At 33.9% G+C, this 72,089-nt stretch overlaps 5 protein-coding genes across 8 annotated transcripts; all 5 read left to right on the forward strand.

The window, feature by feature from the left end:
- The first annotated feature begins 16,154 nt into the window (after nt 1-16,154).
- Nucleotides 16,155-18,442, forward strand: LOC116340677 (sensory neuron membrane protein 1-like). Its single transcript, XM_031767285.1, has 9 exons — nt 16,155-16,169; nt 16,343-16,500; nt 16,566-16,705; nt 16,789-16,923; nt 17,025-17,158; nt 17,215-17,384; nt 17,612-17,933; nt 17,997-18,175; nt 18,238-18,442. The coding sequence occupies exons 1-9, from the start codon at nt 16,155-16,157 to the stop codon at nt 18,440-18,442; spliced, it is 1,458 nt and encodes a 485-aa protein (XP_031623145.1).
- Nucleotides 18,443-31,472: 13,030 nt separating this feature from the next.
- Nucleotides 31,473-32,551, forward strand: LOC116341378. The gene is made up of 3 exons (XM_031768400.1): nt 31,473-31,766; nt 31,848-32,365; nt 32,440-32,551. Exons 1-2 carry the CDS (start codon nt 31,607-31,609, stop codon nt 32,330-32,332), a joined length of 645 nt encoding a protein of 214 aa, XP_031624260.1. The 5' UTR covers nt 31,473-31,606; the 3' UTR covers nt 32,333-32,365; nt 32,440-32,551.
- Nucleotides 32,552-51,174: 18,623 nt separating this feature from the next.
- On the forward strand, nt 51,175-51,846 carry LOC116340679 (calpain-A-like). Its single transcript, XM_031767289.1, has 3 exons — nt 51,175-51,226; nt 51,435-51,657; nt 51,723-51,846. The coding sequence occupies exons 1-3, from the start codon at nt 51,175-51,177 to the stop codon at nt 51,844-51,846; spliced, it is 399 nt and encodes a 132-aa protein (XP_031623149.1).
- Nucleotides 51,847-54,400: 2,554 nt separating this feature from the next.
- LOC116340778 (ankyrin-1-like) lies at nt 54,401-60,389 on the forward strand. 4 transcript variants are annotated; one of them, XM_031767435.1, is made up of 21 exons: nt 54,401-54,612; nt 55,370-55,468; nt 55,697-55,795; nt 55,861-55,905; nt 56,461-56,543; nt 56,617-56,791; nt 56,911-56,959; nt 57,045-57,082; nt 57,259-57,357; nt 57,418-57,516; nt 57,577-57,675; nt 57,743-57,841; nt 57,910-58,008; nt 58,079-58,177; nt 58,248-58,346; nt 58,409-58,456; nt 58,530-58,639; nt 58,707-58,844; nt 59,367-59,417; nt 59,491-59,671; nt 59,740-60,389. In XM_031767435.1, the coding sequence occupies exons 1-21, from the start codon at nt 54,516-54,518 to the stop codon at nt 60,078-60,080; spliced, it is 2,247 nt and encodes a 748-aa protein (XP_031623295.1). In that variant the 5' UTR covers nt 54,401-54,515; the 3' UTR covers nt 60,081-60,389. The 4 variants fall into 4 exon arrangements, with proteins under 4 accessions (XP_031623295.1, XP_031623294.1, XP_031623296.1 ...); XM_031767434.1 differs by having other exon boundaries at nt 54,405-54,612; nt 59,734-60,389; XM_031767436.1 differs by having other exon boundaries at nt 54,405-54,612; nt 56,932-56,959; nt 59,734-60,389.
- Nucleotides 60,390-61,143: 754 nt separating this feature from the next.
- Nucleotides 61,144-63,368, forward strand: LOC116341230 (myogenesis-regulating glycosidase-like). Its single transcript, XM_031768172.1, has 4 exons — nt 61,144-62,183; nt 62,246-62,441; nt 62,507-63,029; nt 63,090-63,368. Exons 1-4 carry the CDS (start codon nt 61,171-61,173, stop codon nt 63,293-63,295), a joined length of 1,938 nt encoding a protein of 645 aa, XP_031624032.1. The 5' UTR covers nt 61,144-61,170; the 3' UTR covers nt 63,296-63,368.
- Nucleotides 63,369-72,089: the final 8,721 nt, after the last annotated feature.

The raw sequence follows: 72,089 nt of genomic DNA on the forward strand, positions 1-72,089 counted from the left end.
TACACACACACACGCGCCGCATTTACAATTGAAAATGCGTTGTATTTACGTAAAAAGAAAGGCTTACGGTTGGTTGTTTCCGCAGCACTTTGTAATACATAATGTGTATTGTATGTGTACCTGTACATCTTTGCATTTCGACGTTAGACATTGTTTACATTGCACTCAAGTGAACAGACCCATTGGACATCGTACAGATGTTAAGATGCACAAAATTCGATGCAAACAAACAGAGTACAACACGAAAACGGTAACATATTCTATTTAAGCGATATGTTTTGTTTGCTTACTGCATCCACAATTTACTATTCTGTGTGGATCTCTCTCTCTCTCTTTCTATCTCTGTATCGCTGTAGTTTTGCGTGCTCTCTCTCGCGCAACAAACAACTTTGAGTTCATTTGTACTTTTTCGCTACCATTTTCAGTAACCATGACATTTGCCGGTCGGTGTGTGTTGTGTGTATGTCATAGCGTAAATATGTTGTATGGCTTTGCTTCGTTTCGCTTCGGAATTAAAACAATTTTTTTCTCGCTCTCTTCATCCATTTTTCATGGAAGCTGGTTTCTCTGTGTGTGTTTTTTTTTTCTTTTCGTATTCCTGCATATAGACAGTTGCTGTGGTAATTCGTTTTACTTAGATTGTCAATTTCTTCTCAACTCACTTGCTGCATTTCTTGTTCGAACCATGGTGTATCACACACAATGTACGGGAACATTTATTGTCGATTTTAAATGGAAACACAGGTCAGGCATACATAAATACACCAACCATATATAGAATGTATGATTCATTTTAAGCGCTATTGTATACGTTTAATGTACACTCTATGTTTCATCTTTTTCATCTTATTCTTTAGTGTGTGTTTTTTTTATCGACGCGATTTACTATCTGCTCTATCCGAGACCAAGTTGCAATTTCGATATTGCCATTGTGTATTCCATAGGGAGTTGCTATGGTTCTAATCAGCAAGTAGCCGGCCAATGCTTCGTGTGAACGTTTCTATCTCAAGCGAATTGGCATGGCTGGCATTAGCAAAATCATAATTCCAACTCAATTTTATATCGGATGCAGAATCGTTCTGCGAAACGGGTATTTTGAAATCTGTTGCAAATCTTCTTTATTTTTTCTATCGTCGTCGTCGTTGTTGTTGTTGTGTATCTTTCATGAATTGATGCTAAATAGCAATCGTCTAAGTTCTATTCATAAAATTTCAAATGAAATTTATGCCACTGTTCGCTGTCATGCACCACATCCACACGGGAGACATAAGAATATATTCTGTTTTTCTTTTCTTTCATTTCGCTCGCTTCGTTCGCTCTCAATGAAATCAAATGAAATAATGCAATATACATGAACTTCATTGAGCGGCACATGATGAAATAAAAAAAAGTGTTTTAAAAGAACCATCGAAGCGGTGCAAATTCAAATCTCTTTAAAGTTTATTATTTCATTTCTGATGTACTGCTTTAAACCGGAATAATGCGAGTTAAAATACTTGCATACAAGTGAATTTATTGTGCAAAGTGTAAACGAATTGACCGCTTTGAACAGCCGGTCGTTTTACACGTAAAACGATACCAAATGAGATGAATCAATAAATGGGTGTGAATTTGTTCAATGAAGAAATTTAACTTCGCAAAAAAAAGAGAATATGTTTATTGTTTGATTAGTACGATTTCGAGAAGGAAAGGCTAATAAACACTTTACAGTCGTTTTCCTTCCAACGACCGAAGGTATCATACTTTCAAACATGCACGGAATGTGACAAACAAACAATATAGATAAATGGAATCGATTGTACAGCGATGCAGCACCGAAATGCATACCTCGTGATCATGAAACCAAGCCGAATGTGTGTGTTCCTGTTGGTGCTGCACTTCGAAGCGCATTTATAAAAATTTCAACTTCAATTCCTGATTCATATTTGTCGTTTGCTTTCTCACATTTTTTCCATTTTCCAAGTGTATTCTTTCTCTGAACTTCTTTCTTTTGTGCGGTTATTTTATTTGTAAACCGAAGCTCGTTCCGTTGTCGCGCCGCACCAATTCAGAGATCGAGATGGTGTTATAAGATGGGAATTGTTATATATGTGTGTGTGCATACTGTGTAGTCCCGTATTTTGATGCATTTCTCACTTTTTTATCGTTACTTTACTCTTTTTATACATTCGCTATATGAACTGCTCTGTCTATACATATTTGGACCATTTCGATTTTTTATTATCTTTATTCCGTTTGCATTGCACTCGATTCGAAGCGGGTTGGATGTTTTCTTCTAATACGTTTTGAGCCTGTTGATTTTATTTATTTTTTTATTTGTATTGGTGCGTATCATCAACATTGAATAATGTGCAGCACCCAAAACAAAGATAAACCAAACCAAATCGAAAACGAACCGAAAGATAGGAGCAGTGCGAGAAGGAGAAGAGCAAGAAAAAAACACCGAAAGAACTAACCAAGCGACGATATTAACATAAACAAAGAGAGAATGTAAGAAACAACAATACATAGAGAGGAATGCGAGAAATACCTGAGTCATCAATGCGCAATATACTGCACACATTTTACACCGACCGACCGACCGGATACTAAAACATAAAACATAATCAAACAAAGAACTTAAATAAATCGCTTTATATACGTATTTCTGTACTTGTTCGCTTCATTTTTTTTGCCCTTCTTCACTTGTTGTAACGCGCTGTCGATGCAAAGCGATATGATAGCAAAAACAACAACAACAACACATCCACTGCATTTAACAGAGCTGAATTTTTGTGATGCTTGTTCCAAAGCAGCAATGTCTTTATATATTTTTTTTCTCTCTGTTTTTGCTATTCACTCTCTTTTGCTTCGATATGCATTTATGCATTGAGCATGTCTGGTCGAGTTCGGTTGCTGTATCATTGAGGTGCTAAAATTCTGAAGAAGTTGGAATTTCTTTCTAGTCTCTCTTTCTGCTTGCATCAATTTCACAACAAAAAATATTGTTATTATTTGCGACCATCCACGATACTAAAAATGGATTATATTCTCGTTATTTTTGTCATAGTTCAGATTCTTTCGAGATGGAAAAAAATGTTCAAATTAAAAACATTTCTTCAAGTTTCTCTACACGATGATTTGTGTATCAGACTTGTTTATTTTGTATATATTTTTTTATCGTCACTGAAATTGCTTATTGATCAATAAATTTTCGAGTGGCCAAAGTTAAAAAAAGATAAGCGAACGGAGAAAAAAACACCAAAAATCGATTAAATATATCTGAGATCAACTGTTCAACACATACACAAACACAAAAACACCGGACAAGAAACCCAAACACAGGAGATTGTGGCAAACAACAACTTTTTCGATTTAAGAAAAAAACCACGGCGACGTCAACGACGAAATTCATATACATCTTTTGGTAATTTTGTGATATTTTCTCTCTTTCTTTCGCTCTTTCTCTCTCTGTCTCTCTTGATACATTCGTCCGCACCTTTTTGTACTCCACAATTTTCGGTTTCCAATGAAATGTTTTTATTTTTCGGCTTTTGCCGTTTCGTTATTTTCTCTCCGTGTTTATATTTTTTTCTCCTCACATCGTTCGGCTCTGCGCTTAAATTCATTTGGAGTTTCGATGTACAGTAGACAATAATAATATATCGAGGAAGAGAATGAAAGTGTCGAGGAAGGGAAGCGAATGAGAAAGCAATAAATGAAAACCAAACATCTCTCGCATCACACATACACACAGGTATCCATAAAATGCATTCTCCTATTGATCAACTTAAAATGTACGATTAATGTGGCTTCTTTGTTCATTAACTTTGTCTACTTTTTGCTTCCTTTTTCCACAGTATCGATATTCACAGCTCCATCGACCGCCACATAAATTTGCGTTTGCTTTCAAAGTGTTTTAAGAGTGAATGTTGTGGATTTACTCTTTGAGATCGGGCCACACGAATCATTTGGCCATTGAAGCGAGCAACAAAATGAGTTTTTATTTGAAAAGTTTTTGATTCTTTCACAATATTTTTTTATGCTCTCTCTCTCTCTCTCTCTCTCTCTCTCTCTCCTTTTACTCGTCGTGCTATTTTTGGTTCGCTTTTGATATTTTTTAATGGAATTATAATCAATCTGGTGAGTAGGAGAAAAAAATTCGCAATAATCGAGGGGCTGAAATGTGTACATATCGTATGGAATTCTTTTGTTATTTAAACTGAGCTGTGAGCAATGTATAGCCAAGATAAGATTCGTTAAATAATAAATGTATACTTTTATCGAAGAGTTTTTTTTCGCAGGCGCCATGGAAATCTTTAGAAAGAAAACAGTACTGATATGATAAACAATTGCAAAAGTTTCACTCGATTTTTGCGTGTTCGATGTAAAACGTAAATGTTTATGAATGGCTGCTGCTGCTCACACAGTGTGATCCTGTGTGTAACATTAAATCGCCTTTATTTTCTTTTAGTTTGCGTTCATTCATAACTCTCCGAATTAGTGTTTATATGAAACTTTATTAACTGCATTTCTTCGCTCTTTTATGTTCATTTTATAAACATAAAGTGGAAAAGAGAAAAAGAGATTGAATGATTATTATGATGCATTTTGGTGGATGTGTGTATGAGTTCCTCACCAAAAACATCGAAGAAAGAGAAATGTCTGTATAATGATGACAAGACAAAAATAAAAATTAAAGTAATTATTATTGTCGGTGGAATTTTTCCAGTTTATTGTTGTATTCTCATTGTGTTCGCTTCACCGCATTGGCTTTTTTTAATGCCCGAAAATAATACCAAATTTACTACACACGGCAGCTGTTTTCATCAAAATTCGTTTACTCACTCTCTGTGTGTCTTTGGTTACTTGTTTGTGTCTCTCGGTGCACAAACTCCTGGCGAGTAATGAAATGAAACGAATCTTAGTGAAAATTGTGAGACAGACAAAATTCAAATTTTCGTCTTTCGTTCGTTGAATAAATTTGAATGCACTCGTGGCGGTGCATGCATAGATGAGTGACGGCGTTTTGTTTTATTCATTATTTTATTCTTTGTTTCGAAGATTATTCTTCTCTTCCGATGCATTCTGAGTTCGTGATACAACTGCTTAAACGGCTCAGTCATTATTTCCTCTTTCTTTCGCTCTCTCTCTCCCTCTTGCTCACTCTTGGCGGCCGATGTACATTAAATTTTATTGTTGCATTGCTGGTGCATTTGTCATTTAAAAAAAGAAAAAACAGTGAGCGAGAGCGAGATGAGCGTAAACAAAATAAAATTACATCGAAATGAAAATTGTTTGTGCCTCAGTGGCCATTAATCGGATTTCGTTTGTTCCGAGCGCCTCGACGAAAACAGGAAATGCGTTTATTTCCATCAGATAACGACCGACTTAATTAATTTTTTTTATGTCATTCACGATCTACAGTGCACGAGACAAATTCTTTGTCGCACTGAATAGAAAAAAAAATCTATTATGCGTCGGATGGAAATGACAGTAGTTGTTTTCTATATAATGAGTGAACGATTTGAGTCGCATTTAATCAGTTCAAAATCCCAAACAAAATTCAACGTTAATTCGTTGAAAATGTAAAAATTGCAAAAATCATCAAAACGGTTTTCTGGCTAATTAACAATTAACACTGGCTCTTTGGTAGTTGTAACTGTAACAACCGATGCGATTATTGTGATTAAGTCGGGATTATGTTTGACATTCAGTATTGAATATAGAGGATGTAATGAAGATGCCAAACTATGCCGCTTTGTGTTTTGGCTTTCTAAACCCTGCATCAACCTCAAAGACAGTAATACCATTCTGCTGTGCCACTGAGACTTATAGATGCGAGCATATAAAAGTACACACAAGTACAAGATACACACATACACACACACACATCACACAGTCAGTGTTCGTATAAATTGTCTAGAAAATCCATTGGATCGTATCGCCTAGGATCAAACAATTCAAAATCCACGTTTAATCCTCTTTGTTAAGTGGGATTCATTAAAAAGAATATTCAATGTATTTAGCAGATACAACAATTTCAAAATGTATTCTTTTCCACTTGTCATTTACAACATCAGCAACACAGCATTGTCATTGGTATTTTCTTCATTACACCGCCTTATCACCGTTCACACATCTAGTTTCCGAACTAAATAAGAAAAAAACACGCACACACAACAATAAAATATAGAATGCGAATGAGAAATGGCAACGAAAAAAAAATCACATTATGTGTGTATATAATTACGCCAAATGATTGTGTGCGATTTGTCTTTGGTGAAGCATAAGTGAAACTGTGCCATTGTAATCGGCCAAAGCCACGTTTATTTTCAGATTGTAAATCCACTGCTCAGGCACACACACAACGCATTTCGAATTCGAAAACGAGAACAAATAGATCACGTTATTCATCCAAAAGGATATTTAATACCTTTTTCTCTACGTCTATTTCATTCTTATATTCGTTCAATTTCGTGGCATGGATAGAGAGTCATTGTTTTGTGAAATTTATTTTTTGTTTTTGTTGTAGCTATATTGCTAGTTGTGGCTTTTTCTATACATTTTCAGTCTTTTTATCGATCGCTCCCTTCCTCTCTCCTTCTTCTTTATTCTCACCGGTACCATTCACTCTTTGGCCGTTGCCAATTCATCGCTCGAATCATTTCAGAAAAATAGCACATTGAGAAATTGCCAAGAACAAAACTGCAAATAAACGCGCAAATGCATCATAATAGAGAATTGGAATGTCTCTCACTCATTCTCTTTTTTCCTGAACGACACAATAAGGTGAGCTGAATGACAATGAGTATGAGGAGGTAAAAAAATAAATAAATTCTGCACAATAGGATGCACCATAATACTAGTTCAGAATTGCTTGTGAATTGATGAAAGAAAACCTGTTTACTGCTCTATGTCTTATTTCTATTGTTTCGCTGTATTTTTGCCCGTCTTTTTCACTTTTGTGTGCAAATTTTTTGCGAACTCTATCAGTCAGCTCTGCTATGAGCACAATACAAAATTTAAGACTCTGATACTTGTGAATGAAGCCAATATGGAAGCCATTAGTAATTCTACAATGCGATTAGGTATATATCGAGCAAGCGAACGTGAACATTTCTCTAATACGAATTGCCATTGTCGATATTGGTAAATTTGTTTCAGCTTCAATCGCATCACTGGCCAAGATATTGATATCGATGCAACCAGTGGAACTCACTAGCATCATCTATGCTGCATTGCTGCTGTCATATTTTGACATGGATCCGAATTGGTGTGTGACTGTGCAAATGCGTGCATGTGTGTGTATGTGATCAATTACGATATGGTATGTACTTTAGTCATCAAGGAATATGATGCTTTTGTACAAATCACAGTTTCACTGATCCACATTTCGCATCGACGAATTGATTGCATTTTCAAGTACTATCTTCCAATGATTCACTTGCCTTTGACTTGAAACGACTCGATCTATTTCACCCGAAATATATAAATCATGTTCACACTGTATTTGAGTTCAAATGCTCTTGCTCCGTCAATCCCTTTTCCTCCATTGAAGATTTTTCTTGTTCGTCGTCATCGTGTTGTTCTATTAGATGTTTCTTGCAAGTGCAATACGTGAACGAATCGAACGAATTGAACGTGATTGATTATGAAATGGTAAATTTTATGGCTTGTTTTACGCATACATCTCAAACCGTTCCAACAGCTCTAGTCAATTTAATCGTTTCGTTATTGAGCCACTCACTCAGCCACAATCTACTGCAGCTATATCACTTTTCTCATTGCATTTTGAATGTATGTATTTGTGTGTGCGATGTGCATCCACTTCTCATTTTACATCGCGTTGAAAATTGTTATTTTATTGGAAAGAAAATTCCCATTATATTCGCTCTTGATTCGTAGTTATCGAGATTAGTATTTTGCAATTCCCAGCTTGAATCTGGAAAATCTCTCCGGTGAAAATGATGATATGGCCCAATTTTATTTAAAACAGTTTACAATTCAGCAACGAACGGATTGAACTCAGAGGGCAAAATTTGAAACACAAGCGTACACACACACACTCAAACTCGCTCACGTAGCGTTGATAATTCAATTTCGTCGTTCAATCATTGTTCAACAATGTGTACAATGCAGTTTCATTCGACACAATCCAGAAGAGAACGGATAAAAAAAGAGCATATAAGGTTAAAACATTGCAAAATTCGATGGATGAGAGTTGAAACGAAACGAATTCATTGGCGAAACGCTTGTGTATATCAAATGTTGAAACAAATCACACACACATCGCAAAAAGGAGCGTATAATGAAAACGGATGCGAACGACAAAATCCAAATACGAAGAAATAATCAAACAAATGGAATGACCACAAAATGAGTACGAAATTGGATGGAAGTGAAAACAAAGCATACATCTTTGTTCGTCTAACCGCAATTCACTAATATTCAATTCCGGTGTCAAGAACAATGGCTCATTCACTTTTTGTACATGGTAATGTACTCACTGGAATACAGCGAAACGATAGAGACGATATGGTGTTAAATTTGCTAATATGATGAATCGATATCACGATCGATTCTTTTCCCATGCATTGAAAACGGGATATCATCATCGCTGGCAGCAATCGATCGACCCACCGACCGACTCGTCTGCTCGAGCGTCATCGGATATAGTATATATTCAATTCTAAATGGATAATGATAATATTAGTATGAATAGCAGACAAACAGCCATTAAAACAGAGAAATTGTATCTACTTCACCAGAAACACCAGAAAAATATTGTATCCACTTCCATGGAACAAAAAGGTTTATTTTTAAATTGGCATTCTTTCATTGTTGTGTGTGAAGAAAAAACCCAATAAATTCCATATTCACAGCTGAGTTTCTGTCTGTTGATGTGTATAAATGCGCGCACGTACATTGTGAATGTGTGTTTATTGTTTATTGAGTCATCAATGCAAAATAAACAAGAGCGAATTACACGGGAAATGAAAATATAAACAAAGACGACGAAGTAATAAAGAAAAAAAACCTCGCGTTGATTATATCAATTGAATGCATGTGACGAATTCACTGGGACATACAAACTCAAATGCGACTTACAATATAATGATTATAAATACAATCGTGTAATTGATTAACCGCAAATGTGTCTCTGTCTGTCTCCAATTCAAAATATATATATATTTAGACTTGAATAGCAGTCCGAATGCACACACACACACCAAAAGAATTATTTTATTTTGTTCATATGCGAATTGCGATACGCCGAAAATTGTACGGTAATTCAATATATCCCGACCGGGCGTTTACACATTCGCAATAAATGGAATTCGATCCCATTCAACGCACAAAATGTGTTTATTGTGGTTAAAAATCGGTCAACGGTGGATATGAGTCATTCGCATTTTGTTTATCTTGCATTTCAATGGATTCAATGATTTCCTCTTTATTTCTCTCGCTCTTTTGCTGTTTGCGTTCTGAATGCGACGGTGCGTTATACTTCTGTGCCTTTTTTCGCATTCATCGTGTAATTTCATTGAAGTACTTTGTGTTTGGCTACATTTGGTTACCTAAATAAACAACATTGATACTGACCATGGTTGCAATCTCTGCAACACATGATGCATGACCAGAACGTATCAAATAAAATGCTTTCTTTTTTTTTATTCACATTGATGCAAAATTTGAGAGAGTGAAAAAAAAAACCATAAAAAAGGAACTAAGCTTCATCGCTGATGGGATATCCAATGGCATGTAATATGTAAGCTGAGAACGAGCACAATCGGCTGTTATTTGGCCACCAAAACCATTCAATCTGCAGCGACGAAAAGAAACGAAAAAACAAGAGGACTTTGAATATGTTGTTGTTTGTATTTGTGTGCACAATACTTTGCCACATGCAAAACTCACATTTTACTCTATTAAGCAGATGTCATCAGTCATACTCGTATGGCAAACATATTGCGTTTGGTATATAACTCGATGAAAATATCAAATTTCAATGGTCACAATAGGGTTAGGGCCAGAAATCCGTAAGATATGATTCATTTATCGTTTACATCGATTGCCTTCGGGCCAGCGCATATGATGAATTGGCTCTGTGACATACTCGTCGTGTGTGTGCGTGTGTGTCTGTGTATATTCAATATTTATGAATTTTTCATACATTAATGAATCTCTGACTAAATGATCCAGCATTGGCAGCAGGAATGCGGCACATGTTTTTTTTTTCGGCTGGTAAAATATTCGAGTGTACTTGAAAACCAAGCCAAATATTTCTTTGGTTGAGTGAAAATAAAGGAATTGAAACGAGATGAAAAAAAGACGAGACATTCCAATATTTTCTCCGCATTTTTTTTCATGCTTCAAATGAGACACGAAAGGAAAAAAAACGTCAAATTACGTCTAGTATAAATAGTGTCAAATTACCCGAAAGTACATTGCTTTCTTCGATGCCCTCTCGGCATTATTTACGGCACGGTACTCAAACAACCATTCAACAATCGAAGAGTTTAGTTTTCCATGTGAGTAAGAGAGAGAAAGAGAAAAAATAGTGAGAGATTGAATCAAATATTCATATAATGAGCGAATCGATGTGATATTGTTGACAAGAATTGCGAATAAATTAAGGAAGCAAACAGTTTGCAATTTACTCGAATCAACAATGAACAAGATGGATGGGATAACACAAAAAAGAGCCCAAATCACAATGTTTATTTAGAAGCGAAACGAAGCAAATGGAAATCTCTTAAGAATCGGAACCCATTATTTTCGATGTGATTGAAGTTATAATCTCAATTCGGGGTGAGTGTATTTGTTCAAAGGCAAAAAAACCGATTTTTGCTCAATGCATATACACATTACACAACACGAAACGAACAGAAAATCTGCCGAATTGTTTGCCATATACATAGATATAGACATACGATATATTTTTGTGGAATGTTATTAAATTATGTTTGGGTTTAGAGTTTTGTGCAAAGTAAAGAGACGCGAACAATTGAAAACCCAACCAACAAGCAGAAAAGAAAACAAAACGAAACAGTAAAAATAATTGAGGTTGTTTTACTGATCAACCGAACGGTATACTTGTTCCATTCTTCGACAGTTTTTTTTGTTGTTTCTTTGTCGCTGTTGGCTGCTACTGCTGTTGTGTGTCTTGACAAAATCATTGATTTGTCGTTTTGCTCCATCGGTACAACGTTTCAGCGGTAATCCGATTTTATATTTGGCATTCATTTTTCTTGTCTATTTAAAAATCTATGTATTTAAAAGATTTCTGGCACTGATAAAAGCAGCATTAGCTAAATTGTATTTGTGTATACCACAATTTTCATTTTAGTCTTTGTTTGGCGTTCGTATATTTTGCTTGCAAAATCACAGTATGAAGGAAAACAAAACGATCGAATAAAAATATGGCGAAAAAAAATACGTCAGACGTAAAACGTACTGATTCGGAAAATTTCGGACACTCAAAGCAAACGATGACAACGGTTATATGTTTTTGTTTGTCGCATATGGTGCGATTCTAATTCTGTGCCACATTTTTGTAGGTTTTTTTTCGATCTCGTTTGCTTCTTCTCTCGTTTCATCTCACAAAAATGTGTTCAATGTTTGTTGAATCATTGTAATTCTTGAATGAAAGAGAGAGAGAGAGAGAGAGAGAGAGAAAGCAAACTGTAATATTATCTCTTTAAAGAAGATTCTTGACTATGGATAGCTTATCGGCAAGCAGTTGCTAGTTGTTGCTTGTTTGTTTATTATTTGCAAAACATTTTCGGGTTTTTCCTCTTTCCTTTTTCTTTTTTTCCCTTATCGAACAAACAGATGACCATCATATTGAAATGTGTATAAAATTACATCTGCTACATGTCGCCGGAATACATTTAAATTTTATCAGTCACTTGAAATCATAACTCTCTCTTCTTCAACTTTTTCCGTGCGTCTGAAAACTCCATGTACCGAAAATAGATAACAAACAAAACTCGATTGTTTGTTTTTTTTTTTTTAAATACTAAAAGTTATTTTCGAAAAGGGCTTGATTTCAATTTTCATTTTTGCTCTGCTGAATATTTCATCGATAACACACAAATCACATTAAGCCAATACAAAAGTCGAATTCATGTGTCGAAAGTGATACACACATGCTGTGAATATATATACATAGATTTCTGTTTCTCATCGGTACTATCAAAGTAGATTCCACTGTGAATTTGTGCCAACAATGCAGAAAAGTAAATGTTTGAAGTTTGATTGCGTAATTCAGTCGATAATTGTATCTAGTGTTAGTTTGTTCAAACACTTGTGAGAATAATAAAGCATTTAATCCATGTTAGCAACGTTCAATCTTCTCATTTCTTATACACAATTGTTTCGGAATATACGATATATAGATATGTATTATTAGTATTATGCAAAATGCCCGGTTGTTTACTGTTTTAACAAAATCGAAATCAATTAGCTTTAGACACGGCTTTTGCCATTTTGACTTAAGCCCATCCAAAAAACGTGTATAGAATTATAATACTTTTGCTGTAAGCATCTACAATGTATGTGTGGGTATGTGAAGGGGAGAGTAATTTGACTGACTGATGAGTATCATTGCCAATGAAATACAATTTAAATAATTTCGATATAGATCCGGATCCTTGGTTCATGCAGCATATATGTGGTTGCCGATAAGATTTAACCTACGGCAATTATAAATAGAATTATAATCGACTAGCGCACCGTTCGACTCATATGTATACGGATTTCTTAGAATGTTTCGATGCAACTTAAAGTGGCGACCAACAAATATTTGTATATATGTATAGACGGAATGTGCTCCACTCATCGTTGATCATTGCCGGCAATTGAAAATATCTTTTGCATAAGTTTAACCCGTCCCATTGTATGCTCATCACACTTTGCTAGCTCATAATTGAAACAAGACTAAGGAGGTAAACTTTACTCAATGCTGATTTGCATGATTTTCTACACAATTTGGATCATTGAATGTGCCTCATTTGCATTCGAAGAAAAGGCCATTTCAATATTGGAATCTTTCCCACTCGAATCGGTTGCTTAACACATAGAACAAATATTGAATAACCAATTTATTAGCGCTAAATCACAAAATATTGCGATTTTATTTTACCAGACGCTTATGCATCCCTATAGACATTTCGGACTTCAATTATACCTAAAATTCAGATGTAATAACTAGATCACTGAATGCGATTGATTTCGATACAAACAGATTTAATTGGTTAGTTTAACATAGAGTAATTGTTGAATTTAAATGATTCAACAAAATATGCAAATTTCGAAGCCATATAATTCGTGTATACAACCAAAATCTGTCAAATAATTTTAGCACTTTAATTATTCAACATACACACTCAACCAAAATAGAATACAAGATTTATTAGCGTTTACAACAATTTTCGTGTAAATATTTCGACGAATGTTTTTTATCGAGAAACAAACAGAAAATATGGAACGTAATAGCAATTATGAGCTATATTTAAACGTTCTTTCCAACATAAAATCTGAAAATCCGATTTGTTGTTTATTCGGTGTACCAATGCACAAATGTACTTTGAAAAAGCTAGAAAGGAGATATTTTTTTCCAATCGAATCCAATTTTGCGACGATGTATTAGTAAACTGTGTTGATATAAATCGTAAATCATACATGGTTTAGATGACAAATTTTCGCTCTTGGTAACAAATCACATGTTCATCGAAAGATTAAATAAAACGTCAATTATTTGACTTTAACGACAATCCCAAATCGAGCAAATACGATGCAACAAAAATCGTAGTTGATGTATCGGTTAATCAATAAAGCAAAATCCTTCAATTGAAAATGTTGAGTAAACATAGTTTTCAAGTTTAATACTTGTAATCGATGTGTAAAGTGTAAACGAAATGTTTCAATATGATGGTTGCTGTGTGTACTGAGATTGGTGTGTACTATCAATATACTCAACATGGGGATGCATGACATGAAACTGACTTTTCGATTAGTTAAACGAATGTTGGCAGGCAAAGTGTAACACGCACCAATGTTACCCATCACTCTTCACAATTCAAACACGAAATTATCTCGAAAACACAATTATTTCATATTTACATTCTATTTGAAGCACGAAAGCGGTGCGCTGCTGCACTTGAAGTGTTAGGAAAATGTTTATGTGCGGGACAATTCGTTGGGTGTTTCTGGTGTGAACATAACTCGATACAAAGGGGAAAATTTAATGAGAATGGATGGGCAGTGATTACAGAAGCATTTTAAACATTTCGATGAGCACATGAAATGATGATTTTCCGTTTCACAACATTGCATTTCGATATCGGAAATATAAATAAAATTATATCCAGGCGATTTGATTTTTTTTTTACTAGCTTGTTGGGTGTGGGCTAATCTATTTTTAATAACGATAAGCGATAGACAAAAACGTGAGTTTTTCCAAATGCATTTGACTTAATGAATATGAGGCAAGTTTCTGGGTTGCATTTTCAAAATTATAAATTACATGTATCGAACAGATACACAAAACACGGTGTATAATCATGCATTTGAACGGTGATGGTAGGGTAATCGACTGGATGCACTTTTAGATCGAAATCGGAAATGAAATAATCTGTTGAATAAATAACAACAAAGACAGGAACGCACAAGTCTTTCCTTCGGAATAAAAGTTTATTAAAGAACAAATACCCATTGTTTAATTAAGTTTTTTTTTCGTTCAAGTAACTTCGTATATGCATAGTAATTCGAACATCCTCTCTTTCTTTCGGTATTTCACATAAAATTTTCGTTATAATTCTACTAGTCCTTAAATTCTATCGCCAAACTTTTAGAATGAATGATATTTTTGATCTCTTCACCAACCACACATTCATTTCTTCAATGAAATTACTAAATATTTCAAGTTGCCGCCCAACTTTCCAACTTCATTCCAAAGTGACAATGAAAAAGTTAAATCAATATTTGATTTATTCCATTTGATTCAAATTCATTACCAAACTGAAACGATGTATCTTAACTTATCAGTACGAGACAAAAACACAAATGAATTTCGGTGGATATGCGCCTGTGTTTACGTTGAAAAGCAACCCAATTATGGTAGTTGCCCCAAGTCTTATAAAAGTTACGATGAGCAGACAGAATGCTCTATATCATGATGTTCATATTTTGCATTGGCATTCGGTTTTTCATCTTTTGTGCATATATACGCTTTACGGTTTGGTAGCTTATCGATGTTGTCAGCACGCGAAACAGAAATACAAAGAAACACACGCGTTGTGTTTGGGAAAATAATTAACGTATATGGTGTGCCTTAAGCGTACAACTCGTTCGTTCACTTGTGCCTTATCGTTATTATATGTACATCAAAAAAAAAATTCGAAAACCTGAAGGCATTGCAGCACAAACACAATCGAAGCACTCGCCAAGTTGATTAATTCAACTGTTTTTGATGTCTCATCCATGTCCCGACAAGTCAAAAGCCAGATATTCAATACAAAGAAACAAAAAACTTGTAATTAAAATGACACGTGTCGATTTCAATTTTCAGTTTTGTCGCCTGTAACCCTCAATAAAAATAAAACAAAAATCGATGCCTTGTGTTATGTAAAAGTGATTTCACAGATACTTGAAGTAATAATGAAAAATAAAATTGAAAAAACGTATGTCGATTCGAACTACATTTTCAACTTAAAAATTAGATAACAATAAAATGCAATGTTATACCGAACCCGTTTCAATCATTAAAAATTAATTTTGCTGTAGGGAAAATCAAAATAGAGGAGTGATTTTGTTTCCTTATAAATTCAAGATGAAAAATTGATTTTACACATTGAATTCTTTCATATTTTATACATATATAGTTCGTTTCATTTTTAATTGGATACTGTTTTGCCGTTCGTTTTTTTGTGAGAATAAAAATAACTATTATCCAGTTGTTTTCATGAACAAATCAGTTTTGTAGAAAAAATCGTTTCAAGCCATTAAATATGTGATTCATTAAATTTTAAAAAATCAAAATGGTATAAAAACTGGTGTTCGACAAAATAAATTAACATTAAGCTAAATGGTTTTTAAATAAACATACTCGAAACTAGAATTTGTGAAAAAAATCGAATTTTCATCAAACTCACAAATTCTATATTAAAATGTACACGTTACAAGTAAAAAATAGAGACTACCTCCGAATATCAAAAAATATTGGAGTCATTTGGTTTTGTGGAATGTTCATTTCGATATATTTTTACGATACTCTTATTAATGGAATCTTACATTGGGTAACAAAGCAATAATTAAATAAAAATAATTTAAGTAAAATTGTGACATTTCATTTTAGCAAATGCCAATCAATCCAAAAACAATATCTCGAAGAATGTACACGAAATTACCATTCCCATTGGAGTTTCACATTCACATTTTTGACTTACAAAATCCGGAGGAAGTTCAAAACGGTGGAAAACCACACTTCAAAGATATTGGACCTTATGTTTTTCAGTGAGTGTCACCATTGTGGTTTTAAATGGAAATTCAATCGACTTTGTTTGTCTTCTTTCACATAGCGAATACCTTTTAAAACATGATACGATTGACGATGAGGAAAATGATACACTTCAGTTCACAATGCGAAAAACATGGATTTTCAAGCCAAAATTAAGCAAAGGATTAACCGGAGAAGAAATTATCACAACAGTACACCCAGGTATTCTTTACTATCGATATCAAGTTCATGAACTTAATTTCCAATCGAGAATCTAATTGAAAATGTTTCATATGAAAAATTAGTTTTAAACTCACTTGCGCTGGCTGTGAATGTAGATCGAAAAGCATTGCTTCCAATGATTTCGGATGTCATACAAATAATGTTCGAACCAACATCTCCATTTTGGACGGGCAGAGCAATGGATTTACTATTTGATGGTATTTCAATTTTTATGAATAAATAAAAATAATGTTGGATAAAATTCTTTGAAAAACAAAATGCCATTTCTAAAGATGGATTCATTTTTCGAGTTAATTAGGAATTCCGATCGATTGTTCTTCGAATAATTTCAAAGTAAAAGCAATTTGTTCGGTTTTTGAAACGGGTGATAATCCATCAATTCAACCACTTACTGACGATGGAAGCCAATTTAAATTCTCCTTGTTTGGTGCCGTAAGCATGTTCAACTTAAAATTTTACTACTTATTACAATCACGATTTACTTATAGTTTAACCACTCTTCAAATGGCGTTTTCAAAGTATCACGCGGTAAGAAAATCATGTCGGATGTTGGTCGTGTACTTGAGGTTGATGGCAATTTAGAAGTGGATGCTTGGTATTCAGATGAGGAAAATCAATTCAAAGGGACGGACGGTTATTTTATTCCACCATTTCGAAGGTATGTCGATGTGCTTCTCGATGCGAAAGTTGAAACAACTCTGGTCGATTTTGGCCAATGAATTCATATCTTTTTGTTGCACTTTATATCATTTTTAAAGCTAAGATCAAGGAGTAAATAACACATGTAAAAAAAATATCTAAAGCCATTGATTCGGGAAGTCTCGAAAAACATATATTGTTTTGATGATATTTTTCTTCTATTTTACTTTTTTCCACCTTTTGAAGCATTGATGATGAAATTTGGGCATTTGAACGTGCATTATGCATATCATTAAACTTACAATATAAACAAAAAACCTACAATCGTGGTGCTCCTTTGCGAACTTTTGGCCAAAACCTCGACCGATTTGCAACAAACGAAGCATATTGCCGTGAAAATGGCAGTTGTCCGATACCAGGAACATTGGACTTATTTAATTGCATTGGCGTTCCCATAATCGCTACTTTGCCACACTTTTTGGATACACATCCATCGTTGTTGGAACATGTTCAATCCGGATTAAAGCCGAATCGAAAAGACCACGAAATTTTCGCCAGCATTGATTTAGTGAGATTATTCGATGTTAAAGTGTGTAAAGTTCGAATATTAATCAATGCGAGTTTCTTTCAGAAAACTGGTATTCCATTGCTGGGTGCAAAACGTTTGCAGCTCAACTTCGAAATGGTTCCAATACCATTGGTAGATGTCATGAAAAATTTGACGAGCATGATATTCCCGTTTATATGGATTGAAGAACGTTTTAAATTGCCGGGAATATATGTAGCTTTATTGCATTTAACTCTCATCTCGTAAGTCATAAACGACGTGTAATTAGTATTTGTATTTGAAGGGATTTCTTTTGTCTTTTAAGGAGTCAACGATTAGTCAAAATCATAGAGTGGCTCTGTTTCACTCTAATACCCATCGCTGGGTTCGCCAGTTTGACAATTCATTATTTGATAAAATTGGGACAAATTACTGTGATCGATGATTCGGCCAAATCGATGGGAAGAAATGCCGTGATTGATGGCGCTATTAAAATGGTCAATAAAAGAAATCACATTTCGCATGGATAAAAATGTTAATTAAAATTTATTATATTTGATTGATTTATGTATAAATATAGTTACAATCAATTTACCTTGCACTATTTTCCAATGTTCAATGTTTGCGAGAAAGTGAACGAGCACATTTTTATTATTAGTAAATAAATTTAAATCTGTTTTCATGCACGCACCTCATCAAAATTGTGTTTGATTTGCGAGCATTTTTTTTCTGTTGATACCATTGCTGCATAGAAATAAAGGTGGGTACACATGCTGAAAAAAAATGCATTCGACCCAATAATACGTCGCATTTATGATGAATGGAATGATTGAATGTATGATGAAATAAATCACCCACGAGAGAGAAAAAGCCGAATGCCGTAAGCAATACGGTAATCATTAGCTGCAATCATTGATTTTGTTTAATTCCGTTTTATTCATATGGTACGGTATAACTTTCATTATTTGGCAATTCCGACACGTGGCATTTTCAATAATGGCATGCTCCAGTTGACGACAGACAAAAAATAACAAAAAAAAAGAGATAGAGAAAGAATCACCTACCCGAGAGACAAAATAAAAGAATACGAGAATGAATTTAATGAAACGATTGCAGTACACAGAGCACAAAGTGGGTTGACAGATGACGAACGAGTCGTGAATGAAAAGGATCAAAACTGTAACTACTGGCAACAATCGGTGCACCGAAACTTCCGTGCCAAAATGCTTTTTTTCCCTTTCTGTTCTCATACCAATCTGTGTCGCCCGTGCCAAGTGAAACGGAACAGAGTGTCATACTGTGCGCCGTTGTTGCCGCTATGCACTGGCTTATCATTTATTAGAGATAGAAAGACACCTTCTGTCAAACGACAAAATATTTCTTGGTTTTTTTTACTGCCTTGGTGCTTGTTTATTTATGATAGAAAATTTTTCTTCGATCACATCATGGTTGTTGTCAAGATATGAATCGGAATATACGCAAATATTGGACGATACATGAAAGCAAAAATATTGAACTATAAATAAAATGTATGTGGTAACAAAAAAAAACGGAAAGCACCGAGTAAAACATCTAGAAAAATAATTTATACATCAACGACAGATAGCTACATCATTGAATGAGATGAATTCAATGCGAACGCACGCGCGCACGCACAACGGAAATATGCTTGCAAAACGAAATTAAAGTCATCAATAAAGAGATTGACAATAACAGCAGCAATGCAAACGAGAAAACAGAAAATGCCACAAAATGTAGCAACATTTCAACGAAGAACCACACTGTCGAAGAAGAATAATAAGCAAAACGAAGTGAGACAAAAAAACGGCAAAGTTTCAAAGGAGAAAATCGAACTACCGATGAATAAAAATGAGGAGGAATTAAAGCAGACGACACACAAAGATACAAGCATTGCAATAACGAGAAAAAGAATTTCGACTCACAGCGACATTCAGTTGCATACACACAACACCAAATTAGGTTCAGGCTCACGTGTGTGTAACGAAATTCATTCATTTCGCAATTGCCTGAAGATAAGCATTATATTCCATTTGGTTTCGCTGCATTGTTCTTCCCCATTCTCATTGTGGCTTGTTAATATCAACGTGTCTCATGAATAGCAATAAAAGGACAGGATAACAAAACAAGAACTGATGCAGAAGTGAGTTTTATTTTTTATTTTTAAAAAGGCACACCACACATGCATCTTTTGATTTCTGCATACTTCTTCATTCTTTGCAAGCGCTCGCGCACACACACACCGTATGGTTAGCAATTCAATGCAGATGCCACAAAAAGTTGCATCGTTTTATTCTTTTGATAAATGTGTCTGCGCGCATTGATTTAGAAATTACATTTTCGATGGTCGGCTTAGAATTTTAATTTGAACATTATTCCAATCCGTTTCAATCAAAATTGCATTTTGAAACCAGGTTTTTTTTGCTGCATTTTCGATATCATGTGTTTTTTTTTCATTATTGAACTTGATTGACGGTTTTGATCGTTTGATTTATTCTAAAAAATGCAATTTTTTTACATTCTGCATATTCGATTGTTTATTAAGAGCTTCGCGTTTAATATTAAAAAAGCGGCAACTCGACGGTTAGTCATCGATCGGTCGTCTTTTTCAGCAGATGTTTTTTCCTCGCTATTCAGTCTGTCGTTCATCTGGACTAACGATCATCGACGACAGTGTGCAATGATCTGTGGATCCCTTTTTTCTCATTCTCGATTGTCTCTCTCTGTCTCTCTGCGTGTATATAATTCTCAATGGAACGTGTGCTCAGCTCTCAAACGTATGACGGTGACGGCGGCACGAACAAGAGAGCCTTCCTTGTGCAAACATTCCACATTTATTTATTACAGCTCGGTTGTTATTTATGAATCAACTCCCATTGTTGTTATTATGGTAAAACGACAATTTTGCAAAAAATAAATAAAAAAGAAAAATAAAAGAAATGTGTTAAACTCAATGGAGGGAACACTATAAAAATGGCATTAAATGTGCCTACTCGATCGAGCTGCAAAATTCATTTTTTTTTCTTCATTTCATTTCAAATATGGAAGTCTATCTTTTGTACGCTAGTATGTTGTACATATAATAATTGAGAAATAAAAAGGAAGTCTTTGACTATGCGGCGGACGAACGAACGAAAGGAGAGAGAGAGAGAGAGATAGAGAGAGAGAGAGAGAGAGAGAGATCGAAAAAGAAGATCGTAGGTGAGAATTGAGTCAGCAAATGGAATGTATAACTGAAAGTCAATATTTGAATTGAATGGTTTGCGTTGCAGAATAAGTGATTGACGGCATTTACATTGATTGTGAGTACACGGCCAGCAACAGCGACCAAATCTCTTCAATTCAAATAAATTGCAATCATTTGCTATTGCACTGATGCATCGATATAGTTATTTGACTATAAATTATAAACGAGTTTATCAAGATCCATACCAGTCCATTTCGAATCCAAATCATCGGCCGAACACTATGTGTGCGATAAAATAATATTGAAACAACACACAGTACACATCATGATTATTTATTATGAATTTTTCATTCGCTCGTTCTTTTTTTTTTATTGTCTCACTCGGTGCGTTTTTTTAGTTATTCATTTCGTATGTTTCGTTGAATGAAACGCTATTCATTAGTCTTCTTTGATGTGTTTACATTTTCGATCATTGAATGTTATTCTTGTTGGTTTTTTTTTTTTGGTGGAAGATGGAGAACCGAGAACAATTAAGTCACATTAGCGTTCGATGTTTGCGCAAAAAGATTGCGGTTTGCACAAAGTAACATCATGAAAATGCAATTTCGGATTTATATGAGTGACGTTGTTTTCGAGAAATTGATCCGATAACATCAAGTTTGTTTTTGTATGCAATCAGCGCTTATCTCTGTTATAGCATTGAAACAACGAAAACTGTGAGTGTAGCTCACTGATTTATATGGTCGGGCGATGTTTGATTTAATTTTTGTTGTGACTCAGATTCATAAAGTAAATTGGCAGGAAATCGATAATTGTGTGTTCACACCAATGCCAGCGCGCATACAGAAGACAAACAATAAAAAATGAAACACTGACCGAACGAAAACAATCAAGCGTGAGGAAATCTACTGAACGAAATACATAAACTATAATAAAGAACAAACAGATTTTGTTTACATTTACGCCATAATGTTTGAATAAAAAATTATAATGTTACGTAATTTTCGAAACGACGAAGGTAGAATTCGGCGCTTTTTTGTGTATTTCATTTTCGAAACTCTTTCAAAATAGTATCAAAGAGAAAATGGAGCTATGGAACACGATGAGGAAGATAGAGAAGAGAATGAGAGACAAGGAGAGCGTAAATCTAATGGTGGAATAGCATTTTTGGTGTACAAAAAACATTTACGTGAAAGAAATGAGAAAGTAAACTACTGAACTTCTTCATGTCATCATTACGAAGCAATTTAATTTTTAATTCACGTCATCGACATGCAACACGAAGCAATAAACCGCGGCTAAGTGCAGCGTACAAATGTTCTTTGTTTAACGTTTTTTTCTTTCGCTCTCTTCAATTTCTTGTTGGCATTAACGCAATTAAATAAAATTAGTAACAGATTCTTGAACTTTATTCTGGTAATTTGGACATAGATTCGGTTTGTTGCGTTTGAAGCAATATTGCGAAGAAAGAGAAAAAAGCCCGACACCGTCAAATAAAAACTTTGTTTTCCATTCAAGTACACTGATCAAGTCACATTTTGAATAAATGAACATTTCGATGACGTATTTATATGTATCTACGTTCTCACTGATCTAATGGATATGAAATTAACCGCGCTAGCCGGATATATGGGATAATTTTTGTTATCGAAGCGATCGGTTAATTTTAAAAACAATGTGTATACATTACGTAGTCCACATAATATGCATGACATCTGAGGCCAAACGAAAACGGCTGGTCAATCAATCAGAAACGATTCACGTACCCACTTTTTCATTGTTACATATATAGAGGAGTGTTATTGTCGTTTTTACTTTTTGTTTTCACTTTATATCCGTTTTTATTGCTGATTAATTGAGCCTCTTCTGTTAATTCCCTTTTATCTTCTTCATTTGTCGCATTTTAAAAATGGATTTTGATCACAGCGTGATATGAATGAGCTCGAATGAACATTGACAATAAAGTGAATCAGAAAAATTAAGAACCAAAATTCAATCACCACATTTCCTATTTTAACCCATTCCCAACATGACTCAACCTAATAAAATACGACTTTTTCTCGTTGTTGATTGACCGAAATCATCAAATACGCCTCATATATACATCCAAAACCCCAAGAAAGGCGCTAATGAGATGTGCATGTATCAGGATCAATTTTCGGAGAATAAACCATATCTGATCTTTAGTCGGGACCGGAAAAAAACGTTTGAACAAACAAAAAATGGTGTTCTTAATCCATGGCTTCAATTGGACGAATTTAAAAATGAAAAATCTATTCGATTTGAGTGGTTTGTTTGATGTTGAATGTTTCATTATATAATTTCGTTGGCAGAGTAGCGAAAGAAATCATCGATCTCCGGCGATGTCATTATCAAACCAATCAAAGAGAAGAATGGAGAATTTCGATTACAGTAATTTTGGTCGAAAACAAAGAGATAAATCAGCAAGAGCTAAGCTTGCGGAAAAAAAGAAGCATCACCAAGCAAATGACGAACAATAAATCGAAATTGTATTAGTGGTAGTGAGAAAAGTAATCAATGGAACAGGAAATTAACAATCGTCAATTGGTCGTGTGTTTTTTTTTTGTTCATTATTCTGGTTGCCATTCAGTGATAAAAATGGATGAGAGAATGAAATGTGAAATATTACACACAATTTCTCAGAATCGGCAGTGATACAAAACACACAAGCCAATCTAAAGCCAATCAAAAGAGTTGAGTCTGAGGTGAGCCGAATAATGTTCGCATTGTTCAGTTTGCGTTCATTGACAAAACGGCATACTCACTGTGGTATTGAATGAACAGGTTCAATGCAATGCATTTGGTTAGCCACAAAAATGCATTTGTATGAGATAAAAAAAGGGGAAATGATCAACGAGCACTCTAATATTGTATGGACTTTATGATGGTTTTGAAGAGTAGCTGAATCACAAGCATAACTTTTGCTAAAAATATCTTTGGAACATTTTTCAGTGGTTTTGTTCGGATGTTTGGCTGTATCATTGTAAAGTTCTAACCAATACAACCGATCCATCTTTTTCCATCGTCCGCATCTGTAAAATGTATTGACATATTAACTACACATCCAGCCAAATCTTTCAACATTTTCAACGTGTTAACAATGGACTTTTGGTTCTTCAAATAAATAGTCGTATGTGCACTCTTTACATCAGGTACACTCACACTAAACATCCATTTCAATTTCAGTTTTGTTCGTTATTGCATTGATGGCAGCTACACAAATTATTATTATTATATAGGACATTGGGTGGGGATAGAAAAAGATAGAATGTGAGTATGTGTGAGAGAGGAAGAGAATTGAGAGGAGTGAGTGCAAACTTTTACATCAAACCTGTAATATGTTGAAAATGTTACAGAAAAATCGTTGTAGTACCGAATTTACAATCTTTTCAAAACTTAAATTTAAACGTTGAAAACAGTCCACTCGTTATACTCGGGGCAAAATATGACATTGCCAAAGGATAACATTGAAGCACTGTAAAGCGACAGCGCTGCAAATGATCTACCGTAACATTTTTCATGGACATGTTGGGGGTGGATGAAAATAACGTAACAGATTGTTTGGCTCCATCACATTCGAAGACAGCATTTTAGATCTCGATAACACTGATCACTGTTTGTACAATGTTTGAGTGCATGTTTGTGGCACCGAACCAGTTGAAGTAGTGAAAAGAAGAAAAATTGAGTATAGAAGTACCACTTTTGAATCATTAGTCACCTTCTTGAATGTAGGTATTTGCCATTGACTGTTATCATTCGCATCGGTGTGGCGTTGGTGGTGTGCGATCGGGAATGACGTACGCCAGTCTTATGGCGAATGAAAGAGACACAACGAGAAAAATGCTGTGAATGCGCATATGTGCAATCAGATGTGGAGGATGCTTCTGCTTAATGCCATTGTAATCAAGACAAGTGGCTTAAAATACCGACATGGCTTCGTGTGTGTGCTAGGAAGAAGAAAAAACTATATTCCATGAAACTGTGAGATAATTTTTCTCGCACCAAACCTGCACCAGCATCAACATAGTTTAGAAGGCAAAAAAATTCTGTTTGCGTTGAATGTGTGGCTGCATTGTTGACTACTACACATTGGGACATTATTATTGTTATTCGAAAAATGGCTTACTCAAAATAATTTCTCGAGACATTTCTCTTTTTTTTTTTTGCTTTATGTCCGTTGCACGTGAGTAAGCCAAGGATACAATTTTTCTCACTTGCCACATGCACACACACACACACGACACCACCATAATTTCTTCCGTATTTGTGTCACACACTTGAACGAACGCTAAAAATATTTGTAATGGCAAATGGGGCCCATAACAATTTGCTCATCTATTGTCATCTAACGTCATGCACGAACTATATTTTCGCACACGAAAATCGTCTTTCTATCACTTTTCCAGAATTTTTATATATTTTTTTTTTTTGGTGTGCAGCCATTTGCTCTAGCTCTCGCTCTTTCTCACGATGTTCATAGAACGAAAGTTCTCTTTATCTGGTTGCGACTTTTCAAAGTATAAAAATGGAAAGGGTGAAACAGGACATGAAAAATGTTTATTGTGACTTGTAACTAGTTCACGGTGTAGTTTTTCATTTGGCTTCTCGTTCGTGCTGGTTCATGTTGTTTTTTTTCTCGCCCGTTTTTATTCTCTCACTCGTTTCTTTCTATTTCTGGTCGTTGTCATTGCCGAGGATGGTGTGAATTATTCGCGCATGCAAGCACTTAACTGTCAAACACATCACATAGATAAACGAAAACCTCAATATGTCTTCCTTCCGGAAATGTCGACCGATTCGTTCATACCATATCTCGGCGCGAGTCAGGTTTTTTTCTCACTCTCTCTCGCTCTATCTACCCCAGAAAGTTTTGCGTTGAGTTCGCTTGAATTGTTCAATTTTCTCTGTTAGACAAATATTTCATACTTGAATTGTTGATAAAATATGAATTGTCTGCCATGGAAAAATATTGAAATTCTCGATGCGACCAAAGAACTTTTAACATTTTCATGTCGTGCTTGCTCATAAAATGCAAACGGTTCACTCTCTCACTGTGTGTGTGTGATTATATCAAATCGCCATTGCGAATGCATTTTGTGCGCAAATAAACGATAAATGCAAAGACATGTCTGTGTGGGGCGGGTGTTTTTCTCTCTCTCTCTCTTCTCGTTGTTAGTTCGGGTTTATATGAAATATATACAGAATTTTCAATGGAACCAAACTGTTTGAAAAAGAATCGAAATGAGCAAATTTAACGCTAATGAATGCAACATCATTCACGATTATCATAGTTTTGCATTTGTTCAATTTGAACTTTCAAAATAACCACACATATCTGGTATGTGGTGATTGTATTTTGATTTGTAATTTACGATGACACACTCAAAATATAGAGTCATCAATCACCAATCAATTGCACACATTGCCATGTCTCGTTCAACATAAACATTTTAAGCATCGATTTTGAATGTTCACGGGCCCAATCAAATATTGTATTTAAAAGAATGTTTCAGGCAATACACAGAATAATATGCTCATCGCTTGCATGAAGCGCAAACAGACATGTAGTTAGACGACGTGTGTGTGTGTGTGCATGTTATTGCCAATAAACTCATCATCACAATTGATGAATGCAAATTTCCAAAAATCAATTGAAAAGTATATTATATTGTTTGTCACGCTTATGCGCTTATACGTGTGTAAATTATCATTTTTTCCGGTACAAGTATAGGCAGACAAATACGCGCGCACATACACACATAAATAATTAGTGTTGGATTGACAATCTACAATTGGCTTTCAGCAAAAATGCTTGATTACTTTTACGCCGAGTATCCACATTATGCATTGAAAATTCAATAATGGAATCGAGTGCATGACGCGAATATATTTTCAATAGATCCCGTGTATGTGTGCGACTGTGCATATATCGTGATAGTTTTTAATTGAATCATTTCGATATATATTGTAGAAAGACGGATGACACATTGGCTATTTCAAAAATCCGATTTGAAAGTTCGGGCTCTAATGCATTTGCAACTAGATTCGCATAATTGCATTTTGATTGCATTCGATATATGAAATTTGTGATTGGAATTGGATCGATGTTTTGATCAAAATATCCATTCATTTTAAATGTCATTTGAAAATATTATTTAAATTACAGGCATTCTGGAATTTTGCCATAAAATATGGAATTACGGGATGTTTACTCTTTTTTAGGAAATTTTGATGTCGGTTACCTAAAAGGCCTCAGTTCATCTTTTTGGTGTGAGAGAGAGAGAGACAAAGAGAAAGAGAGAGAGAGGGAACTAGAGGCATGAAATCGAAAAGTTTGCTGTATTCGATCTTATTCATTTAGTTTTTTACCCGTAACCAATTGTACCAATTCAATATCCAAATGGTGTCGCTCTCTCTCTCTCTCTATCCCAAATTTAATTTGAATGCGCTCATTTATCGTATTCACACAATTGAAAACTCGTAACTAATTTACATGAATAACAGCTCAAAATACAAAATTGATTGAATTTGTTCGCTAATGTGATTATATCGTATTGAAATATTAACCAATAAACTGTGTATTTTGACGAATCGAAATTATAGTGAAATGCGGTAGGTGCAATCACGTTTGCATGTAATTTATGACAGGTTTTTCTTCGGGAAAAATGCATGGTGTTGATTTACAACATTGTAGAAGCCAAACGGGCAACCAAAACACAACCACATTCTTTTTTTGTTGTTCATCCGTTGATCAAGAACAAAGGGAGGCTAATTTCAGGAATATCCAGCATCGTTATTACTCATGAGAGTGGCAACACATGACCAAAACGCATAATACTACAAAATAGTTAATAATGGAAAAGAATCGACGAAAACGAAGAAGATTTTAACGATTGTCAAACCAAATTGTGATTAATGAATTTCTTGAAGTGCTTTCAATATGATCAGTTAATGTAAATCTTTCTTATCTTTTCCGTTTAGAGAGTTGAAAATTATCGTAAATGATATGGTATATCGTGTTCGCCCATACATTATGTTCTTTGCCATCTATACATATGTTAGCCGTCCCGCGCAGATAGCGATTCATTAATTTATTGGCTCAATTCAATTCAATTAAGAGTGTACGTTGCTACTCTCGCTTCAATTGTAAAATGTACATTCTGTGCATTATAAGATGAACGACGAAAAAAAAACTGCAAGTAGAACGATTTATTAATGGATACTGATTGAGTTTAATTCAAGAAAAGTGAATGAACAAGAGAGTGAGAAAAAACGCATAGTGCCATTTAAAACAGGAAACCGTTGAACTTATGCTAGCAAATTTTCTTCAATATGTGAACAGTTGAAGCAAAGTGACCGAGACCATTGGTTCGAATTGACAGCACGGCGACTCGAGATTTATTGATTGTGTTTTTTTCTTCTATTAGCTATGAAATCAGTTGAATGAACGCAACACTGAATACTAGTATTTCATTCTTGCACTAGATGAACGGTAATGGTTTTTTTTTGAAGAAAAAAAGAGAGAAGAAACACACTCGAACAGCACATGCAATTTATTATTGTTTCATGAAGAACGTACGAAGAACCGAAGCCATATCAATGTGTTAAAAGTTCATGTACGCTTTAAATCGAATGAAAACCATTCATATTTCCTGTTAAATTTTCTGCATTTAGTCATATCGAATTTACTACATGCCATTGTACCTGTAACGATAAATAAGCAAAGCAAATACGTTAAACTTGTAAAAAGAAAAAAATAAGAAAGTATTCACAATCACCCTTACAACAGGGTCGTTAAATGGCTTCGTTCTTACATTTCAATTATCAAGAAGATTTAAAAAAATTATGAAAACATGTGAATAAACAACCATTTTCAGCGATTTAAATTGGAAATTCGAGAAAATTGAATTGTAATACAATAGATTAATGTAATTTAACTATTTTTTTTGTATGTGATTTACAATTTATTTTGAATTTAATGGCAGAAAATGTTGTGGGACAAAGAAGAAGTTGTTCTTAATGGCGAAATCGAGGCATTATTTCCCACGAAAAACGAACCCTTAATTCAGAACAGATTTTCCAAGAACAAAATTAATGACTCGCTTAACAGTCTGCATAAAGTCAAAAAAAAAAATCGTCATTGATCGATTGAAGTTAATTTTGTGACACATGAAGAAAATGTTTGAATCTGATGACTTCTTCCCTTATAATGTTTTTAAATCGTTTTACCGAACATTTTAAACATGTAATTTTCCAGTGCGACGGACGAAGTATTAGTTGCATTACCGTGAACTATTTTTAGTGCATTTAAAAGGCCATTTGTCTTCATTCAAATCTATCACCCCCAAGGCTCACTTTACTTCAATTCCATTTTATCAATATGTGACACTCTCAAAAATGACACATGTAATTATTCGACTGATTTAATGTAGTGTCATTCCTTTCAACTTTAATAAAAATGCATTCTCAACATCACAGTAAAGCCGAGAAATGGTTGAGTTATTCCCAAATTGAGAATAAATAAAACAGTTCAAAAAGACGATGCATGCTTCTAATCCACCCGCGTTGACAATTGACACCCACCATAAAATCGCCGAATCTATTTATATGTACGGATAATGCCGTTCTCAGCCATCAAGCCCATAAAATGTTAATTGTCACTTCTGTGAAAATGAGAGTGATATAAAAATAGATGGATGTCAATTTGGAAAAATTGTCTATCCAAGGAGTAATTGAGCCCGTATGATTGAATGCCAAATGAAAAAAATGATGACTATCGATTACTATTTGTTCTTTTGAAATATTCCTATTTAGTTGATGACTGCAATCCCTTCGGGCACGTAGCAACAACAGCGACACAACCAACAAGAGATAGTGGAGAGAGAAAAAAATGCACGTATTTATCTGATTTTAATTTATTTCGACCAACACTTTCGTTCAGCTGTCAATTCGATGTTTTCAAACTCGTCGTCTTCATGGTTGATGGTTTCTACAAAGATAACAATGAGTGTTTGTACGCATTCAAAAAGACAAGCATGAAGAGAAATTATCATGTGCGACATTTCAGAAACATCAGGGCCCAACAGTGACAATAATAATTTATCGGCGCTCACAACACACAACATGAAGTAAAACAAATACAAACAATACAGCTGAAGAAGAATCCCCACAACAGATGCAACGACAAAGAAGAAGAAGAAAAAACCGTTGCTATCGAACAATAACGATAAATAGCAAATAATTCTTTCAACGTTGTTATACATTGAAAATATCGAATGGCAGCAATAAAAGCGAATTTTTCGTTGTTGCTGTTCGCCCCGAGAAAATCAAAGGAAGGATCACGTGCAAATGGAAACAGCATATGTGTGGCGCAAAGCGTTTTGTACGTTTGTTTGAAATAGTCGTCGAGACCATTGATATACGCATATCAGGAAAATGGTTATAATAAAGTTTGGAGAAAAATAGAAATCGAACGCTTGCTTTATAACTGTAATTGCAGCCGTTTGCTGATGACAGCTGTCTGAACCATGATATCAATATAGCCATTGAAATTTTAGAAATAGCAGTCATACATTACGAACCGAGTCGACTCATTTGAGTTGCATAGGTGTATTTATTTAAGATGCTTCAATTGAAAATTTGATTCCTTTTGAAATTGAATTGAACGGCAGAGTGTTTCGAATCATTCCATATTTATCCTATTCATTCATTCATTCATTCATTCATTCTCATAACTTATGAGTCATAGGTACCTCGTAATAACTAGAAATGAAATTGTAAATCGACATAACTGCCAATGAAATTGGTGATTTTTTGGTACATTGAAAACTGCAGTTGTTATGACATTTAAGATTGAACTGATTTCGGTTTACATTTACCAATACAAATTACAGTTTGTAATTTGCAATTTTACCACCAGTTGGATAAACTATTTACAGCTGTCATTTTGTGGATGTGTAATATTGAAAAAAATATTTACGTTGAAAATTAATTAACAGATTTTGGACATTTCTCGTCTCAAGATGTATTTATTTCGCATTTATTTTAAATTTGTAAACGAATTTTGTGGGTGGTTTATCTGATTTTTTATATTTTTCAACATCTTAATTACGGAACAGTTTGAATATTCAGTTGTATTAGTAGTTATTTTGGTGTTTCGTATTAAGTGTGTTCCGACACGATGTATTTTGTGAAAATGCGTAGTTCGCCTACAGCGTCTACACTGTACTTATTGAATTGTTCTCCAGATATCACGTGTCCTAGTTCATGTTGGTGTTAGTGGGTGATTGAAGTGTAGTGTATCTGTGTGTGTATGCTGCAAAGGTGAGATCAGGGTGTGAATGTATTGTGTTCTGTATTTTTTAAGAAACATCACAAACCCAATTCAGTAAAAAAAAAACTAAATAAAATTGAAGTTAGTGTTCGATAAAAACTTTGTCCAACAACAACAACAAAATTCACGTGCAAAATGAGTAAAACATTGAAAATTTCGATTTTAAACCATCCTGAAAATGGCATCGTTACATTCGTGACTAAATCACAAATGAACTCAATCGATGACATTAAAAATGAAATTTTCCAACGTATGTCAGAGTTGAAAGATCAACCATTAACATTTTATTATAAAGGTGAGTTTTGCTATTTCATTATGAATTCTAAAAGTGAACGTTGATTTCCTTATTATTTGACATATTTTTTGTGACTCTCAGGTGACGACAACGACAAAATATCCATTTTGAATGGTAGTGATTTCAAATTATTTCAAGATCGAAACATAAGAAAATTGTTTGTTTCTCTGAAAAATGTACCCAATGATGAAAACGAAACTGAAGCCAAAGTTGACAATTTCAATTTTATCGATGACTGGGATGCATCTTCGAGTATGCAAATATGCTTGGCACCTAGATCAGCAAAACTTACATGCAATGGTTGCAGTTCGTCAATTCAAATGAGTTACTATAGATGCTTACACTGTACTGAATACCTTTTATGTTTTATGTGTCGGCCGAAAATGTACATTTCGCATTTCAACTCTTGTTACAAACCGACACAAAATACCACAAATCACGTTAAATCAAAAGAGAAGCCGAATGAAAAGATAAATGTTTTGAAGGTATTAAATTCATATCCTGGCATAGGAATATTTTCCAATCCAATAGAGAAACTTGGTGGGAGAAGATCATTTTGGTTATAATGGGTCTCTTAACGAATGCACTCAATTCTTTCGGTACGTATACATATTATATAACGAGTTTTTTGAACAAATATCAAAATAATGTTTATTCTCTTGCATTTTCTTAGGTAATAATGATTATTCAAAAATAATGAGACCAGAGAGCAGCACAAATGCAATGTGATTTCCCTTCTCTCAATTATATTATATTTAAAAAAAATATGTCAATAAATAATTTTCACACAAAATAAATCAAATCTTAAATTAAAAAAAAAATCCTTTATCGAACAAAAAGTGTTTTTATTCCACTCAATCAGAAATAAGTTTGTCAGATTTGGTTTCTCTCTGAGATCGGATGCCATAAATTCACAGTTTTGTGGATTTTCACTTCAAAAACTCAAATTATGGATGCAACCTTTCAGTGTTTATCGAATAAATCTTTCGATATATAAACGTCTGTGGTGTTGTGAATTAAGTCAAAAGCCAAAATTCAGTAGACTTTGTTTTGATTGTAATTTTTTCAAATTTTTAGTCGCAAATAGTTACAAAATACCACATTGTAAATTGTGATACAGAAATAACCCCCATCCCACTTAGTATTGAGGTGAATGAGCGTGAAAATTTATGTGTTTATTCACAGAACTGCGTAAAATGAAAAGCAATTTGAATATATTGAGTCCCGGCAAAAATGGGTATATTTTTCATAATTTGTCTTCTCGGCAGGGAGGACGAAGAAAAAAAATGCGCTCCAATTTCACTATCTCGCTAAAAACACGAAAGCAAATATGCTTGATTTTAATAACAACAATGGAAACAACCTAGTCTAAAAAAAACAGAAAAAACGAAAGCGAGAGAGAATGCTGGGGATCGTTGCAATTATCATCACACACACACACACATACAATTTCTGTTCTGTTGTTGATTTTGTGTGCAAAGCCCACACAACATGCTTATGCATTTATTCATTTAGTATTGGTTCATGGGTACCAAATGAACAAAGTGAAGGTATGAGACGAGAGAAAAAAAAGTACGTGCGAAGTGTATGCCACCCTGACTAACGATCTATTGAATTATTCACAACAACGTTCCACAACAATTATCGACGAAACATAAAACAAACACAGTCAGATTGCACCCAACAATTGCGAATATATATGATATGATAAAAATACGGAGATCTCTGTTTGGTCGTCTGTTCTACATAAAACCCATATTCAAGTGTTGATTTAGCAAAGAATGGCATGGCAAAAAAAAAACGAAGCACATTCACAACATTTCAAACTCCTGTTTTTTATCGGACCACTTTTTTTGTGCTGCCAATTCTTTTGTTGTGTTTGTGTCTTGAATGTACTTTTGATGTTAGGTGTCGCATTGTCACTAAACATCGGTGCAGACACACAAATACACGTTCATGCATAAGCACTGAGCGCAAAAATGAAAAAGTAATATTTTGTTGAAACGATGTTCCAACGGCAGAGCATGCACCAGAAATTAAAACAGCATACACATTGTATTGTGTTCTGTTGTGTTCGTTTATTTCATTCTAAAATGTTGTATTTTCCAAACTGTGTGTATACATCAATGTTGTTACTGGCATGAGACATTCCGACGCACGATGGTGCGACAATTTCTTGCTGTGTTGATCGTAATAAACGTGCTAAATTGTTACGGTTAGTGTGTATGAGCGCGCGCTTTGTTTCATAAGGGATGGAAATATCACAATAAAAGAATATTACGTGCCAAATCATAAAATATAATTTAATAACAACCGAGAAAATTGTGTATGTACTCTTCTCTCTCTCTCTTTCTTTCATTTCATTTTTTCTCTATTTAGTTTTGTCTCTGTTTTTTTTCTTCTTTGTTATCATCCACCTTCACTGTCTCGCAGTCTTTTTCAATTTCTCCCTCTCTCTTTCTATCACTTTTGCCCTTTCTCCTGCCCAAAACAGATTTACCGATGCCATTGATTACGTTGAAATGTGATGTTGAAAACGACCCGAAACGAAAATTGTGAAAACCAACGAACAGACTAAACAAAAAAAAGGAACGAAAATCCATTCGAATCAGGATGCGTATTATAACTTTAACGTGATTTTTTTTGTTCATTTTTTGGTTTGCTCTTTGTTTCGTGTACGGTTTGGCATACATTACGGAGATTTGCACAGCTTTCGAATATTTCGACACGAAATTCAAAATAACCCAACAGCAATACATGACATCGAATACAAATGGCTTAAAATGCAGGAAGAAACCATTCGATGTTGGAGCTGAAGAAAAATCGAGCTAGACACACACACAATTATTTGTTGATAAAATTCATTTTGTGTACACGATCGATCGGTGACGTTGTGAATGTGAATACCATATTAGGCACTCACAAGCTACCGTTCACATTAAATATCAAGGCGCTGAATGTGGGATGAAAAGTGTTCAAAATAAAATTTATCCCATTTCGACGTGATGACATGTTCGTTTTTTATTTGAGCTCAAACACAAACAAATCAATGTCGAATTTAATTAATGAATATATTTGGTACTTTCTCAGAAGAGAAAGGGTTCATTAGGTTCGCTAATCGAGTCAAATGTTTCTCTTGAATCTTGAGTTTTGTAACATTTGCAACTGATTTTAGACACACATAAAAAGCGACATTCAATACTCGCATACAAAAAAGTGCACCGCATTTTTTTTTCTCAACTTTGAAGTTTGTGTGTGGTCTTGTAAAGTTTCTTTTTTTTAACTGTCGATGCGCGCCGGTTTTCGGTAAGCAATAAAACTTGATTTTACAGAAATGCTCGTTGAACAATAAAAGGATCGCGCCGGTGAGAAATCATATTAATTACAGACTATGAGAAACCGTCGAATGGCACATCGTAAACAGATGTTCGATAGACGTGAACTTCTCTCTCTCTAGCCTTTGCTTACTCTCCGGTATGAATGAAATAATTCCAACCCCTGTTGAATGTAGAAAATCCAAGCAGATGACTATTCCTTTTCATATCGACAATTAGATTAGGTTAAATCAATCAACAATATTTCACCAAAAGAAATGAAACCAAAAAAAACATTTGGTTCGGCATCTTCTTTTGATTCCGAAAAAGCGTTTCCATTGATCTACCCCCAAATGAAATTGAAAATTTCATTCATCAAATTATTCGCTTGTAGATACATGACCGTTTATTGCCTTTATTATGAAAACATACAATTTCAAGATGAGTTAAATTTACGGTTGCAAAAGGAATTTCAATTGGTTTTCAAGCTGTCGAAATCTATCTCGATAAAATTTATTCTGCAAAAGAACGGACAGAAACCGCAAAGCAATAATTTTTTTTATTATTAACGTTATTCGCTCACTTCCTTTCGCATCGAATATATTAAACAGTAATATAGTCTTGGGATGACGCGCATTTCAGACAACTTCCGAACATTCTCATTAACTTCCTTTTTTGCCGAAAAGAAAATGTTCATATAACCTTTAATTCGATATTAGCGGGTACGCCGACTGGATATATCAAAAATTTTGTGTATTGAATTGAGATGACGTTGAGAATATACGCAAACAATGATTTTCCATTTATAAATCTTGTTCGGTTCTCGTTGCTACCGCTATTGATGCATGATAAAATAATAATGAAATTAACTGTGCACGACCTCTCGTTGACTCTGGCTTCAAAATTACATTTCCTTTCAAAATCATATATATATTCGCATTCCTTCATTGTTCCGTCGAAACGCGAATTATGGCGTGAGTGTTTTATGCGATGCCGGGCAGCTGTGAACAATCTGTGCAGTAATATTCTCAACACAAATATTCGCATTCCAAAACTCAACTGTTCATTATTGCATTGTTGTTAACGTTGAAGCGAATGAGCGAAACGACCGAAGAGAAGGGAAAAAAATAGACTTTTTTGTTGCCTCTCTTTCTCTTTATCGTGAAGTGTATTATAATAATTTAATCGAATGGAACGGAAGTCGCGCCCTGTGATTTCTTGTTTGCTTATACAATATATATTCTGGCTGTTCATTGTCTCGTTCAATATTTCTCACTCAAAGAGCGTTTTGGCTGTGATAAAATAAATTTCATAGCAGTGGCAAGTTTTGATTCCAGGTTTTTTTTCTTGCGTCTTTCTTTCAGTTGAATAAACTACATAACATAAATTACACCTCGTTGACGATTTTAAAATCTTTTATTAGGCATAATATGAATCAATAACAATAAGACTTTGACCCAAACTTAAAAATAAATAGTTGTTTGCATGAAATCTGCCGGTTTCGCAATCTGCCTATTCTCGTTCAGTTTGATCTATATATATTCAGATGTATATTGTATATAGTATGTGTATTTAGGCAATATCGCGTCGCAACGTTTATGGAATCATTGTGGAAGTAAGTGTCATAGCGAACTAAAGGCAAAGAAAGAAGGAAAATACAGTATATGTATAGTAAGCCGCAATTGAAAACAGAAATAAACGACCATCACACAAGAAAATCATATAATCTTGTTTCGACAAAGTCTGTCGACGACATAAAACGCGAAACAAAACAGAAAACGGCATCATAAATCGGCAGAATCGACCTGAAAATCGAAAATCAAAATTCCGTATAAAATTACAATAGAATGATAATAATGTTAATCGAAATTGCGCCCACCAAAAAAAACCGTTGTCTATTTACAATTCGATGGCAGACGAGAATGAATCAAATTCGAATGATAACGTCGATAATAGGATCAACTTCTTGCGTATAACACGCACAGTCGCACACATGCACGCATAAAATGCATACTATCGCATACACAAAAATGCTAATGCAATGAGTGTTTGTGGAACGACAAGCTTGACATCATTCGCCAATTTGATTTCACAGCATAGATTGCGCAAATTGTACAGAGACGAAGCGTATCTGTGTATAACGACGATCTTAAACGCAATTTACTTTGATTTCATCCACATATTCGGCATTCTTGTTTTGCAAGGTATCCAACTGGTATGACATGGAAACAAATTTTTATGGGCAACATTTTCATGCTGATGCTGTACCGAACGCATTTACCTTAAATAAGCCGTCTGATACCAAACGGTAACGTCAATGAGCATCATCAAAATAATACGGTGCGCATTTGTTCCAGTTTCCAAAATACCGTTCCAATTCAATTCATTCGTAGAATAATTTTTTTTATTGATCTTCGTCAATTGTTCGTGTTGAAAATCCATCGGAAAATTCGTTTTTATTTAAAATTTCTTTTTAATCAATTCGCTAAATGTTCGACAACAAAGTTCAGTGACACATTTAAAATGAGAAGTCAAATTCTACAGCGTCTAGTCTTGTATCGCAACTGATTTGAATTTTGTATTCGAAAAAAGTTGGCCGGAATATTTAATCGAATACATCGAAGAATCGTTAAGTATTTGGCAATGTGCGAGAGAGACCTTTTCATCAATATTCTCGTGTTTTTTTCGTTTTATTATTATGGTTGAACATTTTTTGTGTGTTTGCTACATATTTTGGCGAAGACACAATAATGCAATGCAAAGAAGAGAAGAGAAAAAAAAAACACGTAATGAAGGCTGTCATGACAAAAATGCGTGGAACAAACGACAACTTTTTATTTTCGGTATTTAATGATCACCATAATTGAACCTTTTCAAAAAATAACAAAAAAATAACGAAATATCTTCTGTTCCTTACACATCTGTATATATCACTGTTATGCATTATGTATCATTATCTCAACACTAATTTCATGAAAATAATTTTTTCTTAGTTTCATGTTGTTGGATCTTCTTGGTTAATTTTCATCCATGTTTTTCGTTAAAGTTTGAAGCAAGAATCACATACCGTGACTTTGAATATTGTTCACATTCTTTTTTTTTCGAACAACCAAATAACGTTCATTTTACAACTTTGCTCCGGTTATATCCAAACGAGAATTTTTTTTTCCATTGCTTGTTGTTGTTTCACACATCTGTTGGTTTGTCCCGCAAACATGTGATTCGAGACGGTGTATATACAATCAACAGTATCAACGAACCAAACACTAACTTCAATTTTTTTTTCGCTCTATTTTTAAATTTACACATCATGTACCTATATGTGTATAAGATTTTTGTCGTCTTTTTTCTGTCGCTCCAAACATGCCACAAATTGCTCATTTTCTTTTATTGAATGAAATATTGTCAATTCGAAATATGTGTAAATATGACTTATTTTCAATTTCGTAAACAAAAATGAAGTCATGGTCCTCGGACCGACTGAAAAAAAAAAGTGTCAGTCACCAACTGACAAAAAGCGAATACAAATCTATGTTAGATTTGAAAATAATTATTTGTGTCTTCTCCCTCATTAAAAATTATTACCGCATTGTTCGATGAAAGATTTGTATTTTTCTGTTCGGTTTCCAGATGAGGTTCGGTCGCATTTCAATTTCCATTTTGCTTGGGCAAGCCAGTAATTCAGATCTAATTTCAGTTGATGATGATGATGATGATGATGATGGTGATATTGTCGACTTGGGTAGCTCTTTTTCCAACAATGTTCGAACAACAAAATGTGTAAGGAAATGCTCGAAATTGATACAAAATTTGTTTCAAAAACCACAGCACGGATCTATAGAATGACCGACGTACAAGTCGTAGACATAATTATAGAGGTTTTGTTACTGTAATTTTACCGAAACACCGAACGAAAACAAAGAATATATGGCAAGAAATTGAGTGTGTTTTGTTCTTTTTTTTCATTGTTATACGAAACTCCAAGGAAATGATTAATTTTGGTTAGCACTTGATTTTGAAGAGTTATTTATGTGTGCATAAACTTGATTACACTGTAGAAAGCAAATATAATAAATGGAAGTCGCATGATTTCAATGCACTCACAAACCAATTTTGTCCAAATGGATAAATGTTGATGTCGCTTTCTACATTTCGATGCAATTATTTTCGTCTTCGGGTTGATGACTGTGTTCAAAAACTGAATAAACGTAGAGTTTTATATTTGAACAATGAGATACGACAGACCCCAGATGATTAAAATACACAAACACAATGCATTGCATGTTTATGGTTTTTATCTTACTGTGATCAGTAGCTCGTATCAACTGTCATTATTTCAATTTTATATATTACATTTATTTCGTGACGATTTGACCAATTTCTCCTTCAAACCATAGCACAAGAAAGCATGTTATTAAATTCCGAAAGTTTGTTTAAATAAAATTGACGGTAATTTCTAATCAATTTCAATATCGAAAATGCAACATTGGAAGTGTGTATGTATAAAAAAAAGAACCGTTTTCTATATTCAAAGATCATTCAATTCAATGATCCATAAACCGGCATAAAACCAACAGAATAAACCACATCCAGGTAGGAGGAAAAAAACATGTTGTTCACCAAACGACCGCATTCAATTCGGCACCTCACATAATTATAGCAGATAAAGTTGTTGCAGAAATAACAAACTCAATCCACAAGTCATCAAAAATCTAGTCTGTGGCTTATTCTCATCACATTTCGATGTAATGAGCTGACGAATGAGCCGCACACATACATAAAATTGCGCACCCGAACAAAAGCGGATCCATCAATTTTACAAATTAATTTTGACTAGGCGAACAACAACAACAAAAAAATACCCCGAAACTACTTAAACCTTTATTTTCTGCCTGGTTTATTCCTTGCAACACATTATCGATAGATATATATATATATTTATTGTTGTCGGCTTATTTATAGTTTTTCAACTTTCGACATGTTGATCCTGATGAGCTCGTTATTCCTTTGTTTCCGACAGCATACACATGAATCCATTTACGAAGAAGGATGGACGATACAAAGTTAAGAAAAAATCAACTGTATTTGTTGATTTTTTTTTCTTTCGTTGTTGTTACTACGTGTGTTGTGCCTTGTCTTTAACTTAATCGAGAGTCTTCCAAGAATCGGATTGATGGCAATTGCTTATTTCTTTCCTCTATTTTACTGGTTAACACAATCGAGATACCTACGTACATCCAAGTAATATTGCTGTTTTACTCTAGTTCACTGTTTTGTGAATGAATTTTTCAACCTACGTACGAGCGACTGGCGAACAAGAAGGTTACCAGTCGACATTTTATCTTATTTTATGTGTGTGTTTTTTTTTGTTGTTTCATTCATAAAATTACATTGAATTTTCACGAATGACTTTGTTACTTGTGATACTTACAATCACCTACTGGAATGAAAAAGTACAGTACACTAGTTTCTCTTCCACTCTCTTTCTCTGTCTATCTCTTTCATTTTTATCTATTTATCTCGCTTCCAATTTTCCGAAGGTTGATCAGCGAAGAAAATCCAAACATAAATTAAATTATCATCTTAAATTCGCCTCATATATGTACATGTTCATGTGGATTGGATTATAAAATCGCTATAAACTCAGTGGAAACACATTTTTGCATAAAAGAGTTTTTTTTTTTCGTTTTGTACAAACAATTCAGCCAGTCCATCAACCCACGTGAGATGCACACTTTAATGGCATAAAATATTTGTGCAGTTGTAACAGGAAATCTCACATGCTGTGAACATTATTTTATATTCATTTACACACTGGCCATGTGAAATATCTCTTATACACAAACACATGCACGCAACACGTTCGCATGCTACACTATTGCCCCGATATCGATTGGTGTAATTAAATTAACGAAAAAATAAAGAGTCTTACGGGAGTAAGACGAACTTTTCCGCACGGTGGTAGTTGCGTATTTTATTAAGAAAGTTCAAAATAATATTTGCTCGATTCTTCAAGTCTTTCAAGCGGCGTAAAGTTCGAGACCAAAAAATATTTTTCAACTTTGGCAACGAAATATTCTTTAATTTAATAGCAGAAGTACCCGAGAAAAGATTTTTCACACTTTCATGATAAACCCATTTGTACGACATTTGAAAGTATTCTATTTCTTAACAAAATACTATAAAAATATGTCTGACGTTAATTTTGCCATAAAGATTATTTTTGAAACACTTTTCATAACTAAAGTCACAACAAATTTGGATTTTTGTATGGGAGCCATGTCTGTATGCTACCTTAATCTCGTGAAACTTTGCACAGGTTATTTTTTTCACAAATAACATTCGGAGGGTTTGGAGAAATTTCAACCAAAATCAAGAGTACCTCCCATACAAAATATTCGTTTTTGAGCCAATTGAAAATTTTGTATGGGAGGTACCCCTAATTTTAATTGAAATCTCTTCAAATTTTCAGAATGTTATACTTTTGTGTAAAAAATAGTCTGTGCAAAGTTTCACGTCATTAAGGTAGCATACAGGCATGGCTCCCATACAAAAATCCAAATTTTTTGTGATTTTTTCAAGGAAACTGTATTAAAAATTGATTGTATCTCAAAACTAACGTCGGATTCGGGTTTCTCGTGCCAAAAAACCCCCCAATACATATTTTTGAGTGTTTAAGTCTACATTAAGTATGACTTTTGGACGAAAATTGGACTCTTTTTCATAGGTATCACTCCAGGCATGGAATTTTTTTCCATCAACCAAAGTCGCTCAAAATCTGATGATTTCTATTCCTGGGGACCCCCAATCATCCCGTGAAGTCAGATTTCAAATAACTTTTCTGGGTGGTGAGAAAATCGATGGACAAATTTTGCGTACGGCGGACAACGTACGACGTACGACGTACGACGTACGACGTACGACGTACGACGTACGACGTACGACGTGGAAGCGACCCACAACAACCATGCTCAAAACGGCCTGATTCGGGTTCTCTGACCTCAGAAACGTCCAGAAAACATGTTTTTGAGGTTTCGTAAATTTTGACCTATTGCAATACTTTCCCCTTTCACACTAGGTGTGTGCGGAAAAGTAAAAAACCGAAATAATGATCGAACCTTTACCGCACACTTTGCCATGTAACAGTGAGAAACAAAAAAAAAACTTGAAGAAGAATATGCAAAAGTTTGTGCGAAGAAATCCACCCAATCGGCGCTGCTCGTTTTTTGGTTTTTGTATGTACAAAAGTAAATGCGGTGAACAACCGTTGCTATAATATATCAATATAATGAAATAATTGAATACAAATAAGTCGTTCGGCTTCATTGCTTCCTTTGTCAGTTTATCGTATATAGGCAAGTTGGTGAGATTCGAAGATTTTGTCTCTTCACCGTGCTGTTGGCAACGTTCTGCTTGACCAGACTTTTCAATGGTATTCATTTCTCTTTTATTCATGCAATTATTCGTGTTCGCTTTGTCACTGAAAAAATATACACATCGGCTACATTTTAGCTCTTTCAACCGAACGTTTGCAACGCATTTTAAAACTGATCCGTCGTTTATTTTATTTTATTTTTTTATTTACTCATTCCCCTTTTTTTCACCTGATATTTTTGCATGCAAAATAATGAAAAAAAAAAAACCAAAGAAACGATGAAACTTGTATTAATCGAATGATCCCTCTGGTTTGAATGCGCTACAAGTGGCGTTCAGGGATTGAGGATTTGATTTGTTGATTTTGATATGAGATCGAAAATTGCAAACCCTGATCGCCGGTTGCATCTCTCTTTCGTTTTTTTTTCTCACACAACGATGTGTACGATATCAATAAATTGTAAATTCTCCGCACAGACAATTCATTGCATGTACATTTTTAGTGTTGTTTGAATGCGAATAATGATGGAAGAAGAAGAACGCAACGAACATGACTCGGACTTTTGCATAAAATGATTGAAGAACATGGTACACAGAATAAATGTATACGCATTTCACGCACACACACGCTCGCTTACACCATCATTTCTGTCATTTGTTGATATATCCATTGCAATATGATTCACGCAAAAGAAATTGGCCAACTAAATAGTATCACCGGAGCACGCTCGTTTCGGTCTCTTGTTTGCGTCGGTGTGTGGGCGAATCCTTGAAGTGCATACAAATGAAGATAAATAATTGAATGGAGAAAATTTATCACCACGGTAACAGATAAACCAAAATTGAGGAGGTTGTTGTTACGTCTTGCAGATTTATTTTTGGACAACAACGACGTTCAGTTTTTTTTTGTTTCCGTTTGTTATAACATAACCCCAAAACACAAGCACATACTGGAAAAAATTTGCATATTTCGCATGAATTCTTTGTTGCCATGACCGAATGCGCTGTTCATTGAATTTGGATTTGCAAGTTGCGGTTTCTGTGGTCAAATACATGCACAGAAATTGAAACAAAGTTGCTGCAGAAACTTCCAATTAAATTTTTTTTCGCCACATTTGAAAAGCAAAAAAACAAAGTATAAATATTTCTCGGAATAGAATTAAAATCTATATGCCATTTCTTTTTTTTTCTCCTCGCATAACTGAAAATGAACTGCGAAATGCAACGGAAACCACAATGCAAAATAACCGAAAGTAAACTAACTATATCAATGGCATAAAATAAGCGATGCGTTGAAAATAATAAGTTTTTGTGCGGGGAGGCAAAAATTGTATTAAATCACAAACAGTAATCCATATTATGGCATTGCACGGGACATTTTTCACTTGCAACAACAGTAACACCACCACTGCCACCACGATGTATCCAATTACTTCAAACGGGCAAAAAATTGCAACAAATCAGATTATGAGAGCTATGGAAAGATTTGACCAGATGAACTTTTGTACGGCTACTGAAATGGAAAGATCAAAATGACTAATGAGTGCGCCTCAACTCTTGCTGTTGCCATCGTCATCGCCTTTACCGTCGTCGCCGTTGTTACTTTATCTACTGCTGTGTGCAACCGAAAAAAATATTTGCAAATAGGATTCCGGACGGGAAAAAAATCCCATTCTCGATTCTTGTGAGTCAATGTGCACTTTCATTGTTTGTTTTTTTTAATTCGTGACCTCCTCCACAAAGATATGATGAGGTGTAATCATTGTTTCGTACAATTTTTTTGACGCGCATTTGTACTTTAATCTTCTTTCGTGTCTTCTATTTCCTGACATTTGCTTACCTATTTATCCATTTGCTATGTTTGTCGGTCATCATATAATGCTTAAAGAATGTTCGAAATGTGAAAAAAATTGTGTTTCTTCTAATGCAATCACTTTTTTTTTTAAAAATGTTTACATCGGCGAGATTTATTTCTTGAGGAAAAATGTAAATAATCCGTTTGTTCAAAGAGTACACAGACGAATGCAAAAAAAAATCGCCCGAAAATTGTAAAATGGCGAATGAACGAAACATTAATATATAAAATGATTATATTATTATATTTGGGAGCGGTTCTTTACAATTTCCTCTTTTAAATTGGTTTTTCTTCAATGTGCATTGCTTTAAGGAGGTCGATGCCAAAGACAAAAACAGAATAATATGCTACTGTCAGAGCATTGAGAGGAGAAAAAGGTTTTTTTTTTGCTTTAATCGAAAATGGCGAAAAGTTGATGCACCACCACAAAACAAAAGAAACTCTTTTTTTCCTTCGTTTAACATCCGTTTTATTTTTTGTTTTAAATTACGGTTGAAACCATCGCAAAATATGAATTCTTCGGAAATCATTTTTAATTGAAATTTTTACGTTGAAAATAATAACGAAAAAATCCAGCACACTTTTGTTTCATTAGTGGCCAACATCCAAAAAATGATATCCTTTTGGCTGCTTTTGGGCAAATCATTAATATGCATATTAATTATGTTCAAGTATGCAAAAATCTTCATATGACCCTCGTTACCAGACACATCCAGCGCGCATACACACACAGAGCGAGAGAGAGAGAGAGATTAGACCAGAGATGATGGATGGAAGCAGCTCATGCCCGACTAACAAACGCATTTATAATCATGCCGACAATGTTAATTTGCTGCTGCATAAATTTTCAAGAAATATTTTTGCTCGAATAATAAAGAATCGGGCCAAAAATGCCAACAACAACAACAGTACACAGTACATCGAATGAGAAACGAGAGGAAAAAAACACACCGAGCCAGAGAAATCGAAAAGAAAAACATGCCAAGCATCATACACAAAAGCCAATTTATTTTGTAATTCATTTTTGAAGCACAATCATCTGCGTCCTTTCTCTTGTGTGCTCTCTTTCTCTCGAAAGCATCCATCGTTAAGACTGTGTTTCTGTCTTTTTATTGCAATGTCTCTGCATTAAAACATATTCTGTTGTAAGTTTTAATGTTTTGGTGAGTGTTGTAGCAGCGCCAGTGCATTAAAAAAAGCACCAAGTATAAAACAAGAGCATAAAAATGTATTGCCTTAATTTCTTTTAAGTCTTCTCTTTAATATCATTTACGTTTCATTTTTCCGATGCATGTTCGTTCGCAATATTTTTGCGTAAGTTTTTGTGTTGGTCTCAGTTCAGTCCTACACAACATCCAGGATTATTTTTGCACCGCGGCGAAATCGATCCTGAAAATACACCATCACATCACTTATGAAACCATAAATTTTCATGTAATTCTAATATTCTGATGCATGGTAGCAATGGTTATATCGCATTTAGAATAAACATCGTCTTGTTCTTGTTATGCATTCAATTTCAATTGGATTATATATGCTTGAGCGCGAGCGCACGCAATAATATCACTTTTTACAATGCGCTCACATGTACCATGGCCGATATCAGAGAAACAAGAGGTGAAGCAAAAACATAAACAATATATCGAAAGACGAAAATGAAATTTCCGATGTTTTCGAAACGGTGCATGTATATCATACGCCCATAACAATCAATGCCTGGTTCGAAAATGCACGCAGTAAAATCAAGCGCAACACGACGAAATTGACGACGAAATAAAAAAAAAACGATATACAAAACACACGAAGGAACGCATAAATGGTGCAGAAATAAAAAAAAACGAACGAACGATGACTGACGAAAAGAATGAAATTGGTTAAATTGCATTAATTAAAGTAAATTCCTTTCCGCTTTGTATCCGAGATAGAATGAAAGCGTGTGTGTGTATATATGCAAGTTTATCATAATGTCGTTTCGATGTCTCTGTGAACGACGAGTGTCTCCCATGTGCGATTTTTTTTTCTTCTTCTGCGTTCTCATTTTTTATTCGTCTTCTTTTTCTCCAGTTCTTTTTCTACCGAATTCTTTCTTCCACAGATTGAATGTATCTGTACTGCATCCGATAAAGATGCTGCATTCGCTGATTTTTCACTGTTTAGCGAAATCGTTCTGTCGCTATCTCTCACTGACACGAGACACACACACCGAACCCAGAAAAGAATGTGTAAAACAAGTACCAAGAAGATGCAAGAATGAACGAGCGCGCATACACACGAAAAAAAAAAAAACGTTAATTAGATTTCATAAATACTGAAGATAGGGTATAGAGTGGAAGATGCAAATTCATTCATTTTCCATGTGTCTGAATGGAACTTTGCACGTATGCAGTCTTCATTAACAGCAGTGCGCACAATAACCAGATGTGAAACTCCACATTTTTATTCTTTTGCTGCGTTTTTTTGTGTGTAAGTGCATGTGTATCTTCAGCAGACACTTTAAATGCTACATTTTGAAGGAGTATCACATAAAAGAAATTGACATTAAGGTTGCGCTAAACGTTCATGATAAAGAATTTTCATTTTAGTGCCAACATTTAAAACAGGATGCAATCTACTATATATAATAAAAAAATACATTGCATATTTTCTTCGATTTTGTCTTTTTCCATCCGCATTTCGAACTGACGTCTTAAAAACGATTTTTGTACCATAAAATTCTGATTAAGCAAAGTATCACTAAATAGAATAACAATTACTCATTTTCATTGCACATATACAAATTTTATGTACATTGTACATTTCAATTGAACTAATTGATAGAGCGAAAACAAGGTGAGATATAAATATCTGATGAAAAAATCAGATCAGAAATGCATTCACATCAGCAATGAAATGAAGCGCATTGTAAATTATAAAGCGCCTTTGATTAGGCAACATCATGAAAAGTTTCTGAATGGTTGTTACATGAGCTAGCCATTGATTTTTTTGCCCAGCTATTTTCAAGTATTTGAATTTTTAAAACTTGCTGAAATTCGTGTCACGTCTTTGGTTTAATTGGCAGCCGTCAAGTGTATGAATAAAACAATAGTGATAATTCGTTCTGTTTCAAAATACGAAATCCATGAAATCTAATGCTAAGTTGTTGTAATGAAAATTTAAGGGCAAAAAAGCGGCAACTTTTCACGTTTCAATCGCAAATATATGTATATATTTCAGCCAACGGCAACATAAACTTCAGTGAATGAATGAAAAATGAACTATTTACGTCAAGCATTGAACAACCACCATAAATTGAGCAAGAAAGTGTTTTTTGCCATCAAAAGTATGAAATAAAAAAATCATTGAAAATCCATAAAAAATTCAAATGAATAGAAGTAGCAAATAACTATTCACTTATGTGACTTCATCTTTTTTTTTCGAATAATACTTTGTAAATTGTGTATTTAGCATAAACGGGCTCGCGGTTTTTCTAGAGTGTGTTGGTTTTCTTGGTCCGCGTGCATTCCCAACGTTTTTCATCATCACATACACACACTGGCCAACGCCAAACAAACTGCATTGCAAATTGTCTGGGGAATGGAATCTAGCGATATTTGTTTTTTCCCAACCTGTTTTGCGTGAAGAAGAGTTATTCAATATGGCCATTGCAATGAAATGATGCAAAGAAGTGTAAAGCACAAAATACAGCAAAAAGTGCGGAAATTCATCGAAAATGTTAAGTCGATACGATGATATTAGTATTTTTTTCTTCTTCTTCAGTTTGCATCATACTTTCGCCACCGCTGCCAAAGAATAAAAAAAAAACAATTTCGGAAATGCGAGTAAGAGTGAGAGAAACGCAGTGAAGAGGGATAGACCATCGCTGTGCATGTGATCACTTATGTTGAGCACACTTTTTAACAGTTCTAAAAATATTTATAGAATGCAGAGTTAATAAACTTTTCTGCAGCACATTACGAGTGTTTGCCGTTGCTCAGCTTGGCTTTTTCCTTCCACAAGTCTTTATGTGTTTGGTTTTTCATCCTCTTCCTTCTCTTGTGTGCATTGTTTTTTTTTTCTTTTATATCGTCGTCCGTTCATTCAGTATCTGTAAACGCGACAGTAACATAGTTTATACATTATGGTGTTTAGTTTGTGTAGTTTATCGCTTTCATTTGTGCATTGCACTGTTGTGTTCGATGGTGTGCAGCGTAATACTTCGTCATGTTTTCTTGCATATTTGCGCGTCGTGTTGCCGGCAATAAATTCAATTTTTATGCAAGAAATCATGTGACTCAAGTATTTTTCCATGAAGTACATACAATTTTCTCTTAATTTTGCAAAAAATAGGCATCCAACAATCTCTTCTTCCCTTCGTTCACATTTCGAAAAACGATAAACGACGACGAAATAGCGAAATGCTGAGTATGAGTATGAGACGATTGCATTAAATACTTTGAGTCTAGTTTTTTTTTTCATAAATAAATTTTCACGCGGAAGAATACTCAAAAACTTTGTCGAGCTGATTTGAGCACTTTTTAGTGTACCATTGCTTGGCTACTTGCAAACGCGATGTATTTATAATGAGATCTGTTCATTTTCTCTAATACACTGTGCATGTTACATTGTAAACTCTGTCTTACACACTATATTGCTTTGTGCTACTACAATCACCGTCCGGCCAAATCATTTTTAGTTCAATGGTGCGATGCTGTGTTGGCACTGCTTCGGGCGAATGCAATCGCTGCTCCATTACTAATATTCACATCGAATAGCTTAGGTCACTTGATATTGGTTGGAGAGCGCTTGAATTAAGTAAAATGAAGTTTATAGATCCGCAGCCAGATATAGCGATTCCAAAAATTCTTTGCGTTAAGCTGAAAAGCGATTATTAAAAGGTGTTTTCCCTCCGCACCGAAATACTGAATATATAAATACCGAATATGGAACAAGAAAGAAGTCGGTCGAAGTTTTCTTTCTTTTTCCTCTTTTTCTTACTTCATTTTTCTGTTCAAAGTATACAAAATACGATAACGCAGCAAGCGCGTTAACAAAAATTACAAACTTTTCCGGTAGACACTGTTGTTATTCCCATTATAGATTTACTTTTTACCATGATTTTCTTCTCTCTTTCTCGCTCGCTCTCTCCCCACTTTCGTTTTGCGCTTCATTTTTCATTTCCAGGGATTATTTGGACCAGCTGCCGTTGGCTGGTGTATCTCGAGAAGCTCTGAAGTTTGTTTCGAGTAAAGTTTATGAATTTGAGCGTTGCTCGGTGTTTATGCAGCAAATGAGCTTAATTAAAGTTTATTGTATAATTATATTGCTGCGGACCACCAACCGAAATCGAGTTCTGCAATTCAACTATATTATTTGTCGATCTTTTCTTCTATTCGCAACGATGTAATTTTTGTTTTCTATATTTTTTTCATTTCGCTACCTTTAATTTAAAGTTTTTATTTTGTATGCATTTGATAAAAATGTAAAAATTATTGAACGATCGAACCTCAATAAATACCTGTTTTTCTATGAATGAATGTTTGCTAGGTCAAAAACTTAAAATTTGCACTCAATATTTATTATTGGTTTCAGTGTCGTTTACAGTCACCAAAGTGTTTTTATCTCAACAAACACTCTTGCCACAGCACATTACAATTTCACCCAAAAACATGATGAATGACCATCTCAAACTCGAGTTTTACGTTGTACACTTTCCATGCTATTCAAAAATCATCTTCGCTCGGTTAGTTCACGAAGCATATTAAATATCAATAAGCTCTTTCGTTCGATATGTGATTTATATGTGCATTTGTCAGAAAAACCAATTTTAATTGCTTGGAAAATGGACCGATCGAGTGAATGAATCACCCTCTTATGTGACAAGAGCCAAAGGTAAATAATGAATTTCACATGGGTACTGCATGTTCCGGGTAAAAATAGATCCATTTCAATTGATTGTCGTTTGTTGTAGTCGTTGCCAATGGTCCCGATTACTTTGAAAACGATATCAGACCAATGGAAAACACTTCATATCTCTGATGTGGCATCAATGTACTTTGATGCCCATTGATGCCATATATGTGACATCACTTCGAAATGTAACCCTCATTAGAACGTATTAAAAACCACTCGATATCATTCGAACGCAATTCGTTTGTGCCGAAAAGATGTCAGCATGAAATCAGCATGGCAAGCACATACGCATCACATGCGAAATCCAAAAATTATTAAAAGAGATGCCATTCACTCCATAAGCATAATATATGTTCACATCTTCAATATCTCGTCTCTTTTTCCACCTCTCTTTAGTATGGCTATATGGTGATGATTTCATTCAATAGTTTTCGTGAGCTTACTTACTAATGTCGGCTATGGGAAATGTGAGAAAATATTAGGTGCATGTCGCTGTCGAAACTTTGCAATTTTGATTGCATATTTGTGTCCATGGGAATAATAGTGGCAATACAGTGTACTTTGAAATACGTTCGCTAAAAAAGTGAATTCCCAAAAACAGATCATAGATGTTTTTTCGTTTAAACACACATAATCACACAATGTTGCTGCGAATGTTGTGTGTAAAATTTAAAGAGTATAAAAATGATTGAGAGTGAATGTATTTTGGTGATCGCTTTGAGTTTTTTATTGACGATTTTTATTACGCAGCAAAATATAAGTGTGAGTTGCGTGTGTGAATAGAATGTCGATTGTTAACATTCAAGGGTGAGCGGGACAGCATGAAACAAAGATTTACCAAGCACGATTTGGGTGGCAAATTTTTCACCGTGTGTTTGAAAATGTAGACTGGATGGAATACCAAAATAACAAATTAGAACTCTACATTTGAGGTAAAACGTTGAATGCAGCTGCAGTGTTGACATAAAACTCCGAAATGTTTGTTCGTGTTGTTCCGTATGATCAAAGCTTTGACGAAAACTATGCGGGTATCTGTCATTTTCAATTTTGGCAATTTGGTAAATGGATTGATGTTTGTGTTGATGATTTTGTATATGCGTTCTGAACAAGATAATGAATTTTGAAGTGTACTGCTCGAAAAAGGTAATTGATAATCTTCGATTTACAGACTTTCAGTGAAAACTTATATTTTGAAAAAAAAAAAAAAAAATAATTTTTTCATTTGAATCTAAAAAGCCTACGCCAAATTGAACGGATCTTATAAAGCATTGATAGGTGGTTCTACGTGTGAAGCTATGGAAGATTTTACTGGCGATGTAACTGAAATATATAAACTGGAAGAGGCACACTCAAATCTCTTCTTCAATATTTTACTTAAAGGTCATGAACGTGATTCAATGATGGCATGTAGTATTGATCCAAGTGTATTAGAATCCAAAACATCAGGACTCATAAGGGGGTTTGAATCGAAATTCGAAATGAAATTTCAAATTTGATATTTTCTTATATATACGAAATTTCTAGTCATGCTTATTCAATTACTAAGATTGCACTCATGGACATTGTATCACCAAGTAAAACTGGCCAAATTCAAATGGTGCGGCTTCGAAATCCATGGGGTGATGTAGCTTCATACCAGATAACGTGAAGCAAGAAATTGGATTGAACTTCGACAGAGTTGAAATTCAGGCCCGACTTGTTGAGTGAAGATAAAATTGATGATGGTCGAAAAAATGGATGTTGTCATTGTTCGAAGGGATTAAAGGAGTGTCCGCAGGTGGTTGTCGGAATAATTTGAGCACATTTGCACAAAATCCACAATACTTTATAACTTTGGAGGATCCTGACGAGGATGACGACGAAGATTTGTGTACAATCATTGTTGCTTTGATGCAGAAATATCGAAGATCCAGACAAATATGCAAAATATTAAGCAATGCGCTTTTTTTGCACTTGCAGCGACATGCACCTGAAAATATTTGTAGAAAATTCAAACGAGCACAGCACAAAGTCTGACATAAACTCAAAGTGTGAGCAAGAATACTGTAGAAACACGTTCCATTCTGAATTTTTGAATTACATTCCCTTTTTACAACTCATCTCATGACGAGAAATACGTGTGCTTCTCTCATTTTTTTCCCTTTTCTCTAGAGATATCTCTCTAATATAATACTTTCAACTAGATATTTTGATCTTTTCAACTATGCAATTGATGATGGGGAAAAAATGTTGATCAATCATGATTCAAACAAACATGACAAAACCCCGAAGTCAAACTAAATTTAAAGCGAAGCGTAATGTATTCACAATGCCTTAATTTGAGATCAAATAATCATAATACCACATTTAGTCCAACTGATTGTTGAACACATAAAAACATATTTTTATATATAAAAAAAAACGATATTAGGGAAAAGTCCACGGGTTCAACAAAAACCTTCAACAGCCGTAGCTAAATCGGCGTAAAAGCAAAGAAATGACTTTAAAATAATTGGTATATTACATTTACGATTGCGTTAAAAATAAACTTTTTTTTATCCCAATGTGTTGTGTTTATCGTGCAACAATGCTCATATCTTTTGTGCAATTGTCTCTGTGCCATTTGTTAATCACAAATATGGAGAGAATTTATGGAATGGCTAGTTGAATGCATACAAGATAAGCACGATTTAAACATGTTCGTTCGTTACGCGACAAATAGAAAATGTGCGTCACATAAATTTATATAGTTTTTGTCTATTTTGTCGGCTGTGTTCTCGTCTATACTGCATGACGCCGCTTTGAATTATATTTTATGCAAAGCAACATTGATTGATTGATTAATAGTGTGTAGCCTATACATTGTTCCCTGTCCATAATTAATTCCGATACTTTACTGTCTATGCACTTCCACATATCGTATGCATTTCATTTATTGATTTATCTGTTACTTTGTTCCGATATTTTCAATGATCAATATAGTGATGTCCGATTAAACTGTATAGGTAGACAGCGTTCTGAATTTTATTCCGTTAAATTTTACGCTGATACCATTTCGAATAGTGATGTACGTAGATAAACTCAGTTAATAAGTTCAAAATTATTACAACATATTGATATGGTTAGAGATTTATCTAATAGTTTTTTTCAAAAATTATGCATCATAAAATATGATGGTTCTGATCACCTACTGCGGTATTTTATTGAATGCATCACTCGCTGAGAACATATTAACGATAATTCATGTGATTGCGTGTGTGATAGAGAGTTTTATGCATTTTAATGTAAAGCGCACTGCACTGGGCGGTTTTGTTTATTAGATTGCGAAAATATTTATTCACATAAATTTTGTACGAATATAATTAAGTTGCGTCAATATTTTCATACAAATTCATGTGATGGTCCGACAATTTAAGCTGCGCTTCAACATTTTGTGTTGTTTATACATTTCTGTTACAACATGTTTATAATTGACTCCCGCTCAATATTAGAGATGTTTCAAGAACAACGAGAAGTAATTCAAATCCATCTGCGTACTTATTTGAAGGCGTTTGTTTTTAAATTAATACCATTAATACGTATAAATTTACCATCGACACTAACTAGGATGCGAAACGGTCCGTAATTTTTTATTTGATTGTGTTTTTTCTCATTAATTCCACTCACTGAAATTCGAAAACTCTAAAAATAGAATTGTTTACCAAAAAATCGCAATAATATTTATTTCTCACTTGAAAAAAATAAACGTTATCAAGGACAAACTTTGCGTTACGATTATAATTCATGACTCCATGATTGCTGGACCAATTTGAAAAACCATCGATTGTTATGACTTCATTCACTGATTAAAGAATATCTCGTTATTTTGTTGTTCACGTCGATTGGCTATCAACTTTCGATATTTTATCTGTGATCTTGAAATTTGGTGATTATTCCGCCCATGCAAATAAGATATTCTTGGCAGATAACTCGTCAGGATGTGAAATCTCAAAATATTGTCAGGATGTGAAATGATGACTGAAATGTGATAACATAATCTCACTTGTTTACAGCTAATCGAAAGATTGTTTCATATTTTAAAAGCATATACATCGCAACATGCATATACAGTTGTTATTTTTTATCAATATGAAAGCCATATTTTATGACAAATCACGTCTAGTGTAAAGTTGAAAATCAGAAGACTCGCATATTCCAGTGCGAACGAAAGTATTTTTACTATTACAGAAATTCGAACAATTTGCACAATTCAGTATTTACTCCTCAATAAAAGTTTTTTCAACTTTATTTGAAAATCTGTATAAAATAATTAATAGTATTGTGTGTTTTATTGTGACAATGAAAGCAATATATTTGTTTATTTTATTTATATTGTGTTTCGAAGTGCACGCAATTTCAAATTTAGACCAACAGCTAATTAATGCTGCTAAAAATGGTAATTTGACACTCTCATCAAAATATCTATAATATAAATGTCTGAATAATATGCACATGAAAAGTAAAAGTAAAAAAATAGGCAAATGCCAAAAAAGAACTCTATATCTAAATCTAGGGGGGAGACACAAACGATTAAACCATGATTCCAATATAAAAACACTAATCCTACTATTCCACCAATCCGTCATTTCATTGTCAAATGTGATGTCACATTTCGCCGCTATTCACTTTGTTGAAAACTTATTTATCGATACTGGAGTATGACATTTTGTTATTGATAATTAAAATTATTTTTTTCATCAATAAAATTTTGAGAAAGAGTATCTATTGTTTTTTAAATTTGTAATCGACTTTTGAACTAAAAAATATTTCAAAAAAGAACAAATTACTATCTCAAAACAAGTTCAATGCTTTTATCAAATTCTGTACTATCGATTACAAAAACTTTGAATTAACCCATTTTCGCTATTCCATACACGGGATTAGTGAATCCATGTGAATCCAGCTACTGAATTCTCTATTCCACTTTAATTTCTCGAATTTTTACACTAAAAAGTCTAATCCTATTCCACGTGTCTACCCCCTAGATCTAAATAGGATTTCTAAAATACCAAAAAATAACTCTATATCTACGTTGAAGATACAAATTGTTCTCGTCGTAAAATCAAAATGTCCCAAATAGCATGCTATTTCATCTCATTTCAAATGAATAGTCAGCTCAGTATAAAGTCTGTCTTACTTTTAATTTTTTCTAGGTTATACAGATAGAGTCAAAACTCTAATCAAAAATGGTGCTAATGTGAATTTTAGAGATGTTGAAAACGATACGCCACTTCTTTGGGCTGCTCACAATGGTAACTGAACATTTTTTTCAATTTATTAATTACAAATGTAAGACACCCGAGTTTATGTTATGTTTAATAAGGGAAGATCAGTTTGAGTCAGCCTGACAGTTCAAAATAATTGAAAATCACATACAAATAACGTTTCGTTGAACTTTTTAGATTCTTTCTAACTTTCGACGTTGATACATCAAGCAATGCCACAGCACTGAAATTCTTTTTGTTGGAAAATCTTTTCAGGTCACATTGAAACGATTAAAGTGTTATTAGAAAATGGTGCAAATATATTCGATAGAAATAAAGCAAATGAAACTTCACATGATTTAGCTGTTCGAGAAAGTAATTTGGCTACACATTTTTAAATTTGAAATCATCTCAATATTTATAATCACACACTCTTTCAGGTAAAACAGAAGCAGCTAATCTTCTATTGGAAATGAAGAACTTTAGTAAGTATCATAGTTTTAAATTAATCCGGCATCTTTTAACCCTTTACTGCTGATGAATAGAAAAAAAATCTAAACATGGGTTTTTCGGAACCAACAAAAAAATAGTAAACTAGATTTTAAAAAACCGTAAAAATGAACTATTTCTAATACGATTTGTTATAATTTCATGAAAACCACATGGCAAATCGAATGAAACGTGTTTTACATAGTCGAACATTCAAATCATCACTTAAGTGGATATATTAATGAAACCATGAAACGAATAACAATAGTGGTAACAAGCCACAGCTAAACCAAAAAAAATATATATATAAAATCACAAAATATCAAAATACAATTTCGAAAAACCTAAAAAAAAAAAATTAAAAATCCATGATAATCATAAACCACACTCGCATAAAAATCAAATTAAAATTTGCTAAAGAGAGAGCTAACGTTAAAAACAATGATAAAACCATGGATAAAACCGACCTGGGATGTTGAAAATATATCTATTTCTAATGTACGGGTACTTATTGATACATTTTAATTTGATTTAAAAATATGACATTTTAGTTTCTGTTCTGATCTCTTTGCCTGAATTTAATATCGGAGAAACGATAAGACTACCATGTAGCGCATATAAGAATGTTATACACGTAAGAATATTCTATTGAAGATGATGTATTGGAAATTATGAATTATTATTTACATTTTGTTCTATCGCATTAGACTCCAATCACAGTGGCCTGGCGTAAGGCAAATGGATCTCTCCCGGATCGATCATACCAAAAGAATGGTGTTCTTATAATCACAAATGTTCAATGTGCAGATAGCGGTGTTTATGTTTGTAAAGCTGAATATGAAGGAAATATGAAGGAAGAACGTACGACAATTACTATAAAAGGTAAACCAGATAACATAACATTTTTTTTAGAAAAAAAAAAAAACAAATTCTAACAGAAAGATAAAATACAACCTATACAATCTGATGAGAACCTATGCTTGTAATCAAATAAATCTCAGAACTTTTCTCGCTCGTTCCATATAATCGTTCCAATCAAACCGAAAGCCAGTGAGTATCAGCGACGTGATCAACAAGTCCACGTTTTTATTTACTCAAACCCTAAACGACTAACTTTTAAAAACATTTTCTGTAGAGAACCATGGCAAGCATTTCATAGCGCTGTTGAGAGTGGTGAGTAATAGAAATGTGTGCAATTTTATATTGTATCAAATAAAAAAACTCTGTCGAGGTGAACCACGAGTGTTGAAACCAGCATTTCTGATACCAATTCCGTGGCCGAGTAGACCAATTTTCAAATTCCAATCTATTTGTGGAAAGATTTTGGAACCGATTTTTTTTACCCTCAGGTAATCTGGGAACAATCGAAGAACTACTACAAAAGGGAACGGATATTAATATCACAGACCATAATGGCCGAACACCTTTATTTACTGCAGCTCAAAATGGTAAATTCATACGTTAAAATACAAATAATAACCGACATGTTTGAATGTCTTTTTATTCAGGTCGACATCTTATAGTTGAATTCTTGATAAATAATGGTGCCGATATAAATCTGAAAGATTACTACGGTGAAGCTCCGATTCACACGGCAACTTCAGAAGGTGACAAAATATTTAAAATATTTTTGATATAAATATATATGAGCATTTCATTGAAATAAGGTCACAAGCGAGTTGTTGAAATATTGATCAAAAATGGCGCCAACACAAATATCAAAGATGATAACAGACGTGCACCAATAAATATCGCCACTCAAAAAGGTAATTTTGATGTCGTTGGATTCTCTTAGAATATACCTTAAAATGTGTAACAAAATCATTTCTTTAGATTATGAGCGAATCGCTGAATTGTTACTCAAAAATGGGGCAAATGCAAATAATCAAGACAAAGATGGAGTAACTGCATTGTTTACGGCTGCAAGCTTCGGTATTACAATCGAATATTTATTTGTCACACTGTCAATGGATATTTTATTAAAATGATGTTTCTCTCAGGGCGCGATAGACTGGTTCAAATGTTATTGGAACACGGTGCGAATGTTAATCTTCCAAACAACCGCGGAGAAACACCATTATACAGCGCCACAACAGCAGGTCGACTTCAATGAAATTTACAGTTTTTCATAGATCAAACGAAAATTAGTTATTCTCATTCGAAATATAGGCTTTGACGATATCGTGGCACTGTTTATCCAAAACGGAGCCGATGTTAATAAACAAGATCAAAATGGATGGTCACCACTACACGTGGCCACTCATAATGGTATTTATCATATATTATATAAGTCAATTAATTTCGTCATTATTATATAAAATGATAAATTGCATTTCAGGTTTATTGAAGATGGTCGAACTTCTATTGAAACATGAAGCCGATGCGAATTTAAAAAACCAAAACAACGACACAGTCATTGATCTTGCTATAAGAAAAGGTATTGATTACAATTATATTTCTCATATTTTTGTTGATTTACCCACTTTATTTGACCAATAGGAAATGAGAAAATTATTAAACTTCTCAAAAAACGTCCAGCAGAAAAAGGTAATGATTTATACTTTTTCGATGCTTTTATTTTGATTGTAAACTGATAAAAAACTTAATATTGTGAATTTAGCATGCGCAAATTATTTAAAAAATCACAGTTTGCATGGTCTGAATATTACTTCCCTAAAAAGTCGAATTTTGGGTGGTGGGGAAGCTGATTCACAAGAATTTCCATGGATGGTATGTCATCTTAGCTTCCCCAACATTTATTCTCATAAAATGTTATCCATTTTAAATCATTTCACAGGCGGCTTTAGGTTATTTAAATAATAATTACCAAATCACCTTTGACTGTGGAGGTACAATCATTTCGAATTATTTCATAGTAACAGCTGCTCATTGTGTTGTTGAATCTCGACAACCGATATTCATTCGATTAGGAAAAGTGAGTGTAAATGTCATCTGTTTGAGGTTATTTGCGTTTTACATGAGAATGAAAGGGAGGTGGCGTTGAATGTGTGAACACTGAACAGCCACTTACGTTCATTCTCATATAAATATCAGGTCACCTCAACTGGATGAGTTGTTTCAATTGGTTTAAAATACACAGTGTGTCGCAAAGAAACGTAAACTTTAAGGAAATATCTCATATTAGTGGCGCCATCTATTGAGGGGATACGCATTGGAAAGGTCCATCCCTAATTGACATATTGTCAAAGTTTTATGAGGATCGGACCACTTACAGCCAAGCACTTATTGCGTCCTAACTAACTGTGTTTTTTCATGGGTCAAAGGCCGAAAATTGAACACGGAACTGTTATATCAATTCGTTCTCAATAGATGGCGCCACTAATTTGGGATATTTCGTTAAAGTTTACGTTTCTTTGCGACACACTGTGTATCTCAATACTTCATCTCCATTTTTTGTTTATACAATATACGCTGTATTTTTTTCTTTCATAACCAGATTACTATGACCGATAACAATAATATCGAACCAGTAAATTACCGGATCGCGGTAAAAGAATCGAAATCATTTAATTCTACTAATAATATCACCCATATCATTTAAAAAAATTATTATTCAACAGGATATTATAAGACATTCGAACTATTCGGGACTCACTAAGAAAAATGACATCGCCTTAATTCGAGTTGCAAAACCAATTTTGTTCACGGACTATATTATGCCCGCATGCCTGGAACTCGATTCAAATGATATGGACATTGATATTCCGCTGATTGTGACTGGTTGGGGATCAACAGCCGATGGTAAGCTAGTGATAGTGTCTATCCAAATTCTTTTAACACAGTATAACTTTGAAAACATGTAGCCTCAGGTCTCAATAGATCAGACATTCTGCTCAAAGCTCAATTGAAAACAACGCCACTGTTCGAATGTAACCAAACGATGTTGAAATGGAATGAAGAACCAAATCAAGCAGCTTTTCGAGATGGAATTAGCCACGGACAGTACTGTGCCTCTGACCCACAGGGAAGGAATGATAGTTGCCGGGGTGATAGTGGAGGTCCACTTCAGTACATCAGTGAAACATTCGGGGCAACAGTTGTGGGCATAGTTTCTTCTAGCGTAGGATGTGGAACTATATTGCCCGGCATTTACACTCGCATCGCATATTATTTAGATTGGATTGAGCCCATCGTCTGGCCAGCTCTATAAAAAAAAAGAAAAAGAAAAACGAAAGAAACAACTGAATCAAACTAATTTTAATTCATTCTTTTGTTTAGAAACAAAATTATATTTAAATGCACATTCAAATGGATTTTATTCTTTTGAATCATGATTAAACTAAATATATTTCATAGAAACACAACAATTATATAGATATCAGAAATTTTGTGTTTTAAATTTAGATTTCATTACTCATTCGTTATCTCGAAATTTTTTTATTGATAATATTTCGATATTCTCTCTTTTACTTTTCCGCACACACCTAGTGTGTAAGGGAAAGTATTGCAATAGGTCAAAATTTACGACACCTCAAAAACATGTTTTATGGACGTTTTTGAGGTCAGAGAACCCGAATGAGGCCTTTTTGAGCATGGTTGTTGTGGGTCTGTTCCACGTCGTACGTCGTACGTTGTCCGCCGTACGCAAAATGTGTTAACACAATAACTCTCTCCCCAGAAAAGTTATTTAAAATCTGAATTTACGTGGGGATCGCGAGGAATAGAAATCATTAGCTTTTGAGCGACTTTGCAAAGATTACATTAAGTATGACTTTTGGACGAAAATTGGACTCTTTTTCATAGATATCACTCCAGGCATGAAAAAGAGTCCAATTTTCGTCCAAAAGTCATACCTAATGTAGACTTAAACACTCAAAAATACAATCAATTTTTGATACAGTTTTGACAGCCAAATTTTCCTATTTGTCAGAACCAAACGCACCATTTTTGACAGCCAATTCCCTAGTTTTGGGGGGGTCAATTTCCCCATTTTTGTCAACCAATTTCCCATTCTTATACACCAAAACCATTTTACCAAATTTAATCACTAAAATTTAAAGTCTGTTTGTGGTCTTATTCTTATTCTAATTTTAAATTGACCTTATAAATTCTTCTTTCTATCCTAATTTCATACCAATTGAATAATTATTTATTTAATACAATTTGTATTGAAACCAGATTTATTTAGATTTGTTTTTTGTTCGTGTAAAAATGGAATTATTTCAACAACTCAATATCGCTTTAATATATATATAAAAGTTATTCATGCCAAAGAGTGTTCAGTGTCTATTGTAGTAACAATGAGAAAATTTGTATTGTTGTTTTTTATTGTGCTGTGCACTACTACCGTATGTTCATTAAAAAAGAACTCTATCGTTGCGTATAGCTCAAAAGATTTCATCATTACAATAGAAAATATCGCGGCAAACACATTTTATACCGTTCAAAAATTCAATCGCATCATTCAGCACGTTCGTTTAGGTGATAATTTTGTAGGAAATATTTCAAAAACTGATAGCGACGATGGTTTTATTTTATACGGATTAAATCAAAATGTTGTATTTAAAGTAGTTGAAAATAGTGATGATTTTACATTGGTCAATGTATCAAGTGTTTTGCAAAAGAATCAAAACGACAGCCATTGTGTTGATCTATTGACTGGTGTTAATTGGTTCGGTGGTCCTGAGCAGTATCGCCAATATTATCCGATAGAAAAGCTACGATTAAAGAATTTAGCGTATGTGCCACAGAGAAACTATGTCGGCGTGGCCGAACGCTACTGGTTGAATTCAGATGGCGGTTTCATTTATATTGATGACAGAGTGCCATTGTTCGTCGATCAAAATGTGAACGGAAAAACACTTTGTTTCATGGCCAAAAATGAATTGCCCTACAACACACGAAGAGAACTTATACATTTTAAATACAATTTGGGTTTTGGCAAAGATGCCAAACAAGCACAAAGAAAAGCGGTCGAATTATTTTTGAAGAAGCCATCTGCAGTCCCCGATGTCAGAATGGTTGAATTTCCAATTTGGTCGACATGGGCAAGATACAAACGGAATATTTCTGAAGATACAATTAAAACGTTTGCCTCGGAAATCAAACTGTTCAAATTCAATAATAGTCAATTGGAAATCGATGACGACTGGGAAATTTGTTACGGATCTCTTACATTCAATCGGACAAGATTTCCATATATTCGACGTTTAACTGATAATTTAAGAGAACAAGGTTTTCGGGTTACTCTATGGGTTCATCCATTCATCAACAAAAATTGTGAACCATGGTATTCAGAAGCAAGAAATAACAAGTAATAAATTATTGATATTGCTTTTTCCAATTAAAAAAAAAATGAAATTAATTTTTCTAAAGATATTATGTGGTGAACTATAAAGATAATCCAGATACTACGTGGTGGAACACTAGAAATAATACAAAGGCCGGGCATATTGATTTCACAAATCCAGAAGCTGTTAGGTGGTATCAAAATCGATTAAAAACTCTTCAGCAAGAGGCTGGCATTGATAGTTTTAAATTTGATGCGGGTGAAAGGGATTGGGCACCATCTGTAATTTATTTTGATAACTTTTTTTTCTGATTTTAGACACGAAGTAATTTCAAACCCTTTTGTAGGATCCCAAAATGAATGCAGATTTCGTTGATGATCCACTTGCAATAACGAAATCATATGTTCGAGCTGTCAGTCCGTTTGGTCCATTTATCGAAGTAAGAACAGGCCAAGGAACACAAGACCTACCGATTTTTGTTCGCATGACTGATAAAGAATCTAGGTGGACATACGAAAACGGTCTTCCGTCTTTAATTACAACATTACTTCAAATGAATTTAGTGGGATATGGCTTCGTCCTCCCAGATATGGTTGGCGGAAATGGTTATCATGGAGCACCATCTGAAGAGTTGTATATCCGCTGGCTACAAGCAAATGTTTTTATGCCAAGTTTACAATTTTCATATGTACCATGGGACTATTCAAATAAATCAATTGAAATCAGTAGAAAATTTACCAAATTACATGCCGATTATAGCGACGAAATTATGAAAGCATTTCATAATGCAGTCAAATGCGGGGAACCAGTAAATCCACCTCTTTGGTGGTTAGATCCAAACGATAAAATTGCCTTGACTATTAGCGATGGTAAGTTTTAACTTTGAAATTTCAAAAGTGATTCTAATTACAATGTTCGTTCGATCACAGAATTTTTGCTGGGAACACGAATTTTGTCCGCGCCAGTAATAAGTAAAGGTAAAAATGTCCGTGATGTATACTTGCCGAAAGGTAACTGGTTCGATCCAAATCAATACAAAGTTTACCAAGGTCCGATCTGGTTGAGGAAATATCCGGCACCAATTGATGTTTTACCGTATTTTATTTTATTGGATAACGTTCCCGATTGTGTCTAATTGAAAATCAAAATAACAACTCCACATGAGATTAAGAGCTCAAAACATTGTGGCTAGTAAAGTTCTACAAAAATCGATCGAAAGAAATTTCTTGCATTTTAAAACAATCGTTTTCACCATTTATTCTATTTAAAATTACATTTCACTTTAACTTGGAAGAAACCAGGGATTGTTCCTCTGAGGAGGAGGAATGGTGAGGAGGAAAATGAGGAGGAGGAGGAGAGCGAGGAGGATCCTCCTCCTCAACTGAGGAGGAAAATGTTTTTAGCCAAAAATGATATTTTTGTGATAAAAATAGCCCTTTGAGCAAAAAAACTTTCTCCTCCTCAGTTGAGGAGGAGGATCCTCCTCGCTCTCCTCCTCCTCCTCATTTTCCTCCTCACCATTCCTCCTCCTCAGGGGAACAATCCCTGGAAGAAACAAAAAAATTCAAACAAGTTTGAAACAGTACTACGAACTCCATAATTTTCCCATAAACATAATCTTTTCAGTCGAAAATGTCCATTTTATAGAAGAAGATTTTTGGATTACGAAAGTTACTTTTGCTTTTTATAAGATTAAGCTAAATCAAATTCCATTTAGAATTTATAATATGATTATAAAAGTGCATTCAATGTACGATGTGGTAATCATGAACTTTAAAAATAAACTAACAAAGATGTGAATGTTATGTTCATCATTAAAAGTAGTGACATAAAAACACATTTATTTTGAAGATTTAAGTTCATTTATCTGACTATATTTAGTTCATTTTAAGTAAGGGCTACTCAACCACTTCGAATGGTTTATCTCTTTAGTTGGTCCATAACTAACAACCTTTATCACGAAATCATGTTGTTTAAATTTATTTATCTGTCAACACTCGACGCGCGTCGAAAACTCGAAACAAATTCTTTTTTCTTTAAATGAATGTTTTCGACAATAATTTGAAGTGGTTGAAGTTGCTGTTGTCTCATACATTTACATATATGTTATGTGCTTGTTAAAAATTGGCTTTTGCTGACTCGACAAAAAGTTGTTAAATGATTTTAAGAACCTTCTGAATAGTTGAACATAAACCGTTTATTCTTTCCACGTACAAACAATGCTGAATTTGAAGCGTTTTGGCTATTAAAAGCATGTGCTGCATATTGTAATTGTGCAATGGATTAAATTATATTGTCAACACGTGATCTATTTGAATCCTTACTATTTCTGTTGTATACGAATTGAGTTCATTCAATTGCATGCGTAATTAATTTTAGCAAATGCATTTGAATGACTTATGACGCATACATAAATCAAAAATGACGTATTTTCTACCGTTCATGAATAAAACGAATAAAAAAAACGGACGATAAAGTAAAAAAGCTTAGAGAAATCAGGTACTATTTCTCTGAGGGGGAGGAATGGTAAGGATGAAGGAAGAGCATTGATTTTTGAAGAAAAAAGCTTTTCCTACTCAATTGAGAAGGAGGGACCTCCTTAGTGCTCTCCCTCTCCCAACCATTCTTCCACCTCAGGGGAATAATAACATTGTATAAAAACTAAATTTGAAGAAATCACCTTTTTGAATGTATGTCAAACCACTTTACAAATTAAATCTGTTGTAATAAATTTGAAGAAGTTATTAAGTCGAATCTATTCAAAACTGTAAACGCATCGCATCTTCATTGGAGAACGTTCTTCATATTGAATATTATTTAAACAATAACATCTATATTGTGTAGATATAATTTCCACTTAAATAAGTTTTTAGTCAGAAGGAACTTTCTCATATTTTATTGCATCTCATGCCACATTCCAATGGCGACATTGTTGTATTGCCAAAAAGTTGGCGTAGAAAACTTAGTATTCAATAAATTTTTGAGACTGTTCAATAATTCTATTATAAATATGCACAATTTATTAGTAAAAAGCTATATTTCTTTCAAAAAAGTTTATTAGTTAGCGATTTCTAATCGGATTTTATGTGCACCATTTTGGAAATTGTTGTCATTTGACTTTTGGTAAAATACATAATTTATTCTAAAAACTCCTCCTAAATAGTAGGCTTCAAATTACTAAGGATAAAAGCAACCATTTACTTCATTTGTATAACCATAATAGCAAATATATAACAAGCAAAAAAAAAAAATTGTCTAAAATCCAAAATGAATGCCTGTTTGAATTTTCTCTTTTTTCTTTATACACCAAAATTCATTCGAATAAAATCCGTTTGTATACTAAGTATCAATTGAGTAAATTGATGAAAATGCATATATTTATGTTGGCAAAGCCTACGTAAAATCGTTTATTTGAGTAAGTTTCTTACTTATGAACGTGGCCATCGGTATTGAATGTGAAACAGAAAGCTGCCAATAACCATATTTTCTAAATAATTCGACTGTGGGTATAATATTTTGTTTCATTTCCCATAATCAGATGATTTAAATGCAGTTTGAAACCGTTGCCTGGCTTGAAGTTATTCATCCTAATAACCGCATGGGGAAGCACATACACATAAACGACTTAAAATGGCTTTTATGGCTAAATTTATACAATATACAAGAATATCAATTAAATTTAATGCCTCTGCAGTCAATAAACAATAACCAACAAAGTATATACACAATACATGCAGTTTACGTCGAATACTTTCACTCGTATGTTTTAACTTCCGACATGGAAATGCATGTGAATATATTATTTGTTGATGATTTTTCATTTCTCATTTGTGGTGGATGTTTATGTGAGCGTGTATTTTTTTTTGTTCGCTCTTCCTTTTCAGCTCGTTTGTTACTTTGGTGCTGTGGGACTCGGTTGATTCAGGCACACCTTACATCGCCTTCTCGATCCCTCTCGCTCTCTTTCTATTTGAAAAACGTGCAAATGTGTGCAAGCTTCTGCATGTTCCATGATCATGTTTGTGTGTTTTTCGTTCAAATATTTATGTGCTCTTTTCGTGCAGTTTGGGCTCTTAAAACTGCTGTATATGCTTAGCTGTTTATTACTCGAACACATAATCACAATGTGTGTTCAGAATTGAGTTTATTTCTGCATTGTATTTGTTACATTTATGGGTGATGTTTTCATTAGTCGCTTTGATAATGGCGTTTTGTATTCAAAACACTTATTATTAGTTGCGGTTGGAAGTCATTTTTCAGTGCTTTGAGAAACGCTCGTTGAAAGGTGAAAACCACCTTGCCGAATATACAAAAACAATGAAATAGAGCTTATGCTTCATTTTCTGCCAATTCTCAGCAATTTTTGTTTTTTTTTTTCTACGTATTCTTCTTTGGCGTATGAAAAAGAAAAATTCGATACAACATAAGTCCGTGAATAAAAGGCATTAAACTCACCAGCTCCATAGTTCATGTGAACCATATTCATCGTTAACATTAAATTTTACGAACGAAACACAGAAAAAAAACACGATGTTGAAAATAGAAAAGCAAAACAATTCCAGAAAAAAAAAACACCCGAAATAAGAACCATTATGAAGCTCTGATTCGAAAGAAAAGCACATTAAACTCTCAGCTTCAGCTCTATTCACACATTCTTTCTTGTTTTCCAAAGACTTCCATTTCGCTTTTGCCTCGCCGTTTCGTTTGGCGTTTTTCATTTATTTGACCGTATTTTACGGCGTCTGGAAAGTGTATATGGTGTAAAATGCTCATGTTCTAAAATTTTACTCGAGTTAAAGAAATGCACTTTAACTGAAAATGTGCATAGTTTCATAATAAATTTAATTTTCAACATACTCACTCCAAGACTTACTCACACACACACATGGACATATACATATGTGTAATACGGGAACGCACAAAAGGAACAATAAATCGGTCTCGTGTCGGAAAAGCATACAGCAAATTACGGCATTTGCCAAAAATGCAAGTACACTTTTTATTGAGTTATATATTCAATGCTCATGGACTAAGTGCATATATGCGTTTTTGCAATGGTATGAATTAGACGGAAAAAATTTGAAGCCGATGAAAAAGATGCATATTCAATGTCTCAAAATCTCACTATTAATACGTCGTATGATTCTAAGACGAACAAAGAGCGAGAAAAGATTTGTTTTTGTCATTTTTACGACATTCATTTGTCACACTAGAGATTGTAAGATTATTACGAACAGCGGTATAAAAGTAATGGTTTCGGGTATTGCCGCCACTCCTATAGAAAACCGTGGAACTTTATGCAGTCGCAAGCAAAAGGTGGCATTGTCTACTATTCAAGGTATTCTTTAAGATTCAATGAACTTGAAAAAAACACTTCGAATGCATGTCTGTGTAAGTGAAATATCGACTTAAGAAGCAAATATTTCAATAAATTTATGAAAAAAAAAACAGTTCACAATAGTTTTGTTCTATTTATGATATTTCCTACTTTTCTGCATTTTGAGATCGTAAAAGATGGAAAATGGAGTTTTTTTTTAATGAGATGGAAAATGGGAAATGATCAGCGATTTTCGAATGAACCCATTGCTTCATTTTGTTGATGTTTTTCATCAGATCCGTGGGAATATAAAGGAATCGTATTTCTATTTACTTGAAGTCTTTTTAATCCAAGCGACTTACTTAGATTAAAAATACACGCGTATGCAATTTCTACCGGGATGAAGTAACAACAAAAAAAGATGAGAAACAACAACATGGAACACAAGCTGAACAATGAAGGCCATAAAGAACGCATGATACTTACTTCGCATCAGCACACACTCATAACATAGATTTTGAGGTGGTTTTTCTATTCGATGTGTTTGAAATGCTTACTTCGCAGTACATAATCCAATTACATTTTGCACTTGACAATAAATGAAAAATGTTCTTTGATGTTTATTTTTTTTTCTTCTGCCTTTTTCAAAAAAAAAAAAAAGAAATCTTAATATTACCTCATTCGCTCTTAGCATATCTTTTATCTCCCGTCCATGGATGGGAGAACAAAAAAAGAGCAAAACAGACATCAATATCCACAAGAGTTATCACGATATGCGGCACAATTTAACACTGATGCCAGAATTCACAAGAGATGGCAAAATATTAAAATTAATCTTAATGCATGCTGAACGATATCAGCTCTTTCATCTTTTTTTTTACTCTCCTACATTTCTTTCAATCGTCAAGCAAACGAAGAAGATATAACATAAAAGGAAATGATGTTACTGATTTTTCACCAAGTGCCATCATTGAAAATGTCTAAGTGCACGTGGTTTTCGTTACTATATTCGGTTATTTCTCTTACTCTTTCTCTTTGGCAACTCTCTCTGTCTCCCTCTTTTGTGTGATGCTCGTAAAATTTGGCATTTTAGTATAAAGAATATTCTCTTGCTATTTATATGATTCAGCAGAGCGAAAATGAAAAAGTATTTCATATTTGGAAAGGGGCTTAAGAGCGCATGAGATATTTTACATAATTTTTTTTTTCGGTTTTGACTTCGAGTATTGTGGTACATGTGTGAGTATGAGACCGCGTGAAAAATGGCATGTATGTACATGTGCAAATGAAATTGGAATCACCGCTGCTTTTTCAACCATTTGGAAAATATCCTTTATTCGAATTCGAGCCGTAAAAAAAAATTGGCAAACACAACGAAAAAAACTCCACTTTTCTATTTATAAAATGTTTGGTGTATGATTTTATACGAACGAGTAATTGGGAAGTGCAACCATAGCAACAATCACAAGATGATTTTTATTAAAAGTGCAACTCCCAGAAGATTTCTTATACACATTTTGTTCATTAAATATAGTGTTGGCTGGAAAAGAGATATTGTTAATAATTTGCTACATTTTTTTAATGATAGTTCTCTTTCTTTTTGCTGCAAATATTATAAATCACACCAAGTTCATTCGAAAGAAGAGCATAAAATTTACAAAGTTGATGAAAGAAAAATTGTGTCAATGACAGACTTGTCATAATTATGTTCAAGATGAATATGCACAACGTTATGAAGATATGACCACAAAAGTGACACCCATAAATGCACAACATCAAGATCTAATGGGATTTAATATGAAGAATTATTGTAAGCTAAGATGTATATGTATCGAAGTTGGTTCCAAACAAAAGAACAGCCTTATTTAATGTGAAGATGACATTTCTGACCTACTCAAGGTACAAAGTTCTTATTCATTTATTGCCGACTGTTGTGAATACGGTTGCAAGAGAAATGTACAAACACAAATATGTGCGAACGATTTATTTGAAAATTCAGACTTTTCCTGTGTTTTGGTACACTTTTCTTGAAGTGTGAACTTCGTGAAATTAGCGATACGTATTTTCTATGTTCTCGAGCAAATGTAATTCGTTTTTTTTTTTAAATAAATTCCCGTTTTAAATTGATTCAGTTGATATTTTGTTGAGAAACAAAAAATACATCAACAAAATAGCTGTTGAAACATGTTGTGCTGCAAACAAATGTCGACTGTGTACTCATAATTTTCCTACATAATAAGCGCCCAGACGCTGGGTCGTGATATCATATCCATTTCTATATTATATCGCTGCTGAAATTCTGAATATATTTGATAATATGACTTAGTTTTGTCTTTCTTTAAATTCAAGCTCAACTTGATTTGATTTCTGAACATTTCATTATGAAAATTTGTGCCAGAATTTTTCAATGAATTCTCTAGATTCGAAGAACATTTTTTGAATGTAATTAAATGCGTAATTTTCAGTAACAGGAACAAAATGTGTTTGTTTATTTTCTCATGTTTCATTTATTTGCGTCAACAAAACTTAATGTGATTTGATATTTCTTTTAAAAATAAGAACTTGATACATAAGATTTGCTTTGAAATTGATATTTTTACAAGAAAATCCTTTTGGTCAGCTTCTGTCAACATTTCAATCACACCGAATGAGTGTGAATTGTTGATTTGTGTGCCACCAATGATTGAATTTCCTTGGCGTTGTCTCAATGCCATTACGATCGTACGGAGGAAGGAATCAATTTTTAGAACTGATATAGATATAACGTTTTCGTATGCAAACAAGTGTGGGCGACGTTTTCCAACATTCAATTCATTTTCACAAGCCATTCAGAAAAGGCGTAGACAACAGTGCTCTACAGCGATTACCAGGCGAACTAGCAAACCCGCTCACAAACATTTGTACCATTTAACCATGCCCAACTCTCACTACTGCCGTCCCCAGCATTTAAGTGAATCTATGACGTTGGTGTCTTCTTTTTGTTTCTGCTTCGAGTTAAGTCTATTAAATTTTTTGTGTGGGCTAAGTCTTTCCAAAAATAAATTTAAAATCGGAAGCCATTGCCCGCCGGAGATAAATATTTGGATCCCAGCAAAAATACATGGAATATTTTGCCGCATAATATTTTCGTATGTTTGGTCTATGTTCTCTTCGTTATAAATATTTCTATTTTCATTGCAATGCATTACTCACTCCCTCTTTATATAGAATTATTACATTATTAATCACGAAAAAAATAATCATCAGTTCATATGGTGTATTTTCCACTTCAATCAATTTCATAATGGCGAGATTTTTTTTTTTTGGCTTCGATGAATTTCAATGAGATTGTAAAATTTTTTGTTCGAATGCGATGCATTTTTTTTCAACGTTAATTCTTTTTTTGCGCGCGGGAACAAGGAAACAAAGAATGAATGCAATGTAAATTATTAAATTGTTTTTGAGAATTTTTTGCGTCTGCATTATCGCAAAATGTTTACATGTTATTTTTTAATTTGCATTCAATTTTATGTGGTGACACGTGTATTCAAATTTGAATTCCATTTGTTTGATTGTGTGATTATCATTTACTTACAGCCAACACCCGAACCATTCAATGTTCAGATATTTGATCAACTCTACAGTTCGAATCAATTCAACGGGGAATTTTCACAAAATCGCAATTGTTTTCAATTGGAATAATTGAAAATGAATCAATTTTATGTTCGATGTTAACACACGATAAATGTATATGTATACTTAATTCATCGCCGACGACTATAACAATCTAATGAAAAAAAGTTCAGATTTATTTTATATAATGGTTTTTGGCCATTAATATAATAAATTATTTCGCAAATAAAATGTAATAAAAAATAATATTGGAGTGACATTTTTTTTTGTTGCATATCAATTTGAGGCTAAAGAGTATTCGTTTTACTTCCATAATTAGGAAGTTTTTTTCTTTTTTTTTTATTTTTCACTTTGAAGATAATGTAATGAATTTTTCAAATTATATTGTTCTTTTATTGAATTGATTTGTTAAGAGTGATCTAAGCCTACTAAATACCTTTGTTTCAATAAACACCATCATATTTGATATCGGTGTTGATGATACTGTTTGAAATCCAATGATACACCTCGCTCCATCCAAAAAAATGTGAAAATTGAAGTATAATTTGGTTTTTCTTTTGAAAAATGCAAATATGCAATTAATGATATACAATGAAGTGTCATTTCCCAGTTTTTCAATACCAGCACAATGATGATTATGCATTAATATCACATAACGATCTTTTTCAAGTTTCATTCTTCCCTCCGCCATATTTCCCATCACACAGCACTTAGAGCCTGATTGTGTTTGTGCTCAATACTGAGATAAGTATGCTTGTCAACCACACAGCTCATTGTTCTTCGCTTTAACATATCTTTGGTACATCTAAATCGAAACGGTTTTCCTAACTGTAGCAAAGTCTTGTTTTTCGTGTTATTTTCAAAAAGCAATTCTGTATTGAATGTCATTCGCATTTTGAGCCCCTCTATAATTATTTTTAGCTCTTTCTTCTATCAAATAAATTCATCGTTGAAGTTTACGGTTTTAGTTAAAGTGGAAGTTTCTGTGAAGCGAAATGAC

Source organism: Contarinia nasturtii, unplaced genomic scaffold (assembly GCF_009176525.2).
Source record: "Contarinia nasturtii isolate CC-2019 unplaced genomic scaffold, AAFC_CNas_1.1 Cnas_scaffold_695, whole genome shotgun sequence".
In the NCBI taxonomy this organism is placed as follows: domain Eukaryota; kingdom Metazoa; phylum Arthropoda; class Insecta; order Diptera; family Cecidomyiidae; genus Contarinia; species Contarinia nasturtii.

Excerpts from the sequence above, each read along its gene's own strand:
- LOC116341230 (XM_031768172.1), top strand. The coding sequence starts at position 61,171 with ATGAGAAAATTTGTATTGTTGTTTTTTATTGTGCTGTGCACTACTACC. Across the intron at positions 62,184-62,245 it reads TCAGAAGCAAGAAATAACAA|ATATTATGTGGTGAACTATA; the intron begins GTAATAAATTAT and ends ATTTTTCTAAAG. Across the intron at positions 63,030-63,089 it reads TGCCTTGACTATTAGCGATG|AATTTTTGCTGGGAACACGA; the intron begins GTAAGTTTTAAC and ends GTTCGATCACAG.
- LOC116340679 (XM_031767289.1), top strand. The coding sequence starts at position 51,175 with ATGTTTGTTCGTGTTGTTCCGTATGATCAAAGCTTTGACGAAAACTAT. Across the intron at positions 51,227-51,434 it reads CTTTGACGAAAACTATGCGG|CCTACGCCAAATTGAACGGA; the intron begins GTATCTGTCATT and ends GAATCTAAAAAG. Across the intron at positions 51,658-51,722 it reads ACATCAGGACTCATAAGGGG|TCATGCTTATTCAATTACTA; the intron begins GTTTGAATCGAA and ends CGAAATTTCTAG.
- LOC116341378 (XM_031768400.1), top strand. The coding sequence starts at position 31,607 with ATGAGTAAAACATTGAAAATTTCGATTTTAAACCATCCTGAAAATGGC. Across the intron at positions 31,767-31,847 it reads ATTAACATTTTATTATAAAG|GTGACGACAACGACAAAATA; the intron begins GTGAGTTTTGCT and ends TGTGACTCTCAG.
- LOC116340778 (XM_031767434.1), top strand. The coding sequence starts at position 54,516 with ATGAAAGCAATATATTTGTTTATTTTATTTATATTGTGTTTCGAAGTG. Across the intron at positions 56,792-56,910 it reads TACGACAATTACTATAAAAG|AACTTTTCTCGCTCGTTCCA; the intron begins GTAAACCAGATA and ends AATAAATCTCAG. Across the intron at positions 56,960-57,044 it reads TCCAATCAAACCGAAAGCCA|AGAACCATGGCAAGCATTTC; the intron begins GTGAGTATCAGC and ends CATTTTCTGTAG.
- LOC116340677 (XM_031767285.1), top strand. Across the intron at positions 16,501-16,565 it reads ATTGGACCTTATGTTTTTCA|CGAATACCTTTTAAAACATG; the intron begins GTGAGTGTCACC and ends TCTTTCACATAG. Across the intron at positions 16,706-16,788 it reads TATCACAACAGTACACCCAG|TTTTAAACTCACTTGCGCTG; the intron begins GTATTCTTTACT and ends ATGAAAAATTAG.